The sequence below is a fragment of the Electrophorus electricus genome, chromosome 19 (assembly GCF_013358815.1).
Source record: "Electrophorus electricus isolate fEleEle1 chromosome 19, fEleEle1.pri, whole genome shotgun sequence".
Classification (NCBI taxonomy): Eukaryota; Metazoa; Chordata; class Actinopteri; order Gymnotiformes; family Gymnotidae; genus Electrophorus; species Electrophorus electricus.
The window spans coordinates 6,643,755-6,713,604 of record NC_049553.1 but is presented as its reverse complement, the minus strand read 5'-3'; the positions used below and the strand labels follow the sequence as shown (position 1 = coordinate 6,713,604).

Here is a 69,850-nt window from a genome sequence, read left to right as displayed (position 1 = left end):
ATCGGAGCCAGATAAACTTCCCCGTGGGAACGTTATACAGTGTGGAACTGTTGTGAGAGAGCTCATGGTGCTCCCACAGGTGCACAAACACACAATATGCGTGCCTGTGGCCACATGCAAGCCCATGTGTGTGTGCACACCATGTGCTTGCTTGCATGCATTAATAGGTACATACTGTACACCTTGGTACTAAGGTATGCATAAGAAGAATAAATGGAGGTTTTTGGCTGTTTATTTGTGCACATAGGTGTGTGTGGGTGTGTTTGGGAGTACACTGTGAAATGAAGATTAGCCACAGTTGCCCTCAGTGTGGGGTTATTCTAATTGCCTCTAGGTGAGTGATTAATTGAGTAAGCATAGTGGTTGTTTAAACAGGCTGGGGTCATGGAGGCAGTCTGCCAACTGAGTGTTTTTCTGAGTTACTGAACGAAGAGGGGAAAGTGGTTACGCAGGAGAAAACTTGTGTAGTGAGGCAGTGAATTAGAGTATTCCGTGGGGGGGGGGGGGGGCGGTCCTTTAGATGTGAATGCGAAATATGACCTATTTTCTTTGGTTCTTAAGTGCAACATGACTTTTATGGTCACAAAAAGTCACAGGATGGATTGCTAGTGCAGGTCTTCCCTGTAAAGTGCCCTGGTTGGATCCGGCCTCCTCCTTATCAGAAAAGATGGCTTCGTTTATTTTTGTTCAGTTCATTCTTCATGTTTATAAAAATAATCTGAATCAGTCTGAAATTTAGCTATAGACTTTCCCTTTCTTGTGTCTCTTAGCTAAGTAAATATTAGCTTTTGATTATTTAATATGCTTCATTTGTGTCACTCTCTAGTTATAGTCTTTTAATACAGTGTAAAAACTATGCTGTTATTATATTTAGCTAATATTATTATTATATATCTAATTATAAAGCTAATCAGTTAAACAGATCTTGCTGTCTCTTATTGTTAAGCCTCTTTTGCCTTGTGTTGATGAGACTATAAAAACGCATGAACTAGAAATTAGCTTTGAAAGACTGTCTACTATATTGAAATGACATCATATGTAGACAGTCTTAATGAAAAATCCTTGTTGAGCGCATCTTTGGGTCTGATTTGCTCAAGCATTTAACAGCATGATTATACAGAGTAAAAGAGTCAAATTTTTTATTTTCCACATAGTCCAATCTTTGATCATCTATCTGAAATTGTTAAAACATTAATATGCATGAAAGCCTTTAACAAATCTGCTTTTGTCAACATTAACAACAATAAGCATCTGTTCATTCAATAAGGATCTGTTCATTCAATAGGGATCTCTTCATTCAATAGGGATCTGTTCTTTCAGTTCTGGGCCATGTGTAGTTAGATGAATTTGTATATGAAGGGATTTTTTGTGGGTCATTCTTGCAAACCAAAGGTTTTAACTGCTATGACTCCCTTTTAACCAATGTTAATAGAATAGAATAGAATAGAATAGAATAGAAGAGTACCAAGACATGAAAAAGAAATTTGATCTTTTTCACACAAGTATCAGTCATAACCACTTAATGTTCACCGTAGGTTCTTGTCCAAGTATGAACTTTTCTATATTTCTTTTCTTTAACTATAATACCAGTTAGCATGTGCTGACAGGCTACAGCAGAACAGGATTCAGACATTGGAATTAGGTGCCACAATGACGTTAGACACGCTTTGTGTTTATCCTGAAGAAACCTTTTGTGCATGTGTGCGTGCGTGTGTGTGTGTGCATGTGTGTGTGCGTGTGCGTCCGTGTGTACGTGTGTGTGTAGGGGCGAACATATTCTGTATAAGCAATCCACTGATAGTACCATAGTACCTATATAAAACTCTAATTTTTATATTGTTTTGATGATCTGTGATATTCTGAATGACACTTCATATTAAAATATGATCAACAATATACTGTGTTATTCTTAACCTGATGAATGTACACATAGTTTGGGATGTGGAGAGATCAAATCCGCATTTAAGCAAAAGGACAGACGCAAGAGGAAAGGATTGGTCAAAAGAATAAAGGAATAAAGTGATGGCTAAAGGAAAGATGCGAGGAGGAATAGAGAAACTGAGGAAAAGGCGAAAAAAGAGTGAAGTAGGGGAAAAGGAAAGCTGAATGAGCGAGGACAGGAAGAGGCAGAGCACTGAGGGAAAAGGTGAATAAATATGGCTGAAAAGAAAACGTTTTTAATCTGAATTCAGATCTTGGAGGAAAGCGCATGGGTGGGATATACACAAGCACGTTGGAGTCGTACAACTTAAACCGTTCTTAATGGTAAATGTTACTCCGTCTGTGTGTGTGTCTGTGTGTATCTTTCAGTGCTGAACGGACCTCCCATGTCAGTTAAGAAAGAGAGGGAGGCGGAGCTCATGATGGGAAGGAGAGAACAACGAACCGGAGAAGTGATCTGCATCGACGACTGAGGCCAGCCGTGCTCCCCAGAACTACATGCATGCACGCACACACACACACACGCACGCACACACACACACGGTTCACCTACAGCAATGGGAATGTGCAGTGTTTAACACAGGGAGATAATTGGCAAAATATTATGATTAATTAGAATAAAAACTTCCCCTGAATGCACATCACTTCATATAATGACTCCATGTAGGCATATAATGACTCCATGACTGGCTGGTTACTATAACGACAGCTCTTTGACGACGCCCAGTGTCACAGTTTAAGTAAACAAAACAAGACACTTTTCCCTCACACGCATAACCACTCTCCAATACACTTCTTGTTCTAAACACACTTTCTCACTGTCTGCCAACATCAGGATCTGCCTCAGACCAACCACTACTCTGGAGTACTCTAAGCAATGCACGCACATGCTCTTCACACAACAGCCACACATGCATGAACACACACACACACACACACACACGACCACAGAGCCTCACTAGTGCCCTGTCAGCCACCTACTCAGAGATGCAGCTGCATGTGTGTGTTTGCCAGCCTCCACCCCCCCCCCACCCCCCATTTCAGCAGCATGCTCGTAACACCCAGTGCTTCAGTAGAAGGGAATCTCCATGCATCGAGCCATGCCCACCATTCCATAGTGCAGGTTCAGCAAAACATTCTCTGGGCTTTCATCACACTTTGGTTTTGCATTGAAAACACGAGAAAAAACAACAACAAAAAAAAAAACTAATTTAAATGGCAGAACCTTTCCGTTTGCAGTGCTAGTAACCATGGACCGTGCTTTGTTAACTAGCTTAATGGAGCATGCGGCCAGAGAATAGCACTGTTCAGTACAGTTATGGTTATGATGGAGAAGACTGCTGATTGATAAAAAGAAAAATGAATTGTATAAAACACAGTTTTAGGTTTTCGTAATATCCCACATAATAATTCGGTTTCGGTTCGGCAGCCTGATGAGATTAACAAAGGAGGCAATTTAAAACCAAGGTCAGTGAATTAAGTATCGATTGTGCTATCTTCGTTGGCTAGAAAGGTGTTTTTTAACATTTAGCTTCATCTTGGGAAAACAGACAGTAATAGCTATTTATATTATTGGCACATAAAATTGTGACATTCAGTTTATGGGTTCAGCGGTTCAACCCAAAAAAAGGTCACAATGGTTCAAACCTCAAAAGGTCGTTTAGTGAAAGATCTGAAACTTTATTTTTTATCTCTGCCAAGATGGTTACTATATCAAGTTCAGCAGTGCTTTACTTGCAGCAGTTTCTCCCCTCCCTCCGCAACCTTGCCTGCCTTATCTCCCATCACTGTACTCTCCTCTTTGAGACATAGATCAGCCACTTCCTTCTGAGTCAGCACTCCTTTTCTTTGTTTTTCATATTTCTACTTCTCCTTTTTACAAAGTCTCTGAATTGTTTGCGTATTTAAACTCAGTTCATTGTGTTTTCTGTGTTTTTAATCCTCGTTATAGCAACTATAATTATTGTTGACGTTGCTGTTGATGTCGTCCTTGATGTTGCGATTGCAAAGCTTCTACCAAATGAAAAATAAGGAAAAAAAAGAAAAGATAATTCTTTGTATGTTTGGTTTATGATGTTTCTCTATGTAAGGCATATTGTAACAATAGCCAACGAAGAGGTTGAACGAACTTCGGAACAATTAACATCCTTCTAGCTTGCGATCTACAGTACATTTGGGGCTTGCAAATAAATAACATATACACAGTGGATCAGTCATGTAACCCTGAAATGCATTGACAATATAAAAAATCCATCTATTATATCTAAAATCAGAAAGAAAAATTCCTTTGTCATCTCTGGCAAGTTTCAGAGGTGACACCTTTGGCTCCTGAAATGCACAGTATTATTACATAAGCGCCTTAATTAACGGTTAAACAACTGTAAAGAGTCGAACAGAGTATGTAAACTCTGTGCCTGCTTGCTCTTATACTGTTCTTAGCTAGGCCTCAACTCAAACAGATAATGAGTTGAAAAGTTAATTTATTTGCCTCACTCCCTGGCATACCTCCCGTGTGAAGACTGAGAAAAATGATACATTTCCGTGCTTGACAGTCATTGGGAGAGTTAGTGTTGAATCAAGCACTTTTTATTCAGTCTATATTTCTATTTTCCCTTTTTTTTTTTTAATGGTTTTGTTTTTTCATTTATTGTTAAGTGTCACTGTGTAAGTTGTGGTTCCAAACCAGTTCCAAATCAGTGGCTATGTTGTGATTTGACTCCAGGTGGATGAACGGAATATGTTAATAATACATCTTTCTTTTCATTTTGTTTGTAATAAAGATTCAAATGAAAACATTATGTGAAATTGTGTAACACTTAGTTGCTTTAGCAGTCCAGAGGTTTAGCATAATAATGCAACACTATTATGTAAGACAGAATGTGCTTCACTGTCTGTCTCGTTCTGTCATCACTATTCCCAGCCTTTTGAGATTAGAAGTGAGAACCGATGAATCATATTCAGTAATGACAGTGGTGCTGCATAGGTCAAACATGGTATGGCTGTTAGTTACCAATACGCAACATATCTTAAAATGTCATTAAGTAGAAATATTTTGGGGACATTTTAACTGGAACTGTTCTTCACAACCTTATTTGCTGGATATTTAGTGAGGAAAATATCAAGTTATTATCTAAAGTTGTGGCAGTTACGTATATAACCTTTATCTCTCAATCAGTTTTAATCAATCAGTTTTTAAGACTGGTTTTAAAACCGTTTACAATATAATGGTGAACCAAACATTATTAGGTCAAATAAATAAAAAAAAAAACACACTATTAGATATATTGCTTCACTGGCAAACTGAAGAGCCATGAAATTGAAACTGCTTTTGCAGTCACCCTGAATACACATTTACACTCACACACACAGCCATTCCACACTTCACCTCAACCTCAACGACGAGTTTATCTTGGATCCATTTCTAAAAAGCCGAAACTCCCGCAGCAAGCCAAATGTGGAAGAAGCAACCCTAAAAGGTAAAGGGGGAAAAAAAACGAAAAATGTTGAGAGAGTGAGAGAGTAGAAAAAGAGGGAAGGACTGGAAAGGGGGACAAATAAGCACGTTTTTCCTTAAAGGTTTTCGGCTATTTGGTGGAGATAATGATACAGGAAGTGAGAGCTGGAGGCATGGGGAAATGGAGATGGGTTACAGGGGAAACAAGGGGTGCTGAGGGGAGCAGGATATACAGAAGGGAAACAGGCATGATTAGGAAATCCAATTGGAACAAAGTGCATTTACAATGGTAAGTTTTCCATTTCAGATTTAATTAACAGCAATGGCAATATTTATGGAAGCCTTAAGGCCAGGAGATGTTGACATACTTTGGTCACAATGAAACACTAGCTGTTTCATGCATCACTTGTTAGTGAGATTACATGTAATAAAAATGGTATAAAAATCTGCAACTTTACCCTTAAAAACATTTATGAAAATTGTGCATTGTATAAAAAAACAAAGGTATATTGTGACATCCTTAGAAGATTCCCCACTGCTTCAACCCAAACTATACTGTGTTTTCACAATGTGAAATCAAAGACTTACAGTACAGTATATCCCACCTTTACAGCAAAATACCAGACTTAAGATGGTCAGTGTCTGTGAAATACTCAGTATAACATGCCAAGTACTGTTTCATACATGATTATTTGATCAGAATAGTCCTCACTACAAATCCAAACGTTCTTTTTGCCAAGCTGAACTAATCCAAGGTCAGACATGTCTTTTTCAGGGCAACTGTTTGGTCCATCCAAGCATTCAGTGGTCAAAAATCCCACAAACTGTTTTTATGGTCATGCTGTGATCCTTCTGGTCAGTCCCATGTTCTTGGAGCATTGTCCATTTCATTTTACAATTAAATGCTATATAAAACAGTGGGTTTTTTTTTTTTTTTGCATTTACCAAAATTTATGCATCCAAACCAAAAAAAGGTCCAAAAAAAGGTCCACTGTAAAAACAGTCTTTAACATCCAGATCGATTCTTTATTTTGGGTACCAATGTATGTACAATCCTCATTTAAACCACTGACAGGTGCTTTTAGAAATATCCCTTTCTCAGTCCAGGCCTTCCCCCATGACTGAGTGGAAAAATAGCCGAGGCATGAAGTTTAAAGTTACAGATGCAGGTTCAACAAAAACAAAAAAAAACAGTAATGGTCCTTGGAGCCAGTAATGTGACTGCTGTAGAAAAAAAACCTATAGTAGTCTGACAGGCCATCTGGATTGTCTAGTTTACCTTAAAGAGACCAAAGTAGTGTTTGCCCGAGACCTGCAAACTGAAGTTCTTCCCAGTCACAGCCTTTAGCTCGGCCCCCTTGTCTAGCAGCAGCAGGCCAGAAACTTGGCAGGGCTTCAGGAAGTGGAACTGGTGCGAGCCAGCGGCTGGCGTCGTGCCATAGCCCTCCGTACACTGCAGTAAGGGGCCTTTTGGCACAGACACTTCCAGCTTCACGTACTGAGTCTTGTTCTCATTGAAGTGTACCTGAAGGGGGTGGGTGATGGGATGTAATTAAATGTGAACAGAGGCATGATGTAATCAAAAGGACAAAAATCCTTGTAGACAGTGATGCTCTCAAAAAAAGTAATGTAAACCTGGGAAGCTGAAGTCACTTAAAGCTTGAGTAGGTTCTCTTATGCATACATAAAAGAAAGAAATATCTAGTTTCATTCGACTTACTTGACAGTAAAGGAAGTAGACCCCCCTCCGCATGACTTTGAAAGTGCCTGTCTCTGAGTTATAATGTACAGCTTGGGTCATATTCAGGTGCTGTTCCGTCCAACCTTTAATGATTCCCTCATCCCCCACTGTAACACACCCACACACACATTATTACTGAAGTGTCCACCCGACCCAGTGCTACTGTAAGTGATCTTTTTTATGTCATAACTCACCTTTTTGGAGGGAATCTTTGGTTACTGTTAGAAACAAGAGGCAGACTTAAGTAATAAAGTACAAAGAACAAACTAGTATGATCTAATCTTATGTATAAAAAACATTACTTTATTAAACTTACTTTCAAAGTGAGAGGCCACCTTCTTTGTATTTCCAGATTTTCCTTTTCCCCCTCCCACTTGCACAAGGAAGGAAAAAGCAGAATAAAAATAATGATTTGGGAATTCATTCCACCAGAGATAAGGTGTTCATGCAGGTCCTCTGCAACTTATAGCAACTTATAACAGCTGTGCGGATGGAAGAATCACAGATTAATCAAGAATCATTTATCGACCAGCTGAGACGCTGATTGTCTGTCCAGATGGTCAAATTCTTCCTTTCCTCTGTCCTGTACCTTTCAGCCATTGTTTTCATCAAGCACACAGCCACGCACAGTATTTTCTATTTTCACCCTGCCAGATGGTTTCAGTCAAAAAAGATTGTGGGGACATGAAAAAAATGGAGAGAGAAACTGCTAGAAGAGGGGGCCTTTGGCTCTTTTGTGACCCTGAAGGAGCTGTAAAGATTCTGCCTGTGAAACGAGAGAGAGCAAGGGCCATGGCTACTATTCAACTAACTGCAATAAATTAAACAATCCACCTTGAAAAATGAGCGAAGAGAGATTTGTCTCGGCAGTCTCCAGAGGTTGTTTTTCTTTAGTGCTGGGGCTTATGAGAACTGCCAGAACTCCCAAAACTTTGTCAAAATGTGTCTCGAAAGATCCGATACAACATGAACCACAAACCAAAGACATCAAAGAGAGCACCAAGAAATGGTTCGCTTGTATGTTATCACTGGCATGCTGATTAAACTCACAGCCTCCAGCTGTCCCAGTGGGCTGCTTTTCAAGCAGGAGAAAAGTGATGCTTCATAGAATGACTGCAGATAAGATGGCTGTCAGGAGTAAGCTGAAGCTATTCTGCTGTTTAATTAAGTCTCTGCTAGTCCATCTGTTAGAAACTGTTTATTCAGTCAGGCATTTGGTCAATAATCAGTATGTCATTGGTTTACCACTGTAACCATACCTTGTATGTTCTGGAGATGGGTATCCAAGCCAAATAAGTTATTGCATTGATTACAACAGCTATCACAGAGCATTCATATCTGCACAAAACAGCAAACTAAAACTACTTAGGCTTCTGCAAAGGCTGCACTTGATTTAGCATGTCTGTAAAATACCTGCCCAGGCATTTGATTTAGCATGTCTGTAAAATCACCAAGCCTGGGCACTTAATTTAGCACGTCTGTAAAATCACCAAGCCCGGGCACTTAATTTAGCACGTCTGTAAAATCACCAAGCCCGGGCACTTAATTTAGCACGTCTGTATAATCACCAAGCCCGGGCACTTAATTTAGCACGTCTGTATAATCACCAAGCCTGGGCATTTGGTTTTGCTGGATGCATGTCCATCCAGCTCAGGCCTTTAATTACTCCTGTCACTCAGCCTGCTACCAACTGCTTCCTTTTGCAGCTTTTAGAAACATGTGCCCATTGGTTTACAAATGCTGCCAAGGCCCCTTCATATCTATAAATATCTTGTGCAAAAGGCTAAAGATGATCACATTTCAGTTGCCGAAACAGTGATCAATGGCTTTTTCACCTTTTTTGAGGGTAGTCATTGTACTTATTTGTTTTATGTCATTTAAAGTCAGCTTGATACTATTATGCAGCATATGCAAACACATTTTAAGTAAAAAATGTACACGTTTACTGTCATGCACTCATTTGTTTAATGGCATTCATCTAATCTGACAGTACCATCTCTCCTCACTCGCTGTCCAGTAAGCAGTTCTCTCTTCTCCAGGAAAAGCTGGACAATAGCCTTACGCTGCATATTCACCTGCGAGAGAGAGAGAGAGAGAGAGAGAGAGAGAGAGAGAGAGAGAGAGAGAGAGAGAGAGAGAGAGAGAGAGAGAGAGAGAGAGATGCTATGTTGGTTAGGGAAGGACTGGAAGAGTGTGTTAATATTAATTGATGTCTCCTGTGGCTAGCCATGAAACAGGCAGGGCCTGTGAAATAATCAAACCCACAGACTTTTCTAAACTAGACACAAACAAAGCCTCCCAGAGTTTGGCATGCTTCTGTTTATAGGTCACCCACAAGACTAGATGCCATTTTTATTTTTTTTTCAGGATGCCACACATTCTTTAAATGTTTTAGATCCCTTGCCGAGAACAGAGAAGTGTAGAGAGGGAAAAAAAAGAAAAAATATGACCTGTAGGGGAGCTTCGTCAGCAATTTGAAAAGTCTTTTGGCAAAGAGACTACACGCGTGAAGACGTGTAGGAAAAATGCAACGGACCTCTGCAATATATGACAATCATGGATTATTTAACTTTTCAAAATACTGTATAAAACAAATTAAACATGTCAGTAAAGCTAAATACATTTGACAGTAGCACATGGTCTAAATCACTACACAGCACAAAATTCAGTCATGTGTCTCTTGTCTGCTCGCTGATTCAGCATGTGCATGCGCGCAAACGTGAGCGTTCAAGATGCGCATCTTCTACTTTATACTGTGTAGCATTTTACTGCACTTTATCCGCGCACCACAACAGAAACTCAGACACAGCGGCACAGCTGAGCTGGAAGGCAAAGTAGTAGGTTTTAAATGGTAGTCTACGGATCACAAATCACTCAACCATAATTACAGAAACGCTTATACGAGACGCGATGTTTAAAGGCAATGTCCATCGGTTACAATGTATGCGTGCGCCAAGTAGTCTAGGATTTCCAGTAAATTGCGCTGAACATGGACCACAATTGGCAACAGCCATCAGGCTTGGCAGAAACGCGGAGGCTAAATGAGCCATAATTCGCAGCGCCTCGTGCGCAAAGTCTGCTAGAGCAATAAAATTGTCCCACGGACCCCCGCGCCGCCACAAATGTTTGTTTGTATAATGAAGATTGTGGCATGTGCTTTCTCGAAATGTCCCTCACCGACCCATAAGAAGATTAAATGGATCGCAATGGTGGGAAACGCGAGCCATAAATACACAACAATGCCATTCGAAAATGTCGCCACGTGAGCTACAGAATTACAAAGTAGACAACTGGAAAGCTCGTAATAAATTAGAACTTCATTGAAAGCGTATGAAGCGTCGGACATGGTACAAGTTTTACCTGATCCAAGCGGTCACGCAGAGTTTTGATAGACTTCGACAGGTCTCTAGTTTGTCGCCATGTACACAACGTAAACACTGCACTGCACACGGCAAGCGACAACGCGACTACGGCCATGACCGACCAGACGACCCGGAGTGTGCGAACCCGTCTTCTGTGCAGAATTCGATGCATGGTCATGCAGTCTGCTCATTTACCATTCCAGAACTTCCGAATCAATCATTCTGTACGTTTTCCACGTGCTCATTTTTTTTTTGTTATTTGTTTCAGGTCCCCAAGTGCACCCGCTTCACCAACTTAAGCTCAATTGCAGATGTTGGAGTGCGTCTGCAACAACGCTGTCCACAGAACGGTTAGTGCAGCCGCTGCAACCTAAACTGCGAGATTGACATCAGTTATGAGCATGAGCGACGAATTGGCTGCCGAAAATGCAAATGGAAAATGCGGGTTTTTTTTGCAGAAACTACAGCTGGCAAAAAAAAAAAAAAAACATTTTCGTCGTATGACTTGACAGATGTGCACTGAGCTAGGATGTGAATTCTCGTCGTATCCGACGACGTGATTCGTTGGCACACTTCCTCGTGCTCTCTGACAGATCGAACGTAGTGTAGTCGGTGAAAGGTCATATTTCAAAGTGCATGTCGTTGTCCAACTCAGAAATGCAACACAGAGAAGTTAGTCCAGCCTTGGATACGCACCACTGCGCACAATGGAAAACGAACTCTTTCCATATCAGATGATGCCGAGTATCCTTTTTTTCCTTTGAGATATAAGTTTGGTTTATTGGGCTCACAGTCAACAAGTGCAATTTCACATTACTCATCGTTTATTTCACTACGTTTTTAAACATGTGTTCTACTGGGAAACTGGGATTTGCAATCTGTTAAAACGTGATAAACTAATGAACCATACAACCCATTTATCACTGTCGCTGTAAATTGGCGGATTACACTTTTGTTCTGATGCACTTTCATAAAAATGTGTTCACAGCACAAATTTCTCTACATAGGCTATTATATGCCTCCAAAACTACATGTGATCAGAACGGCCTTTTACCTTATACAAATATAGTTAGAAAGCACAACTAATAAATACTGTACCTTTGCTATACCTAGCTGGTTTCATTTGGCTTTATTTTTCACTGCTGAGTTATACTTCGGCATACTTTAAGAGCACATTCTCGAATTTACCACTAGGTGGCACTACTTCTTAAATTATGACTGCCGCCTTTACATGTCCTCCAATGCGCTGTTGCGTGTACAACACACCATCTTTGCAGCATCGGCTAGCATTAGAATAGCTTCTGAGTTCAATGATCCTTGCGTGCTGTGTTACGATTCATTCCCCCAAAAAGGAGAGCTTCGCCCACTGAGACTCTAAACTAAAGACGGTCATCTTGTAACAAAACGATGCTGCAGCACATAAATAGATCTTCAAAGCAGTGCTAGTTTATTAACAGACAATTGTAGATGTGGTCATCTACAGAAAAACATACACCATGCAGCAGATTCTAGCAATATGCTGAAAAACCTAGGCTCTTTTCCCACCAAACTACCTGGCAAAGCCCCCGAAGCTCACCAGTGCCGTCTTACTAAACAGGCTTCACAATCCCAGAAGAACATTTTCTGAACGGAAAAAAAAAAATAGTTCACTAGAACGAAGTGCAGTCTAGTTCCCATCTAGACGCACTGGGAAACAATACAATTAAATAAATACATCTATCAAATTTAGCAGATGCATTTTAAAGCTCCAGTGCATTTTCATACTAGTATATTTTCAAGGTTGTCTATAACTCGTCTCTGACACCAGCACCAAGCTTTATATAATGCCTGTTGACAGTATAACAGTCTGATGATGAATGGCTACATAATATAGCACACATTGTTTTTTGTAATCTTTTTAATTTTCATAAAAACAATTCCAGGTAAACACTTATTTACCTGATAATTTAACTGATGCAGAATGTGCAGGTGAAACAAGGTGAAAATGCAAGGTGCTTTTTACATACCTTTCTAAATGTATTTTTCCATAAATGTGTTTTGCTTGGGATTTTGACAGACTAAGCTGGTAAACATTACAATTCCAAAATTTTAAAAAGCTAAAGAAACAAAACAACAACAAAGTAACAAATTAACTACAGTTAGTAATTTATCTCTAGGCTGACCAACAGTTGGTTTGGACCACTGAACAAACCGTCAAGACTTACCAACAACGCAACCACAAATATGAACATTCTCTAAACATTTAAACAATGTGAACAGGGAAACTCTGGTAGCCTACTTTTCACATTGTCAACACTGACAATAACAATATACAATATAATAAAACGAACATATCTTTGGTTATCAACATCTGATAACAGATACTTCATAATTAACATGGTGAGTGTAATCTGGATCAAAGCTGCACACATGCGGTAGGAAAAGTGAGGTTTTTAATAGAAGATGGGTGTATTAGCCACAAATTGATGTTCAACAGAAATACTAACCTGAACCATAGCCTGAGCCTAGTCTACACCACCTCTAATCTACATCACCACTAGCCTACACCACCACTTCTAACCTACCCCACCTCTAATCTACATCACCACTAGCCTACACCACCACTTCTAACCTACCCCACCTCTAATCTACATCACCACTAGCCTACACCACCACTTCTAACCTACCCCACCTCTAATCTACATCACCACTAGCCTACACCACCACTTCTAACCTACCCCACCTCTAATCTACATCACCACTAGCCTACACCACCACTTCTAACCTACCCCACCTCTAATCTACATCACCACTAGCCTACACCACCACTAGCCTAATTTACACCACTTCTAACTTACCCCACCTCTAATCTACATCACCACTAGCCTACACCACCACTTCTAACCTACCCCACCTCTAATCTACATCACCACTAGCTATTGTAGTGTCCGTTGCCGGCCAGAGGAGGATGGACCCCCCTTTGAGTCTTGGTTCCTCTCAAGGTTTCTTCCTCATCTCTAGGGAGTATTTACTCACCACTGTTGTCCTTGGCTTGCTCACTGGGGCCTTGGACTCGGAGATGTGCTTTGTCACAACAGCTGTTGTAAAAAGCGCGATATAAATAAATTTGACTATCTTAAACTACAACGCTTAAGCCTACACCACCACTAACCTACACTGCCACTAACCTACATCACCAATAGCCTACACCAGCGTGAGCCTACACCACCCCTAGCCTGAACTGCTGATACCAAGCAAGTAGGCTACATGGATTCATGCTTTCTAGGTCAAGTTCTGACCTTACCATCTGGTAGACCTGACACTGAGCTAACAAGTAGACTTGATGGTCCGACATGGTCATTTGATAACAAGATATTTTAAATTATGTCATCTAGCCCAGAGTAACAGTTTGCTGAGCAAATTGTAATGTTTTTATTTTTTCTAAGTTAAAATAACTGTCATGCCATATATAATATGAGGGATCACCTAACGGTACAGATAATTATTACATTTACATTTATGGCATTTAGCAGACACACTCTCGATAAGAGCGTCTGCTAAATGCCGTAAATGTAAATGTAAATGTAATTATATATTATATAGCCTATCATATTAATAGGTTAGTTATAGGTATAACATAATATGCATAACGTTATAGCACTGTCCTTAATTTAATCCCAAATCAGTTACAAAAACATTTAACTACATAAAAACATAAAGTTAAATTCATGCTGTTTATATAAATGATGATAGTATAATGATAATGGTATGAAAGAATGGGAAGATAGGAAATGACTAAAGTGTAAACAAACAATAGGTAAGTCTACATAATTTTCTTTTCCATGTTTAAAAATTGAAGCAGTAAAAGAGGTTTGAAGAATTTAATGGACATCATGGTAAAACAAAGGAACAGAGAAGTAGTGCAAAACATAAAGCTTACACATATTCAGCAGTGTGGTTTATTACTTTATGTGAAGTAGCCTGGGTCACATTTCTATAGTATAAGCCTTGCTAAAACTTTGATCCAGGGAACATCTCTACCATTATTAATATAGTAAAATTGACTTCTGTATTTACTGTGTAAACAACAGAAATTTCATAATTTTCAAAGTTACATACATAGGGCAGTGACAAAGGCAGGTTTCAGATTGGTGACAGAAAGTTTTATTGTTGATTCTACATGTTCTTTTCCCATGTTGAACTGTAAACATTTATCTTATGTATTCAAAACATTTATCTTATGTATTCAAAATAAAGCTGTGAGGCAACAATTGTACCTTAAAATTCAGAGGTCTCTCTGTGATAGGTGTTGGAGGGCCTCACCCTCACAGGTCATGCAGTGGTAGCCCAGGTCATAGGTCACATCCCAGCAGCTTTGATTCAGGTAGAAGTCAAGAGATGGTCTGTTACAATCTAGTACAGCAAAATTCAGTTGTGTACAACCAGTAGCTAGGCCCATCTGCTTTCAATGATGACCAAAAATGAACAACACCAAATATATATATAAATGAGTGTATATACAACAATCAGTGATAGCATTAAAACCACCTGCCTAATATTGTGTATAGCCACATTGTGCCACAAAACATCTGTGACCAAACGCAAACTGAAGACACATCTATTTGCAGAATATTTAAAGGACAACTGACACTGCTCCCATATTGACTGACTAATTTAATACTTATTGTAGGGTATTGTTTATGTTGTTTAACAAACTCTAGCACTTATTGTTTATAGCACTTATCATTGTTTAAGATAGACCTTATGTATTTTGCACTTCTAGGTATCAGCATTCATCCCTGTATTCTACAGTATTCTAGTTCATTGGTATGTTTGATTCTAACCTACTGTACAATACTAGGATATATTCTATGAGTAAATGATAAAGCACTTTTATAAGTTGCTCTGGATAAGAGCGTCTGCTAAATGCCATAAATGTAAATGTAAATGTAAATGTGACCTGTTTATGCATGGACTCCACAGGACATCTCACAATGTCCTGTGGTATCTAGCAGTAAGACATTAGTAGCAGTATGCTACTAATTAGTATAGTATGCTATACCAATAAGATGTCCCAAACAGGACTCCTAACACTACATTCACCTACCTCTGTAAAATTATTGAATTTGTAAGTTACTCTGGATAAGAGTGTATGTAAAATGCAAAGGTAGAGCTTCCATGGATTGGATGTGTTTTTCCAGCACATCCCACAGATGCTTGATGGGATTCAGATGTGGGGGATTTGGAGGCCAAATCAACACCTTGAACTCTTTGTCATGTTCCTCAAACCGTTCCTGAACAATTTTTGCAGTGTAACAGGGTGCATTATCCTGCTGAAAGAAATCACTGCCATTAGGGAATATCGTTGACATGAAGGGGATTACTTGGTCTGCAACAATAGTCAGGTAGGTAATATGTGTAAAAATAACATCCACATGAATGCCAGGACCCCAGCATTCCCAGTTGTCCAGAGCATCACACTGCCTCTTAAGGCTTGCCCCATAGTGCATCCCTGTCCCATTGCTTCCCCATGTAAGCTACGCACAGGCACCCTGTAAAAGGCTTTGATGTAAAAGAAACTTGATTCATCAGACCAGGCCACCTTCTTCCATTGATCCATGATCCAATTCTGATGCTTACATACCCACTGTGGGCAAGTTCAGTGGTAGACAGGGTCAGCATGGGCAGTCTGACCAATCTGTGGCTACGCTGTCATATGTAACAAGCTGTGATGCTGTGTGCATTCTGACACCTATATTTCATAACCAGCATGGACCTTTTTTATCAATGTGTGCTTCAGTGGCTCTTCTGTGGGATCTGACCACATGAGATAGCCTTCCTGTGCTCTTCTGGAACCTCAGCGAATATTGATGGGTTTTTACAGAACCCATCCTGTTCTAGGTCTACAGCAAAGATGACAGACAATTTAATTTACATGTATGGCACTGTCACAAATGACCAATGGCACTTTCAATGACGTCTATATTAGCAATGTACTATGACATTGAACCGTTTAATGTGGCATAAGCTTTCTGTGCAATTTTGACCTGGTGTTCAACTTTTTAGTACTCTACCAGTTCCTACGGGAGCTATGACGGAATAAGGCAATTGCTTATTGCTTATACAGCTTTATGTGCCAACAGGCAAACCAATTCATCCCTTGCCTCTGATATTGAAGATTTTATTTCCTGTGGGTTTGTAGTCTGGGTACTGTTAGATCATGGATATAAGGTTTGCACTATAGCCACTGTTGTCAGTCAAATACCGTCTTGGAGGTGAACGAAACGGAAAATGTGTAGGAGTTCGGACATAACAGGTTTCATATAGAAACAACATCGCATTAATCCTCACGTCACATCATAACAATAGACAAAACAGTATTTTTTACACAGTAACTAGTTACAACGATCTAACACACTGACGCAAATGACAGGTCGACACTGAAACATTTTTGCATCCTGAAACTGGCACGTTTAAACCTTGTGCCACACGCGATCAGCTCATCAATGCCATGGGTGATGTATCCTTGCAGTTCTCAACCATAACGGCACGAATTTTAAGTAGTCTAAGTAGTTTTTTCCATTTTAAGTAGTCTAAGATAGGGAAATTTAAAGAGTCTGTCAACGTTCACTATGAATGCGAAACGAGCAGAGGTTAAAATAGGGTTTTACATCAGAAAGCAAAACGTTCATGTCTGGACAGCGCCATCTATTAGGACTCGGACACCTTACATAGGCTGCACTCTGAGACCATGTCATGGTTTGTTGCAGCTGCTGCTGTAAGTCATATGTATACATATATGTATTTTGATATTGATATAGCTACCAACATCTAACACGTATGATACCTTACAGCGAAACAGTGATATTACTCATTAATACATTAACTTATAAATAAAAGTTCGATGCTGAATCACATTTTTGCCTCCTGAAAATTAAGCACGAGAGTTCAAGATCTCACTATCATTCGTGATATATCCTTGCAATCCCCAGTTGTAGCGAATAAAATCTTGAGGATCATTTTAGGTAGTTTAATTACAAGAGCAAGAAATGTACAGTCCTTGAGCATGGTTAGTCCCTATGGGAAATTGTTAAAATGGGCTTTTAAAGCATAGGCGTTTAAGAGTCACGGCTTAAGAGCGCCATCTATATGTAGCAAATCTGACCACGCTTGTGGTTTCTGTATAGAGACAGAAATAAGAAATGCCTACAAATCCTGCCTTTCAAGACAAGAAAATAATAAAGAATTAAAACATCCATCAGTGAGACAAATAAGGAGAGCTTTATTCATTACATTTTAGTCACTAACCGCAGTAGCACACATTAAAACCTGCTTTAGAAGAATAATAATGATGATGATGATGATGATGATGATGATGATGATGATGAAGAAGATGATGAAGAGTAAACTGAAAAAGAGAAAAGTAACTTCACATTATTTAAACTGCTTCTGGCACCCATTTTTACTGAGTGTCTGGGTAAGAGTATTAACTATTCCTTTAGGCTGAGAATACAGTTCGGGTGTTAATATGCAGTGCTAAATATAGAACCCTGGCTGCTTTAACTGAGTTGAGGGCATACACATTAGTGCAGGGTGGGGAGGAAGTGGACAGAGGGCGGTTTTCTTTCAAAAACAGGTCCCTTGCCGCCAGCAATAGCTCCATGTTGAACTAACGAGGCGTTACACTGAGGCTGGGGTGACGCTTACTTTGTGGGGGCGCAGCTCGCCGTTTTCCATTTGCTACGCAAATTGCGATGACGTGCGTGCCGGGAGAAAGCTCTAACTGAGAACTACCGCGCGCTGGTAGCAACGTGCAAGGCTGCATCTGTGAGAGGGATAAAAGCCCACGAAATGTGTCCATCATTCATGACGTTAGAGCAGATTCTTGATTGCACAGACATTTTGCGTTTGACACTTTTAAAAATGTTCTCAGCAGTGAAAAATTTCAGAAGTGCGAAAATGAAACAGAGGGGAAGAAACTATCTGTTACAGTCTAACGTGATGAGGGGTGATACAACACCAAAATCTGTTAGTCTACATTTGCGGGACAGAACACTTCACACATAAAACCTTTGGAAAACGTACAAATGCACGTAAAGGGCTCCTTTTACGCACAGCATAATAACAGATGAATGCTTTAAAGTCTCACCATCGCTTATGGGTATATTCTGGTGCTTTTAATTCTGATATTCCTGCATTAATCAGAAAGATTGCTGACTTTACTTGTTTTTACTAACTAATTACTGCGTGCTTTTGTAATGATGTAACGTTTAACTATATTTTACCTCTTCCGTCATTTAAGGCGGAGAAAAGACTTTTTTTGCTGATCTGTGACCAGCCTTACTGCAGAAAATACTACAGTACGCTGAAATACCAAACAGACTCCAGACCAGTGAGCCTTACTTGGCCAAACTTTTGCAGCACAGGAAGCTGCCTCCTTTTCCTGTTTAGTCTATGACGTTGTGTGCTTTTCTTTTTCTGCGTGGCTCTGTGTGGTCACCAAGACTCGAGACGGTCCGGTTACACTCGACGCCTACCACAGCTGGCATATGACACAGCTCTCATGTGAAAGCCAGCCCTCATTCCTTTTTAAAGAAAGTACTCAATTTTAAGTGCCTGTACGTCAATTAATAATATTCATAATCTAGTTGTATTTAAAAACGTAATCGAGTTCCCCTTGCCCACATATATTCTGTTTTCTTATTATGTAAGCTGTTTGCCTGTAATATGTGTTATGTCCCCATATAGACTTGATACAGATGTATAATTTGTTGAACTGTTCTATAAATCCTTTTTAACTCCTCACCAGTCACATTTTTAATAATAAGAATATATCAACAAATTGTTGTAGTGGTTGTTGCTGTTAACATAAGACCATTGCTCTAACTTCTTAAAAGGAGTTTCTTAACCCTTTCTGCCCCACTCCTCCAGTCTTTTAGTTCTGTTCCAGCTAAACAAGTTTTGCAAATGCACAAGTGAAGTGTGTATAGTCACAGTGTTGTATAATCTTGGATGACCTGGTTCATATGAATAGCAAAAGTTGAATAAAAGTGAAGACTGGCTATGCAAGGTTGAACACTCAACTGTGCTACATTTTCCCTGATAAGTTCCACTCCTGACACATCTTGGTTATTCTCCTAATTTTCCATTACAAGGAACTTTATGGTTAATGTGGTACAATATTAAATATCTTTGCAGTAAAAAGAAACTGTTTCAACCAAGTAAAAAAAGCCATGTGACCCATGAGCTCAGTGTTTGGACTATGATCATGTGTTAATTTTCTGACTAAGAAACAGTCATGACAGTTACTAGATATTTTCCTTATAAGGTAGAGTCTTGTCTACAGCTATGAGCAAGGAAAAAAACTTTCTTTCACTATTTGAATGGTTGCATGATTATTTCACCACTATGCTACAACAATGGGGAGTAAAAACTTTAAACATATTTTCCTAGTATCATATTTTATGTAAATAAAATGATTGCATAGGAACATACAGAAAAATTTTAACTTGAAAACAGAACATCATTTTAGAACTCTTTGAGAAACTTCCACAAGTATACCATTTAGAAATAATAACAGGAATTACAAGTATTTTTGGAAAATAATTATTGGATTATGTTAAGATTCTTTGATAACAGATGACCAAAGGCCCCTGACCTTCACTTTGAAAAAAGGACAGGCAGGCTACAGAGTGTAAAACTGTCTTTCTTTTGCCAGACTGTGTATTCAAGCAAGTAAATTATTTAGTAAGCACAGACTTGTTGTTAAAACACCCATATGAATGTGTGGAAAGTCATGCATGCCTCATCGTACTGTAAACAGGAAGACATGCCTATATATTGTCTATAAGACCAGAATGTTTGGAAATGGTTTCCACATACAGTAAATTATATGTTAAGAACACAAATAAACCAAAGTTAAATTACTGTAGCTGAATATGAATTGCAGCTGAATGCTGGAGTTGCAGCTGAATGCTACTATGGAGTAATCACAGAAAAGGACAGGAAAACTGAGGAAACAGAAATGTAAGGCGGCTGGTATTTCTGTTCAAATTAATATGAATCAATTTGCAATTTAACCAGTGAACAGACTTTAATACACAGACACTGATAATATCAATAAATACCTTCTTAATTCCTTTCCCCCCATGTTCTAGGCTTGTAAGTGCAGCTGGCTTTCATGCTTTGCAGGAAGGTCATTTTTGTGAGTTCATGAGATCTAGAAAGTAGAACATAACCTGCTGTCTTATAGCATAGTAGGTAATTAAAGTTCATTGTTTAGTCTACAAGTTTAGTCTATGATTATGGGTGTAAAAATGTAAAATAATAGACAAATAAATGCAATAAGCTGATATATTTTTAATTAAATATAATTACCAATATTGAACTGTTCATGTAGGGCACACGTTTTATAGAAAATTTGGGTGACAGTAAAACAGATTGAAATAGAGCAGAGTATATGTATACATGTGTTTACAAGTTTGCCTTGCAGACACATGTTTTAATGAAAAGAAAGGGCTATAGTATATTCCGCAAGCACTCAAACTGAGCTTATGCCTTTTTTGGTGGAGACAAGTAGTGATGTTCACCAAATGATGAATCAGTTATCTTTTCTTGAGGAAGAATGCAGCTTCTCACTGAAACCTGGGAATATTCATTTATCGAAATGTCCCTTTTGAATGCTTTATGCATGTCAGTTACTGAATAGCTAAAATCTTGCCTCGGATAAATGAGAGTGAGAAAGGTCCTCTTATGATGCTACAGCTAACAACTGATGATGCTACAGCTAACAACTTAGGACCTCTCCTTTCAAATGTATACACTTGTAAACCCGTCTCAGACTTAGCCCTAAAATCTGATAAACAAATAAATCTCCTTTGAGATCTCACTTATTTGCCATCTGAAAATGAAAGATGTCTAGGCATGGTCCTGGACAACCGTCATCCGTTCCCTATGTTACCAACATGACCCAGACCTGAAGGGTTCTCATAACATCAGAAGGATTCATCCATTTCTGTTGAGAGATGGCACTAAGCAGCTTGCCCAGTCCCTTGTCATCTCCAGACTGCACTGCTGCAGCTCACTCTTGGAAGGCCTCCCTGCACACAGCCCTGGACCCTTTCTGCTGATTCAGAATGCAATTGCATGACAGTCTTCCCAGTTTTGCCACACAACTCAATCCACTGTTGCGTTCCCTCCTGTGGCTTCCTGTAGTCATCAAATTAAAAAACTTGTCACATGCCTACAAAGCCAAAAATGGGCCTGATCCCTCCTACCTGCAAGCACTCCCACACAGCTTGTGTTTCTAATACGGCAAAATTTGAACCAATGCATCTTAAGAGACAGGAAAGACATTCTTCAAGGCGCCCTTCTGTACTAGTACCTTGATGGTAGAATTAACTCTACCTCACCATACATCAGTCTCTTACTGTCTTCAAACATAGACTAAAGACCCACCTCTTCATGAAACACTTATGTGAACTATAGTCAAGATAATGCATCAACAATTCTTTATTTACTTCTCTACACACTTCTATATAAAATGCATGTGTTTGTGTGTTTTCCATCTGGTAGGGCACCAACTTAATGGCATCATTAGACTCAGGCCTAGCATAAAGATTCAATCCATGGAGACCTTAAGCTCTACTGTAAGCCTCTCTGGACATGAGTGTCTGCTAAATGCTGTAAATGTAAATCTAATTTAACTGTTGAAGATGTCTTCTATCAACTCAGAGGCACTGATAAACCCGTGAGTGGTGTTTTAGAGAAAAATATGTCCCCTGGCTGCCATCACTGGCTTCCTATTAAATTTATTGAATGTTGATTTCAATGTTTTATTTCTACATTTGTTTGTTTGTTTTTTCTTTCGGTAAACTTATTTTTTGCCCTACATTCCGTTTATTGTCTACGCTGTCTGTATAATCTATTATGCACTTTTGAGTTGCTGAATTGCATTTCACTGCTCTTTTGTATCTGCTATGAATGCACATATGACACCTGAACCTTTTGAATTAATTTCAATTGAATATTGTCCTGTTCACATTGAATATTATAAATAATTGTACTTATGATTTCATAATGTGCTGTTCCTCAATGTGTTCTGTGTTTACTTTGCTAGTGTTTTATTAAATGCTTTCTCTTTTATGTGCCTGAATTAATCAGACTTTGATGTAATGGAGTTTGGTCAACATCTGTTGTTTTAAACAAGCTCTATAAATAAAGTTACATTTATTTACAACTGCTATAATGCAAAAATGAAATCATCATCAGTCCTACTCACATCCTGTATGCACACAGAGCCAAAATCCCCTTCGAAGCACATGATCCCTGTGCAATCTGCACTCACTTTAAAAAGGGAAAGAAAAAGAAGAACAGTGTTTAGGAGTGGTTAGGGAGCAGAAGTTCATTTGTTGGAATGATCTGTGGTGAAGTTCATTTATTGGAATGATCTGTGGTGATCTCATGCTTTTGCTCAATAGGATGCGGCACACTGAGCAGGAGACCCATGCTGAACCTTGCATTGACTGTTTGATAGTACCATGATACTGACTCAAAAAAAAACAAAAAAACAATGGCCTGTTTATAGTCCATTAAGACTCATAATCTTAAAAATCAAATAGCAAACAAATGCTAAATTCCCAAAGGAATCACAAAGCGGCTTAAGATAAGCATCAGGATGTTGGCTTTTTAAAACTTGGGATGAATTAATAGTAAGCCGTTCTCAGTTCATCATTATTCCCTATTTGAAAACTAGTGCGCTTATATTTTAATTCTTTTTTTTTTTTTTTACCACCGACATGATAAAACCACATAGAGCACATTTTTAAGTGAACAGTCCCATGTTCCTGTCTAATGAGAAGGGAAATTGTGGAGAGGAAACAGGTAATTAGGCTGGAAGGGTTGGGAGGGCAGGGCACAATGGGACTATCCGCACATGCCACCGTGTATTGCAGAACTGCATTTACTTTTATATTAACTTCACCAGATTTTTTAAGCAAAACATTTTATTTTCCATCTTAATGAGGGTTAATGCAAATAAACATGCTTTCCTACAAACCCCTTAAAGACACTGAAGGATAGATATCCAGAATATAATGAAACAAAGAGCCACAGAGATCCACAGCTATTTTCAGTCCCATCCTCACCATTAGCTGACATTTTCTTATAAAGTTGTTACGTCAAGACGTGTTCCTTAACAGATGTTCAGTCATCCTCACACTGGGCCCTGGAAGTCAAACACCTGGAAAAAAACCAACATGGCTTTATGTGGTGTGGTGAGTATGTGTGCGTTAGCCAGGGAAGGGGCTGTGGGTGGCGTCACTGGTACCTCAATAATGGCACTTCTGTGCGGCTAAAAGTGGAGGGTGGGTGTGCTGGCCAGACCTGTGAGCTGATTACACAGAAACTCTGTGTTCTCTCCTCTGTCTACACACACGGTGCCATTTAGCCTGCTTCACTTACTGCCTTTTCAGAATGTACTGAGACACCGATTAGCTTGAATATTACACTCATAATACCTCATCAGAAATATCACTAATAATGCAGGACACATTCGCATTGGCCAGCGTGCGTTTTTCATGTCTGGTACAGGAAATGTTTTGTGAAAAGGGTAATTCAGTAGAACGTGCCTTACATCTTTTTTTTTTTTTTAATTTTTTTTAGAGGTACATATTTTCGCAGACACTAGACATGTCCTATCCAGTATCCATATACAGCAGTTTAATACACGTGGATAACTCATGCCACTCTCTCTTACCACAGTTTTTTCCTATAAATAAAAACAATACTTCTGGGGTCCGTCCTTCGGTCGAGACTCTATAGCCTCGAGTAGGTTGACGTTCCATTCTGCTTGGTGATTCGTACCTGCGAGGCGCGCCCACGCTTTAAAAACACGTGTGTCCTATCGCGCGCGTGAGTCACAGCTCGTCGGGCTGTGGTGAGGTAAGCGGCGGCGCGGATCGCGAGAAGAAGGGGCACACGCGTTTTTCTCGTACCTTGAAAGGTCCCTGGTTAAAACCTGATTTATTTGGAGATGCACGAAATACGTTAGGCGGTTTTTGTGTGTGTGTGCTGGTCAGGTGTGGCATTTTCTTGGAGGTAACTTTTTTTTTTTTTAATGTTAAAAACATTCAGTGAGGTGTTCAGACAGATTCGTTAGAGATTTGTTTGTAAGTGTGAAAAATCATCTCCGGTGTCCCGAGTGTCTAAACCTACCACTTTTTCTTTATGTGGAAATCTTCAAATGTTCAGTGCATGCGAGGTAAGTACGAATATCTTTAACGATAATTTTCCTAGTAGGGCTGAACGTCAACTTGAACGTGGTTAAACATAGGCGTGGAAACTCATTACTTTAGCGATGTTTTATCTTTTTATTTTTTATTGTATTTAAGCTGTTGATTTTTAGCATATTCGCATCGAGGTATCTAACCGGTCAATTTATACAGCTTCATGTTTAACATGCATTTAAGGGCGTTAGCGCTTAAGGTGGGCAGTTAAGTTGAATGGCTTTCCCCAATGTCCTTGTGTATCTGCTTTCCCACAGGATTTGTCTATACGGCATGCAAACGCATCGTACCGTTTTGTTTATTTTCCAAGTTTCCTTAAATGTATTTGAGTTCACGTGAACCCTGGTAACTTTGTCAGTGTTACCCAGATTGTATGAAACACCTTATTAGAACGTGAGGGGAAAGTTGTGTAACGTTAGCTAAAAGCGTCTCATTTCACAGACGTTAGAGACAGCTACTGTAATGAACATTTAATGTGGTCTCATCAGGTCATTAAATTGATTGTCATTGCATATTTGTTGCCTGACCTTGTGCTGGTTTACCCCCTCAACGTTCTGCCAAATTCTTGTAATGTTGTACTTAATTTATACTATTTTTAGTGTTGTATTTTCTGTATCAAATATGGTTCTTTCCTAAGTCATTCAGATGAGGTCTCCTGTTTGTAAATAGGCATGGAATATTTATTTATTTATTTGTTTGTTTGTTTATTTATTTATTTATTTATTTGCAGTCTTTAACTATTTTTGACAGCTGGGCAAATCACTGTCTAGATCATCTCTTGTTGGTGTTCCTTAATCCGGGCATGCCATTGTCTTTTGGACAAGAAATGCTTTGGTGGGGATGTGGACTAAAGCTGTTTCCTGTCTGAGGCTTTGGCTCAACAATTACCGTCATTGCTAAAACAGTCGGTGGTCCAATTCCCCACTAACATCACATGCAGCTAGGGATGTTAAAATAATGGGCGAGAAAGGAGGGACAAAAATATAACTGTGCCATACAATACTTTGGAATGCAGGGTGAACAGTGTGCTTTCAAAAAAAAGTGAGATGTTTTCAGGAAACGGAGACAAAGGGAAATCTTTGACAACACTTGAATGGCTGTAAGCATTCTTATGCATTCGTATAGCCAACTCTTACTGAACACCAGCTGGATGTGACCGATAAATAAACCCAGGCTTGGTTAACTGTGTCATGAGCAAGTTTCAAAAAGCCAGTCTACTGTTTTTGGCAAGGCAGAGTATACAGCTCCTTTAGCCTGACTAGAAGGGCCTGCAAGCGCTGTGGACCTTAAAGGTAAAAGTTCAAGTTTATGGTTTACTTATTTTACTTAATGGACACATTCATGAGATTGCAAGCTCACATTTCAATTGAGGCTTATTTAATTCTGCAGGCTAACCAGATTTATGCTGAAGTTGTCCAAACACTAACAGTTTGGTGTTATTGGACAAGCCTATGGTATTTTTGGGTTAAACAAGCCTCAAACAAAAGCAATATACACTCAAACACTCATGGGCTAGACCTCTACATACTGGCTTGTTTTCTTTGCATCGCTCCTCCTTGGAGGAAGCCACTCATGTGACACTGGACACAATGGTAGTTTTCACCCACAGTAGACATGGATATAGCCTGTTTAATTTTTGATGCACCTTGAATGCATGTTCTGAGTTAGTGCGTCACAGGTGCAACTGATCCTGGGCTGAGCACTGTTCTCTGCAAAGGGTTGCATATTATTGACTCTAATGTTGGAATACTGAGTGCATTTGGGAGCCTTGCAGTCGGTTGTCAGTATCGCACCAAGCTAAAAAAGGTGACGCAATGCATTTCTGTAAATGCACCTTGCAGATCTCCAGGTGACTGCATTTTTGTTTTTCCCTTCAGATCTTGTGGCCAAAATCTACCATTTGATGCTGGCAACACCACTGAAAAAAGGATTCGTCTTCAACGTGTTTCAGTTCCTGAGCTGCTCTGCCATGTCTCTGGCCTCCTTTCACCTTATGCAGACTTTGAAGAACTCACCCGCGGCCCTTCGCAAGCACTTCCGGCGTGACCGCACCGAGAGCCTGTCCCATGGCGATCCCATCTTCAAGGTGCACTACCTGGGTACCAAGAAGATCTTTTCCTTGGACCTGAAGCAGGCAGAGGATGCCATTGATCCACTCCTGGATGGTACGCCTGGCAAATTGTCCAAGGATCACGCCTTAGTGGTGCGGCAGCGCTACGTGGAGGTCAAGGAGCTGAGCACGGGGAGGCAGCTCACCAAGACGTACCTGCACGACATCGCTTTCTGCGCCTCACACACCACCCGCCCCAACGTGTTCCTCTACATCTGCAGGCAACCAGGTCAGCAGCTGCAGTGCAGGGTGTTCTGGTGCAGCCGTGTGGAAAGGGCAAAAGACATGACTGCCTGTCTGGCCCATTCATTTCAGAGGGCACTGAATGACTGGCAGGAAGGCTGTACCACATTGCCACAGCCCGAGTGCATCACTAAGGCGGATGAAGCGGCCACTGCCAACCCTAAGGGGTCTAAAGGGTCAACTCTGCCATCAAGCCTGGGAAAAGGTGAGCGGGGCAGAGGGGAGTTGGTAGCTTGTGTACAGATCAAGCAGCAGTTAGCCTCCTTAGTCGGAAGCTTCACCTTTATTTATTTATTTTTTAAATCAGAAGAGGCTTGTTTGTTCTCGGCTATAAACATTTAGACATTTGTGTGCATTAGGAATTGTCATGTGTGTTTTTGCTGAAGTGTAACACTGTACATGTCTGTGCATGAACACAGTTCGCTGGAAGAAGAAGGGTTCCATGTCCCGCAGTCCTCTGAGAGCCATGGCTAGACGGAGCTCCGCCTCCGACAGCTGGCACTGAGATGCCCAGAGTTAATCCTGCTACTCGACCTCTTGACCCCTATGGGATCTTACCAATATGAAGGCACTTTTTCTTCCTTTCCACCTTTCTAACCAAGTAAAAGAACAGCCACAGCAAGAACTCGAATCCAAACCTTTCCACACAAAAGTACAGTTTTCGCAGACTGGAGTCTGTTTGAACTGATGCCAAATTTTCTGGACAGAGTAATTGATGACTGACAAGGGGAAAGGGGAGGAGGGGGGGGGGTTAACTGTTCTTGGCCAGTTGTTTCATTTTTTTATTCATCTCGTTGGTAGTTCTGTTGTGTCCTGGTCTCAGTACCTTGGGACCATATGCAGCTTTTTGCAAATGAATGTCAACAGAAATGAATCTAACCAGAGTTTAACAGGAAGAGTTAATTTTAATAATGTTTATTTATTACTTTTTTTCTTATGCTCTGCTTTGAGTATGTGGGAGGTGAGCAGACATGATCAGTGAGCAGTAAAATCAGGAAATGCATCTGTTTTGTATTGGATGTGTCACATTAGAGATGCCAGGAATGGTGTCTGAAATTGCATGTGCAAAGGCAGACAATTATAGCTAATTCAAACAGATTAATTCAAGTACAAGGTGATTACCTCCCAAAATTACAGTTGTAACTAGCACAAACAGATGTTTAACACACCGGCAGAGGCGTAACAAATTAGTTCTGGTTCCCTATCTTGCATTCCATTACTATGAAAGCAAATAGAATATGCTACATTTAAAGGGCCAGACAAAATATACTGTAGAATAACAATGATAAAATGTAACCTATTTTGCCATTTAGTTTGCCTCTCAGCAAAAATTCAGATATGCAATAAGGTAGGATGCTGGCTCCCAAGAGAAAAGAAGTGCCTGTACATTTCTTGTGTGCAATGAGTAAGAGAACACCATGTGCCCTAAGCAGTAATGTGTGGAATTCTTGTTGTGCACCTGCATTCAAACGGTCATTCTAGACTCCCTTATGTACCCAGCTCTGTTCCTCTCCCTTTCTGTTTTCATGACTTGGCAAGTTTCTGAACCAGAATATCAAGTTTTGTGGGGGTGTTTTTTTTGGGGGGGGTAATTTATTATTATGAATTATTATTATTATTTTTTTTATTAGCAAAATCGTACTAAGCTAGTGACCTTTTCAGATGGTGACATCCAAAAGCTGATTTTTGCTAATTGCAGGAAGGGTTTACAGACAATGCTGCATCTGATGCAACTTGTGCAGGGGTTTAACAGTGTGAAGGGCTCTAGTGATCTCTTGCCTAAGCAGCATAGGCTAAATATTCTAAACAACCTTGAATGGTGTCAATTCAGTCTCAGCTGTTCAGTATATACCTTCTGCAGCCCCTATAATGTTGCTGTTACACATTCTGTCTAGAAATGTTTTTATTCTGACAGGTTTTATTCTAATGCATATTAAAGTATAACTCCTAATACAAAGACAGTGGGCCTGCATGCAAGATCTGTGTGCTCAGTGCATTTTTTTTATGTCTGGTAAATGTGCATGTTTGTTTTACAAGTTCTCTGTACATATTTAAATAAGTGTCTTTTCTGAAAAATTAAACTTTTATACACTAATTAATTATTTGCCTTCTATGAAGCCTTTTTTTTCTGCTACTGAAAAGCGGTGCAATGCAAACATCTCAAGAGAAAATTAATTGCCTTGACCATTTGCTTGGGCTTCTTTTAAGTGCTCCTAGCACTAACCTTTGTAGACTGTAGATTAATAGGGTAGTTTCTTTGATTTCACAGATTTGAAGTGATTCAATGCCTTAATAATGTTCTGTTTAATATCCATTGGCAAATCCCATGAGCCCAGACATCAGGGAACCAGACTCAAAATGAGCAAAATGCAGTGAAAATTCTGATTAAGGATATCTGCAATGCCAGACATGAATCACAGTTCTATAATTAGATAAATGACGATTACATGATTCAGCACTACATGTGCTCTGTGGAGAGTTCTTGCACAGTTAACAACACATTGTAAGTGCTGTAAAAGATTTTCCTAAAAGTCCATATTTGCTTGGGCCCTCTGGTCAGTTGGTGCTAAATGTCACCTGTCTGCCAGAGCTTGCTTCTGTTCCTTCGTGCTTAGACAGGTTATAGTCCTCTCGACAGGAGCTAGGAATAGCCATGGTGGTGTGAGACTCACCGCTCATCTAGGAGCGTGGGGCTTCCGCTCTGCATACCACGGAGCTTCTGGACTTCAGTGAAACTCTGGAAATGCATACGTCTCAATGGTTCAATCTCCTCCACCACTAGAATAAAAGAAGAGAATATTAAAATATTCTGGGTGACAGTGGCCCTACACTTACAAAATCTACTGCAAAAGGATTTCCAATGCATAATTCTAACTGAAAGTAACTTAGATCAAACATAACTAACATATCTGTAAAAAGAAATATAAAATGCTATTGTTGATAGCTTCCATCATATTGGTAAAACCAGGGTCGGCTGTAGGATTTAGCCTTCTTAGTAGTCTCAGAATTCCCAGGTCTGCACACACCCATATCATAGAATGGTTCCTCTCGAATTCCTTGAACCACAATCATCTCTAGGAAGTTAAGGAGGGCCCCAGTGACCAGAAAGCGCTTGGGCAGGGGTAGGGTTTGGAGGTAGCACATATCCAGAGAGAAAGGATTGTCTGGAGGGGGCATTGTGCACAGACCCACCAACTCATTCACTATGTCCCACACCCTTGTTCCTGTAAGTAAAATACACAAAAGAATACAATGGCCATCAGTAGCACTATAACAACTGGCAGGTTCTGGTGTGTTGTTATAAGAAGCAGCAAAAGAGCAGAAGTCCTCTATGACTCAATTCTAGGTGCTTTGCATTTTAATCCTGATTTATATTAAACATGAACAAGGCCTAAAACATACCTTATGTAAGTATATGATTTTAGCCTTTTGGCAAACAGGGTTTCATTCTAAAGCTCATCACCTGACAATTCATAATGCAACACAAGTGTTAGCTGTATTCTGAACATTACAGCTAGAGGGCACAGGATATAATAGAATGAAGCCATCAGCTTCACATGAATAAGAGTTAGTTTGCCAACACCTTAAGTTGTCCTGTATTGTCCCGGAGTTTACTACCTCCACGGGGACACAAGAACGCATACTAAGTATATACAACAGGGTTGGGCGTTTACACCACATAGGGTGTAGGATGGCTTTTGCATTTGTATACATACATAAATTATGTTTCTGGCCTAAAGCTTGCCAACCTTGAGAGGTTAAAACCCAGTCTGTAATGGACTTGAGCTTCATAGGGGTGTCTTTGACCAGCGAATCACTGCCTCCGATGTTAACCAAGCGCTCATGATTGGATCGTATCCAGGCATATGGCCGGCCATATTTAGCATAACCAGCCAATAGGAAAAGGGTGCAGTTCATTTCCTGTGTTTACACACACATAAATGGGTTTTTATCTAATTTTCTCTGATACTTTACATTTAAAGTACTGAAGTATTAAAAATAGCAAAATAAAAGAATTACTCACAGGCACAGCAATCTCCCTCTCACTGGGCGAAGCTGGGAGAAGGTGGGAATCAGTACTTCTATAGGGCAAAACAGAGATGGGATGACTCAGCTGAGCATATCTCTACAGTGTGAAGGAGTTTGTGAGCTTCTCTACCTGGTGGCCTGCTGTCGGGAAGCCGCAGGAGGCTGAGGCCTGGGCTGAGGCCCTTCCCCAGGTAAAGGGGAGCTGCCATAGTCGCTGGCCAGGCTACAGCTGCTACTACATGTAGAGCTGGTGAAGGAAGAGGCAACTGATACTGGAAAGCCAGGAGAACGCCATCCCTTGGGATAATAGTAGGCAACCATAATTATCCAAGGTGAAATCTATAATCCCACTTTCACTCTCTGTGGTACGCTTTCCAACAATTAATGTAGAATTCATGGTACTATGACCAGTAATTCACGACAAAAGAGAGAAACAGATAGAAACCAACCAGATCTTCATTGACAACAGTTAGCAATAGTTCTTCTTTTCCCCTCAGCCAGGGCTGAAAATAACAAAACCCCTGCAAAAAATGAGAAGTTGAGCAGGAAAAAGCACAGTGGGATTATCAGTACATGCATAACCCAAAGATGAAAACCAGTATTAGCTATGGTGTCAGCAATAATTTATCTGATCATTTCTAGAAAAATAAAACAACACTGCTAAAAAAATCTCCCTGCTCCAACCTGTAATGATCCCAGTATTGCCAGGTCAGACAAGAAATGCTGTAGTCTTCTCTTCTGTTCTCTTTCTCTTTTCTGTTATCCACAAAAGGACAGTTAAAGATATAAAGATATATTAAACACAGGCTCATTTGAATGTTGTTGGGTTTTTTTTGTTTGTTTGTTTATTTCTTTTTAAATTGTAACTCTAGGAAACACCTTAGACATTTATATACACACACACACACACACTTATATTTTAAGGAAAGCAAATCCTGTTTAATTGGCTTGTACAGGCACCACCATCATCCATGTCTTGTCTCCTAGCAACAACCCCCTCCCCGACTCTCATCCTCATCCTCATCGAGTGAGAAGGTAGAAAAATATGTCAACGATTTATCCAGAAACACGCCTATATCACTTAAATTTGACGATTATTTATTTTCAAATTTGTTCCTGTTCTGCAACATCCCGTATACAAATTATATAAACAGTCTGTAAAACGAAATACATACTAAACGCAAGCATTTTCATAATTATACTTACACTTTCACTCATGTCGACTTCATAAGCACAACGCTGAGGAAAACGGTCTTCTTAATACGGCTATCTTCAGCTGCAGTTACGAACTGGCACCTCTACATTCAAAAGAGCTCAACAATGCATCCTATTCCTAGTACGTTTTAGCACATTAACCCAATACACTTTTTATTTTTGCACAGCCTATTAATTATTTGAATTCAGCGGTATATTTATTTCGCATTCGCATTTTAAAAGGACATCTCCCATCTATTTCTCCACATAATGTGGATGCTTCGCTCTGGTCATCTTTTAGGTAAACTAGCCTACTGGGTAAGGGATCGTCTGAATGTTTACAAAAAGTGTAAAAAGAGCACAATGGTTTACTTTGCTCGAGTACAAAAATAGCATATCTATAATATAATATAATATAATATAATATAATATAATATAATATAATATAATATAATATAATATAATATTGACCTTCACTGGTATCGCCACACCCCACCAATTTATAAAACGTGTTTTCGGTTATACACAAGAGTATTAGGTACCTGACGTCATATGCTGCGTATTTTGTGTTTAGTTGGTTTTTGCTTATTAAGTAAATCACAGTTCACGCAGATGTGCTTAGCTTTTTCGATCTCAGAGGCAGGTACTGCTTGAGGTACAACACTGTTATTGAACAAAATTTTAACAAGCGCACTTTAGTAGAACGCCTCTTTCTCACATGTTAAAAGTGGCGCTGTCTTCAGAACTATTCACAGTTTTCAAGTTCAACAAACAGCCAAAAGAAAAAATAAAAATACATGAGTTAACGGTAAAGTAACACCAAGGAATATGTTTCCTTGGTAAAAAATTTAAATATATGTGTGTGTGTGGCAGACTTGAATAGGCTAATATATTTCACTGCTTACTCCTGAATTTGCTTAGGAACATTGACCACTGAGTCTGTCGATCTCTTTAGAATTCTGCATATAGGCCTCTACCTCAGTCACTGCACCTTTTGGTAAGTCATGGGTTCAAAGGTTTGAAACGTTTCTTTATATTGTACTAGGCCTATGTACCAGTACTATCGTTAGCAGGAATTCAGATACTCAAGTCTGGGTGTGGGTTACATTTTCCCCCATTGCTAGGTTTCTTTCCTTTATGAAATCTCCTCCTTTAACTAGTTGAACAGATTGAAGTTTATTGTAGCATTTTCATGTTTTTAAAGAACTGAAATGGGTCATAAAGCAGCCCAGAATCCCATAACAAAAAAGCAGGAAGTTGCGAATTAATCAAAGTCATGAGAGAAGATAGTCATTGCCCTACTGTTGTGCAATGTCATTCTAGTGTGACTCACCCAAAATATTTAGGAAAGTGATCTCACTCACCACAATAGGAAGTTGGTCTGCACCAGAGCACTTCTCCACAGCTGTCAAATCAGTGGCAGTAAATTGTAATTTTAGTTAAATCAAATTAATGTGTTTAAGAATGCTTTTATTCAAGAACTGTGTATTCAATATTCAGTAACATTTTAACAAATGCTTGCCATTGTGTTCAGGAAAAAATTGTAACTAACTTTTTATCTTATAATAATGTTTTTTCACTTCTAGGGGCCTTTATAACAAAGTGTCATGAAGGGCATTTCTGGTTGTCAGCCAAGGCTGGCTTTTTGGGGAGTGTTGTGCACTTTTATATTGAAGGTGATGGGAATTATTATATTTATAAATATATCTTTCCGCATGTCCTCTATGGTCAGTAATAGATATATGACCTAATTTCCTGTCTTACAGACAGTTGTGGTATCCACTTCCTGTCTAAGAAGCGGGCTGCAGAATGTGGCTACACCGTAGTCTTAAATCACTATGGACACCTGTTGTCCTGTACCTCTTTCTTTGCCTACTATGTAGATAATGGCGTAGGTTGTACACCATAATGGTCTCCTAATGCATAAAAACATCCTGGCTGACTGCTTGTTTTGTATCCTGTAAGTCGACTGTGTTTTGATTCCTGTTTTGTGTGGCTGCAGAGAGACACTGTGTTCTGCCTCCACATGTGGTTGGTCAACATGCAGACTTAAGGGAGTATACATGAGTATACATGCTTACCCAGTGCTCTCTAGTCCAGCCCTGGAGCATGAGAGAAATCGTCTGTGAGGAGAACTACATAGAGTTGGAGCAGTAAGTAGTTCCTAAGGCTTGGTGGGAATTGGGGATTAGACAGAAATGAAAACTATACATTTCTTTTAAGGTATCAGTTCAGTGGAAGATCCCAGTTGTTTCTTATGAAGGAGTGGAATAGTTTGATCTGCAGTCAAAGGTACTTGCAAACTACCGATTTCTAACGTGAAATAGAATAGATGGAGATTTGGTGACCCTTGTTTGACAGGCCGCCACCTAGTGGAGATTTTAAATGCTCTTTTAATAAAGGCTGTAATGGTTTGTCAAGTCAGGTTTTGGCTTTCTCCTTCTTGTCTCTAATGGTCATGTTCAATAAATGACTCCAGGCATTTACAGACAGAGCTGAGCAACTCTTGGCAGGGCGTGTGATCTTCTACAAACCAGGCGTCACCCCCAGAGCACTCCAGACAATAGAAGAGGCTGCAGTGTTAGGGTCCCATTCTCTGCCACAGTTACACGAATGTTAGTGCGCAGTGGCTACTCCTCCCCTCTCTCTTATACCATCAAGGTTCGAGTCAATGTGAATTCATCCATTTGTGCAGCCACCCACTCAATGTGTTGCTTAAAATCTCTCTGAATATCACTGTCCTTTTTTATTAATGTTGTGTAGTGCAAGTTTATCACTGCTTCATATTGTCTCTTTGTCTGTGAGGACCAAGGCATCCAAATGGAAGCAGTTAATGCTCTCATTATTTTCCAGCTCGAAGGGACATCAATCCCAGTTGAGATTTCTGTGGCCTGCACAAAGGTATTCACCTTTTTCCCTTATTCTACCATTTTAGTCTTTGCTCTTCTCTTCTTTTCTAGACTAGGTGAAGGTGTCAGCTACAGACTACCATTAAGTCTCATTTTGTCTCCTCTCTTCTCATCTCTTCTCTCTTTACATTTAGCATCTTTTCTTGTCTCCCTCTCCTCAGCTGAGGCTGTAGCTGATGGCCTTCACCTGCTCTCGTCATAAACCCCTGCTCTTTCTCCTCTGGTACGAGGCTGGTTCAGACACAGAGGAATGAGACTGGGGGCGGGTGGTAGAGTGCTAAGTGACCATGAGATGCGTGAGCATGGTTACAAAGCCAGCCTGAAATATCATGGAGTGGAGCTCAGGATCCTAGCAGAGGCTGGGGGAGCCCAGATAAAGGTAAATAAAGATAAACGGTGAACCATCCCACTTTCAGCTTGTACGGATTTTGTTGATGGTAGTGTTAACACTGCTTTAGTGTGATGAAATCAGCTTGTATGAAAATGAAATGCCCTTTATAGATACTTTTTAACCTGTTTGGTACTGACCTTCCTTCATTCGCATCCGCAGGGTCATGTCATTGAAAGCCAGTATGCTCAGTCTATGTCAGTGGACCTCTTTTATGTTTATCACTGGGAGGATGCTATTTGGCCTGACACTCAACATTGCCGCTTTCAACTCCTCCGCACGCCGTATGTACCAAGATGCTCTCGGTCACCCTGGGTGTGTTCGCTGCTGACGTGTACCTAGAGTGTGACAATTGGGGGTACCACTTTGGCATGGACAGAAGCACAACTCCAAGGGCTTAATTTGACCCAAGTGGTGTTCCACAATGGCAGTCATGCCTATGTACTCCAGCTTCCCTTCTCCCACGCTCTGGTCACCCAGGAGGTGGGACCTATCACTTATAAGGTATTGCACTTCGCTGTTATGGATTTGGAGTGACCTATTTGGGCATGGCCTTCAAATCACTGCTTTTGGAGTGGATGGATTCTTCTTTCAGTTAACTGGTGGACATTATAAGTGACACATCCTAGCCTTGGCCTTTAATTTCATTATCTCCCCTGAAGAGGAGCACTACAGCTATAGCACCGAGGTGGTATTTGATCTGAAAGAACCAGGTGACTCCTTGTTACATTTTGTTTCCAACACACAATCAATCATGTCTTGTGTATAGCTAAAAAGTTTTAAACCTACCAATAAACACAACCTGCTTTGGCTTAATGTCACAATTTATATGAATTTTGCATGCGAAATTACACCATTACACCAAATGCAGCAATATATTACTAGAGAATTTATTTACATACATAACAATTGTAGCACTTTGTAAGACATACAACAGTAGTTTTAATGGTAAAAAAGAAACTGTACCTTTGCTGCCATCTTGTGGCCTTTTGTAACTTAAGGCACAGCATGTGTTCCAGTGTTTAGTTCAGCTGGTTGAGGATGTGCTGGTGTGATGATGGATGATACCTGTGGAAAAGGCTAAACATGAATAACTGATGTTGATATGTGCAGGACCTGAGTTTCAAAGACCTGGTTGCTAAGGTGGAAGTCAGTGCAGTTGATGTTATGACACACAAGGTGAAGCATGCCCTTGTCCAGGGCTGCAAATTTCCTGTTAGAGAGTTGTTTAGTAATGCATAGGCATACACCCACACACACACACACACACACACACACACACACACACAAGACTGAGTGGTTAGTGTTTGTTTTTAGATCTCTCCAGTTTTCTTTTGGGAACTAATTTTCAGGTTTCAGATTTCTGGAGTACCACAAGTGCCACAGCTTCTGCTGTTTGTTTTACACAGCTAACTTTTCAGCTGCGACTACGGGCAAACACGCAATTATAGTCAGCTAGTTAATGACTTCATTCCAACATTAGGAATTCCAATCTTTATATTGTTATAAACAGAATACTCTCCAGACCTGGGGTACAGCTATTGACGTTCACCAGCCATCAGAAAGGCAGTAAGCTAATCTTCAGAATTTGTGGAAATTGAGTGTGGAATATATAATGTCATTCTGCCTTTAAATTATTAACAAAGTTATACTTTAAGATTTTAACGTTTGCCTCACGTTCACGGCGCGCCTACCTGAAGGTAGGATGGTGGTCTCAGACACCACTCGCTCCATCCCTCCCACTAAGCCTGACGGCACCAACCCACCAAACCCGTCTTGCAAACCGATGGCTACGGACAGCACCAGAGCCTTGTTAATCCCCAGCCTGGACACCTGTGGCACCATGGTGACCATGAGTGAGCTCCCTCACATCCTGTTTACAGAGATTACTCATGTGGCTATGATTAGAAAGATTATTTATCCAAAGCAGTGTGTGTGTGTGTGTGTGTGTGTGATTATACGAGATTAATTTATATATATATATATATATATATATATATATATAATTAGTTCGCACAAGTAGTTTACTCAAAACTTCACCCTCAGTAATGGCATGGAGACTGACAGTATGGGACCAAGAGGGAACAGAAACTGATCTTGAATTTACAGGACAGGAAATTTAATCATTTTGAAACTGTGTGATCTGTAGACCTGGGGATATATCCACACTCTAAGAAAGTATCAGCCATGCAGTTTCTAACAGTAATCAAAATGGTTTGGAAATGACAAAGTGAGGGGAAAAAATTAAAAAATGCAGATGTGGATTCTGTATCATTTTATGTAAGATTCTGAAATGTTTAAGCATAAAATTAGCCACTGTTTTAGTTGTAGGATGATGAGAATTCCTTTGGTGCTGACTTTTTATTTCAACAGAAGATTGTTTACGGGTTAGTGTGCCAATTCTCTGAACAGGTAAAACACTAGCAAAGGCATGTTTAACTTCCTCAGAAAATACAGTTATGAAAATATTCATACCTTTCTGTACTTTTCTGGAGAAAGTCTTGATAGCTGTGAGTAAAGGTGGAGTTTTTGCAGACCTTGGAATGTGAAGACTTGTATTGCAAATAGGAATGAGAGTCTGTAGGTTTATAATGCATGATTGGTATTTTAAACAAGAATTTTGAGACTTAATTGAAACATCCAAAAAGGTTATCCTTATGCCTGGATGTGCTATATTCCACATATTTTCCAGAGCTTGGTGGAAAGGGGACAAAGTAGTAAGCATTTAGAGCTCTTCGAGGGTGTATTTAGCAATACCAAAAATGTCATCAATGTATCTCAGATATACTAAGGCTACAGGTCCAGTGTGTTGTTTAAAAAATGTTTCTCAACAAAGAGGTTAGCAAAGTATGGTCCCATTGTAGTACCCATACTTATTTGTGAGTTTGACTTGGAGTCAAAGGGGAAGTAGTTTAGAGTTACACAAGTTAGCAGTAATATATATTGGAGTGCCTGAAGACTTAATTTAAGCTTAAATTAATGCTGTTCAGGTGGAGGGCAATTACCTCCTGTATGAGAATCAGATAAGGTCCAAACAGAAGTTCCTTCCCATAGAAGGCACCCTCATCCATATGGATGCACCACACAGGTAAGACCAGCTCTCTACAGATTGAGTAAAGTGTCCTTGCAGACTCAGTTTACATTAAATCAATGCTATTTTTTTTTTTTTTTTTTTTTGCTTTTATTTATGTAAACATTTTGGCTTTTCTAGATAAGGAATGCAGTTTTGGTTCCTGCTGTAAGTTTACTGCTTTTTAAACTTGTTTTTGTCCAATACTGACTTGCGTAACTCTGAACAAGACTGACACTGCAGTGCCGCTACCCAGTTAATGGTACTGCTACACTGCCACTTTATGCTCTTCACAATGCAACCATCAACCATTCATTACTGATGTGAAAGTGCACCCAAAGATCCAGCGGGATGAGTCATCACCATCAGCCTGTAATGAGCGGTATCGTTCTATCATGGATAAAGGAAGTCATTACACACTATAGTGATGTCATGTGGTACAATGGTATTGCTGTTTTTGGATTATCCAATTACTCAGTGTTTCTGTGAAGTGATGAATTTACGATGAGGTCATGTGTTTTATGATGTTGACATTTTGCTCAGGTGTGAATATACGAAGAGGCCTGAATGGGTAAGAAGACCTAGAGGTGCTGTGTCTCTCCCTCCTGCATTTTACCAACAGATTATTCCTGACTGTTTCATTACTTCTATGCATGGTGCACCCGCACCACCACCCCAAGCATTAACCTAAAACTTCCTTATGACCTTCTGTCATTTGGTTAATTAAAGAAATTAGAAATTAGTGACACCAGTCAAGTGTGTGTTCATGCACAATGTGTGACATTCAAACAGAGACCAATAAAATTAAAATCATTTGTCACTGTGTTTTGTCATTTGTAAAGAATCACAGGAAGCCAAATAAAGAACTGTTGGAATCAACATAAATCGGATGTTTTAGTCCTTGATGATTGGAAGCGTGTGTATTTGGCTGTGGTGTAGCGTTGTGTATTTTTAAATCATCAGTTCAAGAGTGTAATAAATACTGTCAATATTATGCATAGCTACAGCAATGGATAAAGTGGAGAAGACTTTGTACTTTTTCCTTTTCTTGCTCACCTGCTTCTCAAGGAAATAAAATTACTGATGGAGTAATTTAGTATGTGCTTGATCACGCTGTCCTCGGAGACTCCTACTTCTCCTGCCACGCAGACAGTCAGGTACAACATGGTGATGCGTCATTCCCGAATGTCTGAAAACCTGTGGTTACCTGATATAGGATTCTCAGGTTCAGACTGAGTGATTAGTTTATGTGGGATCTGTAGTGTAATCCCGACTACCAGAGCGTACTGCCTTTTTGCGTGTTCCCACTGAAGTGGCTTGAACTCCTCACTGACCATAAATTATTTAGTTAGTTATTTAGCAGGATGATGAGACATTCAGCCTTAAGTTCAAGTTGATTGTGGTGAATTGTCATGACAGAGAAACATCTGTTCTCATCTCCAAGTCTTGTTCACTGTCTTTGCCCTGGTTTCCTAGACAGGCCTTGTGTGAGGAGAACTATATGGCAGTACACCCATTTGTGCAGTTAATGCAACAGAGACTTCTAGCAGTGTCTCAGTGCCTCAGTGAAATTTTCTCTTCCTTCAGGTGTCTGTGAATAGGAAACGCTTATATCCATATACTGGTACTCTTGAAAACGACATGGGTGTAGTGCGTTTACTAGCCATCACCTACATAATATGTATTTTTGACATTGGATCCTACAGGCCATGGTAATGTAGTTTCCTCATGTCTGACACCTCGCAGGGATCAGCTGTCTCTGACTGGCCGGTTGTATTCGAGAGGGCGGTATGGCAGCCTTTGGTCATGTCTACTGAAAGAGCAGAAGCTCTAGGCTATCTCCTGATGGCCACTGCAGGTCGAATAATCTTCTGCACTGCCTTCAGACAGCCCCACACATCCGTTAAAATGGTGAGACTTTCTCCCAAACTTGTCTTGGGAGTTATGAAGAAGGCTGCTGGTTCAAGCACCACCACTGCCAAGTTGCCACTGTTGGCAAGGCGCTTAACCTTCAATTGCTCAAGTTGTACTCAGTAATAATTGTAAGTCACTTTGGATAAAAGTGTCAACTAAATACCATAAATGTAAATGCATGTTTACACAAATTGAGCTTGATTCATGAAACAAATGTGTATAACAATGTAAACAAAGGAAAGTTTATTTATATAGCACTTTTCACAACAGCAGTTTTCACAGAAAGCAGCTTTACATATGTCCTGGCCCAAACCCTAATAGAGCAAGCCAAAGGTGAGAGTGGCTCCCAGAGGCTGAGAGGAAGAATCCTCAAGAGGAACCAAGACTCATAAAGGGCAACCCATCCTCCTCTGACTGACACCTGACAGCATGATGACATATTTGATATGAAGAAAAGGTAGCAAATGTGAACTAGGAATAATGATCGCAGCAAGTGGGGGAGGGATTAAATTGATATTATAGTCTTAAATTCTAAAGTGTGACATGGCAGTAGTGTGTCAATATCCAGGGCCAGGTCTGGTGGAAGGCCAGCTTGGGAAGGTCAAAGGTTTCCTTTGTCAGGCACACAGTAACAAACGACCTCATGATAGTAGAGATTGGTCCTGGGACAGGACAGGGAAGCTCAGTCTCAGAATTTAACCTAAAGGAGCAGGGATAGCTCAGAGAAAAGCAGAGATGGACAGGAAGAGGAAGGAAATATACTGGCAGATATGCAAACAAATGCATGTGTACATATCAATGAACACATACGCCTAGTAATAAATCTCTGATGGTGCCTTAGTAGAATTGTATCATACTTTTTATTTTAGGTCAGTTGGGTTGCTGTACAAGATCCACCGAATAGTGATTTTCAGGCAGAAGCGTGCTGTCAGACAGATGGATCTGCATGCTGCCTGTTCTCAAAGTTCAAGTTCAAAGTTCAAAAGGCTTTTATCATCATTTCAGCTATATACAAGTATACAGCAAATACGAAACAATGTTCCTCCCGGACCATGGTGCAAGATAAAAAAAAACAAGTGCAACAGATAACACTCTACACGAGTGCAAAAAATACAATACAGTGCAATAATGTCATACAATAAATAAATACAGGACAAGACCAATACACAGTGAACAGACAGTGCATTTATTTTTACCAGTACGCAATACTGGGAATATGTAATGTGGGTTGTGCATAGGAGTCAGTGACTATACTAAACATAGAAGACACCGGTAGCAGCCAGAATGGTTCAGAGTACAGTGCTGATTTAGTACAGTACTCTAGCAGCAAGTAGGAAGAATGTGCTAGAGTCTAAAAGGAGTGCATATATGTGTGTGAAGTTTGACTTCAGCAACTAGTCTGATACAAAAACAGTGTGTGTGTGTGTGTGTGTGTGTGTGTGTGTGCGTGTGCATGACTGTATATAAGCATGCGTGTATGTGTGTGTGTATAGAAGTGTCCATTTGTTTGGAATTGGAATTAACCAGAGTTCAGGAGTCTGATGGCTTCTGAGAAGAAGGTGTTGCACAGTCTGGAGGTGAGGGACCGGATGCAGCGATACCTTTTTCCAGATGGCAAAAAGGTGAACAATTTGTGTGTGGGATCTCCCACAATGCTGGTGGCTTTGCAGATGCAACGTGTTGTGTAGATGTCCATGATGGAGGGAACAGAGACCCCAATGATGATCTCAGCTGTTCTCGAGTGAGAACAGTTGAGATCATCATTGGGGTCTCTCTTCTTACTCTGAGAACAGCTGAGACGATCATTGGGGTCTCTCTTCCCTCCATCACGGAAATCTACACAACACGTTGCATCCATAAAGCCACCGGCATTGTGGGAGATCCCACACACCCCTCACACAAACTGTTCTCTTAATAGTTGCCAAATTTTTAAAGATTGTTTTGCAGTATTCATTGGAGTTTTGTTTTACCATGCTTGCCCTTGTCTTTCGTCTCAAGTGAAGAGTCTTCCAGTGGTTCTGGGCCTCACTGGGAGACTTCAGTGATGACTCACCAGTTCTCTGTGAAAACTAACTTGGGGAAAAATTTGAGTAAAATGGAGGTAAATGATCAGCTTCAGAACAAGCAGACCACCATGGTCCAAGGCTATACCATCAGAAGCAGTGTAGGAACTGTAGGGTGAAGCATTCCATATGTTCCTGAAGGAGGATTTCTAAGGATGAGGGCCTTCACTATTAAAATGTCTCGGAACTGGTTCAAGAGTGATTTAAAGGCTTAGGGTAAATGGGTAAAGTCTTTTCAACCCCTATGGGTGGTGCATTGTTACTGGAGTCGTCTGTGTGGCCCTTGGCTGAAGGTGCACCTAGTAGGGGCTCAGTACTTTTGTACAGAAAGAGATCTGCTATATTGTTTGGACAATTAACCTGAAATTTGAGGTTTTTCCACTTTTTAAAATGTAATTCAGGCTGAATTTGTCTATGCGTTTCTTTACTTCTTAAAAAGGGTGACTTCTAAATTTCAGAGTTTTGTGAAAGGCCCTCAATATATATGCGAGAGAGAGAGAGAGAGAGAGAGACAGAGACAGAGAGAGAGAGAGAGAGAGAGAGAGAGAGAGAGAGAGAGAGATTGAGATTGTGTAAAGAGTGTAAATATTGTTTGTTTGGTACTTTGGTACTTTGGTGTTGGATGCTGGTGGTAGGGAGTGTATGTATCAGGGAGTTGGGGAAGTCTGCTGTATGTTTCTTGTGTTGTTGGGATTAGTTAGTGTGGTGTTTTATTTCATTAGTGTGGGTTTTGGTTATTATTTTGGCCTGGGTCACTGCTGAAGGAATTGCACCAGTAAGATTATGTGTAAATGATAACCTCTGTACAATACACTGAAAAACCTTCCACTTGTGATTCAGTTTATTTTGTTGCTGTTAATTTTTTTCTGAACATTCCAGAAAGGACAAAATTGTAAAATGTGGATGCAGTCATCCTAGAAAAATAAGATGTACAAAGAACTATAATGGTCTGAATGTCTCCATCTCTCCAGTGTGTTCCACTGATGGTGTAATAACTGTTGTGAGAGATGTCACCAAGGTATTCCCTAGTGCCGTGCCTGCCATGACCACCTTGTTTTCAACCCCTGCAAGCCCAGAGAGTTTGATTAAACCAGAGTTCTGTTTTCCTGTAAATGTAACACCTGTGGGTCCAGGGTCAAGGTTTGACTTACAAATCTGTTTCAGATTTTTGGCATGTTCCTCCATGCTTAAAGTTTAATTTTTGTCTAAAACACAGTCTTGGTCCTTAACTTTTCTTTACAATTTGAATTACATTTTTTGAAATATGAAAATGAGATCCTGTTCTATATGTCTCATTCCCCTGAGAACAAGCCAGTCATCACCAGAGATGTTGCATACAAGTAAGCTGGACAAGCGTCTATGTAGCATCAATGAGTTGCCTTGGGAACCCTGGTGAACCACCATGTTAATATGGAAATGTTGCAGAAGCATCTATGAACTGTTCCTGCTTACAGGATAACAGTAAGGTGCATATATTCAGCACATGGCACCAGCAGGCTGTTTGTCAACAGGGGGCTCAAAACTGGGCCTCCAGCAGTGACTGCTCCAGCTGGTCAAAAAGACCAGGCCCCAATGAAAGGTTGAACAGCATCTGTTATCATTATTTCTGCCTTATTTCTGATTTGCCCATTCTCTGTAGCTGACAATTTTCTGCGCTTTCTGGGATATGGCCTCTTCTGCTTAACCCATAATGTAAAAGAATCAGGTTGCTCTTCAGAGTCACTGTTTGGGTCTTACCCATCACCATTTTCTAACATTTGGTTCTTGGATGAAGTGTTAAAGGTCAAACCCAGCATGAGACGGCTTTACCCTACTAGGGCCACAGTTACTAAGAAGCCTGCTTCTGTTCATGGGGCTCCAGTCAAGTATGTGTATGTGTCCAGCTAGGGTTTAAAGAATGCAAAAGGTGTTTTCCAGGCTGCAAAAGATAAGTGACCAACTGTCTGATTTCAGTTGTCCCTGTAGAATTACCTTGTGCAGTTTTAACTAGTGACTCTTGAATTATTTTCTGCTCCTTGTTGTTTCAGGAGAAACGTGAATCTAAGTGTGTTGTGTTGAAAATAACTTAATAAATTCTTACTTTCCAACCTTGCTCTGAATGAGTTGCATGTCTTGAATGAGTTGCATGTCTGTGGCCCAAATTTGTTGTATGAGCACTGTTCATCATCTTTGCACACCACTGCACACTTTAGTGCCTTCCCAATTCCCAGTACAGCCGATGATACACCGCCAAATTCATGGACTTAATGTGTTGGAGCTGGGGTATGAAATTAGCAGGGTGGGAGGACTTTTCCACAATACCTTGTTTTATGAAGATGCTCAAATAGCCATCCCATGTAATATTACTGATGGCCAAGTTAAACACAGTTGTTTTATGGGCTCTTGAATACTTTATTATTCCCCAATATGACAAATCTCTTGTTGTCCTGACAAGCTATATAAGATGCTTTGAGTTTCATGTGATCCTGAGGACTATGATACAGTGAGTGGGGCAGTTATAGCAAGGCTTTAAATGCAGTTAAATAAATCTAGAATAATCAAGATCTTACAGGCAATTCTTAGGACAACCTGTTTCCTACTTTACAATTTTCTGACACTATCAGAAAATTGGGAACAGCAAGCTATTACTCATCTAAAATGTCAGGCTGGGTCTCGATATAATTAAGGTTATTAGAATTAAATATGCAGGTTTAGTTTCCTTGCCCAACAAATGAAAGCCCTGAAATATTTGGGGTAATCCTGTGGTGTTATGTTGATACAATATGATCTTGCCCCCAGGAACCATTATTCTTATCTTATAGTTTTTTTTTTGTTTTTTTTTGTTGTTGTTGTTGTTTTTTTTTTGGGGGGGGGGGGGGACCTAGAGACAGAAGACACATAATTTAAGGGAAATATTTTAAGAATATTCATTTATTTACAAAATTTAGCTCTACATGTCAGTCTCTGAAATGTTAGTTTCTGAAATTGCTAAAAAATGTATGCAGTGAGTCAGTTATCAGATTACAGGTATAGAAGTTCTAAATTTTAATAAACGTCTCTAGACTTTTAAACATGCAACTCCCCCTTTGCATTTGTGTCAGTCAAAATACAGGCCAGAGTCCAAGTTACCATGAAGGGAACCCCATGTCTGCTGCTGCCCTGAATACAGTGGCAGGACTGGGGTTTTAGGTGCTGCCTGTTGACTCTGAGTGGGGCCCATGCTGCCAATAGCTGTGGTGAAACAAGCACTGGGGGTCTTGTTGCTCTGGAGAAAGGCTAACTGGGCCTGAGACTGCACCAGGTTCTGGATCAGATTGTGGGTTTGATGGGTCTGTGCAACAAGATGATTTGGATGCATCATGGTTCGGGCCTGGTTTTGGAGGGCCTGGGTCAGGTTGTGGTGGGTGGTTGGATAGATTCTTTCCCTCCAGTCCTCTTGCTGTTGACGATGGATCTTCATGTGAGCATTTCTGCTTTTGATCTTGTAGAACATCCTGAAAAATGAACAGTAAGAGGGAAAATGGTGATTAGATTTGAAATAGGTTTCTTTTTTTTTCTTTTGTTTTTTCTTTTGTTTTTTTTATTGTAAAAGCCAACCTAAAGTTGAAAGCTGACTGGGCTATTTCCTAATTTAAAAAAACAAAACAAAACATGTTTTATACTTGCTGAAAAGAGCACTTGAGAGTAGAGTCAGATTGCAACCTAAGGAAAAACTGATGGTTGAAACCTGTTGCTCTTCCCAAATATACTGAATAATTGGGTACACAGTTCATTGACTCCTGAATTTCAAAAATGCTTTGAGTTTGATTGCCAAATGGTTTTAATATTGATAAACTTTGAGTATGCAAGCAGATTATGCAAGGCAGACAAAAAAATGAGAAATGAAACTTTCACTTGAGCTCTAGAGAATGAATAAATTAAGAATCTCACATCACTTATTAATTAGGTTTTTATACTAAATAAACAATGTGTGGGAGCATCTGAGGTGCATACTTACTTTCCACACTGTTTGCATGGGAAGCTTGTAGCCAATGAAGGTGCATGAATTATTCTTTCTACATTTATAGGGTTCATTATCTTGGAAGGCATCATAATCTGTAAATAAAAGTATCTCATATAAAATAGAAGTATCTTAAATTAAAATAATGTATTGCTTTTAAAAGTTGTGTTAGAGCCATAAACTACTATGTATAACTTTTTATCTTATATAGATTAGAAACCACCAAATATGAAACATTTTAGATTTTAGATTTTATCACTTAAAGGAATATTCCAACATTTTCAACCTATTCTGACTCTTGCATCTTTTGCATATGGTCTGTTAAGATTTCAACGATTTCAGTGTGTTTCTCTATACATAGAAAAGAACGTAAAAAATCAGATTCCATATATCTTAACAACAGAAGCCAATAGACAGGAGCCTATAGCCTTGTAAAAACCTAAAAACGTCTATATGTGTTTTGAATCAAATGGATTTTCTGACCTTTCATGAGTACAGCAAAATGCTTCAAAAGTATTGTCTATGATAAACGCTATAATCTGGTAGTTAGTTTTCGGCTGAAAATGCGGGCACATTCTTTTAAGTGCTTAGGTTTAGTAGTGTTGAGTAAAGGTGGCTGTACTTGGTTAGTGGCAGTAACAGATGTTTCTCTGTCCAACTGTAGCTGCTGTTCTTTATCTTTCAGCTTCTGCTTCCTCTGTTTCTCTTGGAGCCGCTTGAAGTGATAGTAGAATTCCACACATTGTGAAACTCGTTTTGTTTTTACCTTAAAAATAATACACAGACTGTAAATAGTTTGGTCTTTCCTGTAGATAAAATTTTATTTTCAGGGCTTCAAAAAGACACAAATACCATTTTTTGAATGAAGGAGAAGTCTTTGCCATACAGGGAGAATGCTTTATGGAACAACTTTTGTTCACTCAACCGCCAGACATCACTGCCTGTGAGAGGATCAGAGAGAATAAGTGTTTCAGTATTAAGGTTTCATGAGAGATCTTTAACAAAGAACAATGGAAATAAATTGCCCTTTTTATACCCACACATAAAGAAGATTAAAGATAATTTAGGCATCTTAATATGAAATAAAAATGCACTATAAAAAAGGAAAAAAAACAGAACATAATAAAGAGTGCAGTTTTTGTACTGTTGATGCTTTGTCATTTGAGATCTGCATCATCACTGAAAGAGCAAAAAATATGGTTTGATATGAAATTGGATTAAAATGACAATAAACAAGGTAGTTTGTGATGAAGGGGTCAACTGCAAGCATCTGTCATGGAGCTGGAAGAGAGAATGTGTCATGACAGATCAACAATGCAAACTTTTAAATTATTTAAATTACATCCCAATTCATGTTTATGTGACCAAGAGGCGCAGCATTCTTTCGAAAGCCCTGGCATTCAGACCTGTGGAAGACGAGCTAGACGAGGGCTGTCCAGTCTCATCCACAAAGGTCTAGTGTGAATGCAAGCTTTTATTGCAACCAAGCAGGAACACATTTGATTCTACTTGTTTCATCTTCAGGCAGGCTCCTGCTTGGTTGGGGTAAAAACCTGCAGCGACACCAACCCTTCGTGGATAAGATTAACCCACCCCCATAACCCACCTCCATACACCCCCTCCCCCAAGCGGGTCTCTTGCATGAGACCTGTCGAATCTCAATGCAGCAAACAACCAAGTCACCAGTGTTAACGGAATGTCATTCTCCTAATTTACAGAGAAATGCCTTCTATTTGCAGAAAATTAGGGTCAGAGTGCAGTCCGAGGAAGAATCAAGTGGTTGAAACATGAAGTAATAAATGGCATCATATTTTGATGTAAGGTGAGGGAAAAGAGTAGCATGAGTGACTGGGTAGATTGTTAGAAGTACCAGTATAATGGTAGTCTCTTGAGGGTGTTGAGTTAGAGAAGAAAATCATCTCCAGAGCAGCCTGTAATAGATACATGCTTTTAGAGAAAAATAGATTTATTGTTGTTGTTATTGATTATGACATTTGATGGCATTACATATAAGAACTAAAAGTTCCTTATCAGATAAGAATAATTATTAGTCACTCCTCACCAATATGTTGCCTTGGCAGGATGAGAGGCTATGAAGGGCAAGTTCCAGGTTAGCGCCACCTCCAGGTGAAGCAGCAGAGATGCTCAGATCTAGAAGACTCTCCACTGCAAAAGAACATTAATTTAGCTTTCCATTTATAAGCAATCTGGGCAAGACATGTTGTGTCCTCTAGAAGGACTGAGAGTATTTATTTTAAAGAACAATTCTTTTTTTTAAAAAAGGTGCAAGACAATGAATATGAGACAACGTACAAAATGTTTGTGTCTGGATATGTTTGTGCATATATATAGTTGTACTGTTTCTGGCATTCTGGTCTCACTATTTTTTTAAATAAAAGGAAAGGATTGGGAGGGTTACTTTAAAAATGTTACATTACAACTTACTGACTACCTCTATATCTGTGTGCATGAATCTCTAAATGTATCTGTAATTAATCCAAAGGGTTGTTATATTAATGAAATCTGATTACTTTCCATTAACTTTTGGATTACTTTTTATAGTTTTATCTTAAAATAAAAATAAAATTAAAAAATACATTTTTTTTAAAATATGCATATAGTAACATAAAATACCCTATCAAAAAAAATTGTGTTGATAAGAAAATCTTGTGTCCACGTGAAACAAATCCCATGTTCACGACAAATAAATCTTTTAGCACAAATGATGTCATATGCACCACTAAAAGGGATTAAACAGAGGTGTATTTGTGATATATTTAATTGTGCTATTCATTCCTTTAATCCAGGGGAGTCCAAGTCTGGTCCTGGAAATCTACCACACTGCAGAGTTTAGTTCAAACCTTAATCTAGCATACTTGACTCATATTAAGATTCTACTGAAGTACTTGATTAACTATATCAGGTGGGTTAGAACAGGGTTGAAAGCAAATTCGGTAGAGCGGTAGAATGTCAGAACCAGACTTGACCACCCCTGGATTAAAGGCATTAATAGCACAACAAAGTACTCACAAATGCACATCATTTTCCAGTCACAAGTTGCATGGGTTTAAAGGTTTAAAATGCATAAAAACACAATGCATGGTACATATTCTAAAGCTTCAAAGAAATGCAGGGTACATTTGATACTGATGCTGTTGTAGCATGACAGCCGTTATGGGAACCAATGACTTAATTAAAACAATTTAAAATGGGGAAAAAAGAAGAAAGAAAAAAACATAAATGTTCATTAAACTATAGTGTAATCCTACTAGTAATAACTATTTTATAATTAACTGTAATCTAATTACATGGTTGAAGTAATCATAGCTTGGGTGTGCATGGGATTCTCTGAAATTGGCTCACTCAGTATTATTGGTTATGTGGCTGGAAATGCCTATAGTTCAAGGACTTCAGAAGTGTGCCACCAAAAAAACAAACAAACAAAAAATGCCGCCAAACTTGCATGTGGAAAAGAACACCACAAATCGCTGAAGCTTTTAAGGTGTTCAGGACAAAATGGAATCAATCTGTATATATATAAAGCATACATGTCTTCTGCTAAAATGTTGGGCATCAGTTTCAAACCACTCAACTGAAACTGCATCTGAATGCAAGATTGTTAGAAGATGTCAGTGTGCCGTAGACTATTCAGTATAAAGGGATATGGTGCCAAAACATGCACCAGCAATTAAACCTGGTGTACTAAACATACATAATACAGTGCCACTATTCAAAACAATAAAATATACATGCCCATCCATATATGCAAGAATAAAATATGTCTTTATAGGTTTAATCCAAAATAAAACAAAAGAAATAAGATAATCATTTAAATAACTTTTGAGGACCCCATAAAACAACTTTTTTAAAGGTCAGACAAGATGACTTTTTTTATTGGTGTTCTTACCGTGCTCTTGTAGTACATCATTCTCCTCTAACTCCGCCCATGGTTTCCAAAGTAACTCTTCCCGGAGTGGTTCTTTTGGCCACACCTCAAGCTCTTCCCTTTCCAGCAAGTCAGGCAACTCAGCCTGAAACTCAGTTCCTATATTCACGTGGCTGGTTTGTGTGCGTGAGACAGAGAATCAGAGAGTCAGACATGTGATTGAGGCTGCAGTCCATCATGTTTTCTGTAGTTGTAATCCGTTTGATCAGTTTCACAGCAAAAGTAAAAAAACCCATAGCTGAATAAGCTCTAATACACAACAGTTGAAAGCTGCAGAGACACAACTCTCACCTCTCTCGACTGCGGTGCACTCTTTCCTCTGATACCAGTCCCCTGTTGTTCAGTGGAAGCAGCAGGTTGCAGTAGAGCCCTGTTCCGCTCCGAGTGGGGTTTAGCATGGGTGGAGGAGTGTAGTGAAATCTTGAGTTCTCCCAGTCATCCCTCACTACTCCTGAGTGGAGCATGCTGTGAAAAGGCACTCCAGTGTAGATGTCTGAGGAAGTGTTCTAGTAACGAGAAGACAGTCCCAGTGAGTCAGTATTCTGCCAGCTACTTAACAGCAGTATTTCCCTACACTGTTACAGAAATAAAACTGGACTCTGTAAGAATTAAATGGCAGGCAAACATCCAGCAGGGGCACTGGAGGCGCCTTAACTATCTTCTCCGGTAGTTATGTTCACACCTGGCAGCTGGAAAAACATAAGGAATATGTTCGCTGGAGGCCAGAAGTGGATTTCAGCTCTTCGTCCACTTTCAGTGCCTCTGTCAGAGCAGGAGACTGTTGGAGTGGGGGGCAAAAGGATTGAGATGACGGGATCATCTACAGAAAAAGAAAGTAGATATTAAATTCTAGATGAACCGTTTAAATGAAATGACAGAAGAGGCTTTGCCAAGTAGATTTTCAGCGACAGATGTTGAAACAAAGAGCTGTGCAATACTTTAACATCATAATTTGGCCAGTCATAGAACTCCAAAGTCATTGTTGGAGGTTGAATCATCTAGGTTGAATTATACTATGGTTTTATTGTAAGTTAATGCCATTTCATCCACCTGAGACCATGCCATTTGATCTTCAGAGGTCTCAGGGTCATGCTCTTGCTGAAGCTCTGGAATAGATTGTGGGAGTGGATTCTGCGCCATAGGTGAACATGGAGAGGTCTCCAGTGAGTATTCTGAGAGAAAAAAGCATTTGTATCATCTGAGTTAAAAACTTACTAAATTGGCCATGGCGAATGTCTTAAACGGTTAATTCTGTAACCGTAAATGTAAGTTACCTGCATCTCTCTCTGTAGCGCTTGTTGATCTTAGATGAAATCCCAGTCCATCTTGGTAGATCACAGATGGGCTTGTGTCTAGATGGAGATGCTGTGTTATGTCTCCACTCCCACTAGAATCCATAGAAGGTGCATGCCACTGGGCAGCAGGAAAACCCCCTGACAGAGTAGAACTGGTACAAGGGAGGGGTGGAAAGAAATGCAAGGAACCTTGGGAAGGGGACTGCGATTGTGCGTGGTTCAGTGTCTGTGTAGCGGAAAGATGGATAGCCCGTTTGGGAGGGGAGAGAGATGGAGGGGGTAGAGGTGTAGGTGGCGGACTGAGTACCAATGGGAAGGAGAGAGAGGGGAGAGGTGGAGGGGAGCCATTTGAAGCCATGTTGTATTCACGGTGATCACCACCGCTGGTAATACTGGAAATGTTTCGGCCATAAAATGCCTCAGAGAAGGAGTCAAGTTTCTGTTGATTTCCTCTTGTGGCACCATAATCCTCCATTGCATCCTGTTGCTGGGAATTAGAATTCCACTCCTCCTCATATACTCCAGTGTGGGCTTTGGTTCTATTCAGTGGTATAGGCTGAGATGACACTGAAGACTCCAAATCCCAATATGCAGAGCTGATCTGTTCATCAATTCTATTCATACTAGTTCCAGAAGTGGCACAGTTGTCAGTGGACTCACACAAGAGGTTACCACTGTCTCCATATTGGTTTAGCCTGTTCTGGAAAAGGCCATGGTTTGACCTTTGATGACCTAATGCCTGAAGGCGGTACATGGCTGGAAAGGGACTTGGAAGTGATTCGGAAGGATGAATTGAAGTATGGTCAGCCATGATCTGTGGAGTTGTGTGTCCGTGTGAGAGAGAGCGCGAACCAGAGGCAGCATAAAAGTTCTTTACTTGCCAGTCAGAGGACAGCCAGAGGACAGTCGTGGCATCTTAGAGGCTGGGAACGTTGAAATACATACACAGTTGCAATTTCATGTTAAACTCTACATCACATGACAACAGCAAAGGCCTGCCTGATTTTTAGTGACAATTAGAGACTGAGAATTCAAAGCTTGTACCTCAAATACTTTAGTTCTGTGTCTGTTCTCTTTGCTTTGTTGTCTTTCTCTCCTGTCCTTGAATTACTGCAGTCCACACTGTAAATCAAACTGTGAAAAAGTAGAAAAAGTGAGACAGTAACAAAGAAAGAGATGTTTCGCTGTATTGGTTTTAGATACATCTCCAGAGATTCTGAGGTCAAGCAGTTTGCCTACTTTCACCTGCATGGCGCAAACAATCTTGTACTTTCTGTCAAGTTCACCTAATTTAAAATGTCCAGTTTTGGTTTTGGCTCTACTCACCGGTATTTCTCTCATGCTTTTTTGGTATCTTTGGTTTTCTTCAAATTTGTCTTCTGTCTACATATGATAAGCCTCTAAGATGTTCCGTGGTGCGATCTCTTCTACTTACAAATGAAAGTACAAAACCTTCACACGTGCAATCTATCTCCCCCACCCTCCTCTCTCTCTCTCTCTCTCTCTCTCTCTCTCTCTCTCTCTCTCTACCCACCTCCCACACATGCTGTTACATACACACAAACATTTCACCCATACATGTTACAGCACTCCCACATGCAAGCAGACAGGAATACACATGTGAACGCATACATGCAAGCAGGTGCTGCCGATCAAAAAGTAACTCTTATAGCTGTCAAAGAGTCAACCCCACCCCTAAAACCCCAAAAAGCAAACCACATCCTGGGGAAAGAGTCACGGATCTCCCTTTCTCTCTGTTTCTTTCTGTCTCTTGTCCTATCCCTCATTCTTTCTCTCCTGCTCTATTTATAACCGTCTCCTAGCACTGTAGTAACTTGCACCCACAATACTCACAGAATCATAAAACATCCTGTTTTTTGCTTAATGTCTAAGAAGGCCTATGTTGATTTATAGATAGTAAGCAAAGAGAACACATCCAGAAAATATTTGTTTTTCCATAAGAAGTCTTGATCAGGGGTTGGAAGTGGTCTCTAGAGTCAGAGATGAAGGCAATTTGACCTGTTATTTAAGAAAAGGATAAAAAATTCTTTTATAATGTTGATGTGGAATCATTCACCACCTGATTGTTAACAGTATCTACAAGAAACCACACAACCGATCTCAGGTCAGTGTAAAAGTACAACCTCCATCAGAACCATTGTTCACATGCTTAAAAGTTTTATCTTAAGCATCGCGTGTGGTAAGTGACTCACAGCGTCTTAGGTCTGAAAGGCGTATGAGTCGACATGTAGCCCTCATCAAGGAGACTGTGGGTGTGTGTGTTAGTGTGTATACGATATGCGAGTGGCAAAGCTTCCTGTCAACACTGTATGTGTGTGTGTGTGTGTGTGTGTGTGTGTGTGTGTGTGTGTGTGCGAGTTTGCCAGTGTGTAGACTTCTGTGTGTCTGTCGGCCAGAGTGCAACCATGTTTGTACAAGTGTACATGTCAGTTTGTGTGTATTACTGTGGGTGAAAAAAAAGAGTTGCCTTTATGCAAGAGAAGGTTTCTTGTGTTTCGAAGTCATGTGACAGGAAGTTGACCATGAAACAGCAGCAGTGCAGGAAGTGGACAAGGGAAACCTCCGTACATCCCGCCCCCGTTCTTGTTTGCTCTCCTCATTTCTCTCTCTAAACATGCAAATTTCTCCTACCCACAACCCCACAACATAAGTATAGTTTCCATACACCGCTGGTTACTTCACACCTTTTCTCACCCATCTTTCCACCTACACATAGTGGTTCCCCTTATGTAACTCCTGTCTGCCTCCCTGTCTCCTTCTGCCTTCTGCTGAACATACTGACAGATTCTGCAATGAGCATGAACAAGATCTATGAAGAGTGACTCAAATCACTGAGTCACAAACACACACACACACACACCCACACACACAGTGAGGTATGCAGATCTATTTGGCCCACAAATGGTATGGGTTCTTCTGAGTGGAATAATGTGCTATGCTAATCGTGAGGTCAGTACAGTTCGCCTGGAACAGTCACCTTCACCAACCTCAACTTGATCATAAGCAGTGTGGGTGAATCTGAGAGACTGAATCTGAAAAACAATGCTTTACAGATTTATATATGTTCAGGCCAGTGAAGTAGATTTGATTTTAATATTCTCAAAAGTAAGAGAAATGTTGTGCTCCTTATCTGTGAGGTTGTGAGGAAATGGAGCTGCTAATGTGATTTCCTTACATAACTGTTTTCAGATGTATCCGTGAAAATCTAACTCGGGCCTAAGTTCAGACAAGCGAACATCTCTTTAGCTTGTACAGGAGACAAATATATTGAAAATAAATTACAAGAACATAGAGGATGTGAAAAAAGGGAAGTGTGTGGAGGCTTTGAGTTTAGTTTCTTGTCAGTTCAATGTGAGAGACTGAACAGAGGAGGGGGAAATTAACGGAGTGGTGTGGACTTTTTTCTTTGTCTCCATTGATCTCTAATTCTCCATCTGGTCTAGTCAATGTCAAAATGTCACGTGTGAGAGCTGAACAGAAATGGGAGCAGGAGGTGCGATTTGAGAATGAGGATGAGGAGGCCAAGTGATAGGGTCCTTATTCATAGTGCCTGGAGAAAAAAAAAAACAATTAAGCCCAATTTAGCACTTTGTGCTGTCTATTGTGTAATTGTAGAGATTACTTGAGAGGGGGGTTTAAAACACCACACTACAAATCAAGTCAATGGACGGATTTGGTGCGCAGTAAAGGAAAGGCACATTTCGGTTTACACGGCTGGAGAAGAAGACTAGATCTACTCATGCAGAAGCAGATCTTGTCTCCGCCCTAACCACTGGACTTGAAATTCTGTGTGACAATCAGGTACACCACGATGTGATACAATTTTTACAGACTCAAGTTTAGGCTCTTAAATATAAATAATCTTTCTTTTAAGTCTGTAATTGTGAGCAAACTACTGCCACTATGTATGTCTGCCCCATGACAAAAACTGTGGATTAAATCCTGAAGGAAAAGAAGGAAGTCTATATACCAGTTATGTCTAAATAAATCAGATTCAGATACCAATCTGGTAAAATGCTCTACAAAGCATATTCTGTTTTTTAATTGCTCAGCAACTGGACTTTCACAAGCTCCTGTCCACAGACAAGATGAAACACTAAAAGACCTGGAGGTGTTGAGGAAGAGAAGGTGAAAAGATTTTTAGATTATATGTTTAACTATGTTTATCTGCAGAAAAATGCATGACTCCTTAATTTCTTGACCTCCAAATACAAAATGAAACATTTCTGAAAATGTTTTTCCATTTAAGATTCCTACAATTAGCACAATTACACTACTTTTGGCTGCCAGATAGTCAATATATTTCTAATGAAGCAACACTTATTATAGGAAAAAAAATCCAATAATCACTCCAATAAAGGTAGCGCATTAGCACATTAATGCAATATTCATTGCGAGTTTTGGGTCTGCACTTTGACACGCGGTCAGGTCAACAAAAGGTTGTCAATGTAGTAAGGCATATTTACGAATGTCTCTTACTGACTAAAATGGTTTTAAAATTAAAATCTTAATCTTCTTGTCCACAAGTTTGGTTAAAGGAGTAACTACAGTGAAACTACAGTGAACTGAATAAACAATTTGCTCTGTCTACAAAGCGACTGTTTTTTGTAGCTGTACTTTTATGGTAGGTCGTCTGAGGAACCACATCTAAGCTATTAGTATAAATAAGCAGACATGAGTTGTGGAAATAATATAAATTACATTCGTGTTTGGAAGTTTTGTTGATTTTTTTTTTAACTTGACTCATCATAGGCCACTGAGAGACTTCTGTGGGGGAACCAGGATATTGGCACAACCGGTATGATACAGTACTTGGAAGAAATGGCCTATCTAGGGTTTATCTAATATGCTGTCCTTTAGAAAGCTACCAAGATGCCAAACAGCTCAAATCGTTTTCAAATCGTTTTCGTAAACACAATGAGAAGTAGCACTTACCAAACAAATGTATATTAGTACTTTTTAATTACATAAGAATAAATGTTAAAATAAGTATTTAATCACTCACATTATGATTACTGCACCTAACGCAAACCCAGCATAGAAACTTTAATGCTATATAGCGCTTGTACTAAATAAAATGTTTACTCACTGCAAACATTATTACATACCTCAGTGTATACCAGCCGAAGTTTCAACATTGCATGTGTTTTGATTATCATGATGAGTAGTGCAAAAAGACAAGCTCATAAAAAAGCAAAAACAAAATCATGGATTTTGTCTCTGAATATGAACATGTGCCATACAAATTATTAAATGTGTAGACTTAGTGAAAAAAACACAATACTTACTCAAACGTGGTGAACAAATATGGAAAGGAATTTCTCGTGCGACCTGGAAGCAAATCTAACCAAAACATAAGGAAAAATCAGTTAGCCATTTCTAAATTATTTCTCACCTTTTTTTATTACCCCATAAACTAGTTCTGACCTATACACAGATAGCTAGCTGTGCAGTATTGCACATGTCAAAGCATCAGTAAATCAGAATTGGCATGAAGAAAACCTCATCATTCTACTTACCGTAGCTGATGGGTGGTTTTTTATATACATGCTCAAATTCAAGGTAAATACACTTTATACAATTCTTAATAAATGCTGAAATCTGAGATAAATCCACTAAACACTAAAGTCCTAGAAATGTTAAACATTGTAAACATTATCAAAAGCAATTACACGCTGTTTCCCTCACAGAACATCTAACTGAAAACACCCCATCATCGTCACTATGACAGAATAGTCATCTGTTATTATCTATATATCATTGTTTATTTCAACACCACTCAAAATGTTAACTAAATGAAGGTTTTCCAAAGTTTTCACTCAAGATAGTGTCCTCACCATGCAAAGGAAAAAATGACACTTGTAAATGACATTAGCATTGGAGCTAATGCAAATATCTTTATCTGCTTTTGATATGAACGCACATAATTACAAATGAATTTGCAAATGAACACCAGAACATGATCTGAAGTACAACAGGTATGACAACAGTCATGGGTAATCAAAAGTGATAGTGTACGAACAAATTGCAATCATACATCAAATGCATTAACACTTACAAGGCCGTTTTGCAATACATTTTACCTATCACACAGAAATGTAGATCTTTCTGTATCGCAACATTCAGATCTGAACCAAAAGCAAGTCTCAGTAAAAAAGTTCTCTTTCATAAGGCAAGAGCTGGAGCTGTTGGTGGTAAGTTTCATGAAACACCTCACTGTATTTCAAACTTTAAAGTAAGAAACATTTAGCAGTGCTGTTTTCTTGTTTGGTTTGACGTTGTATGTATAATGGGCATTATCATTAACATAAAATGTTGAGAAATGCTACGTTATTAAACTTAAATACAAAGTACAGAAGATTGATCACTAGATTTAGAATGAATGGCTTACCTCCCTGAAATGTTTCATCCAGGTTTTGAAGCAATCTGCGAGTTGTCACATAGGATATGTGATGCATGTGTGTGTGCATATGTGTGACTGTATCACACATACGAGTAGAGAGAGAGAGAGATTGTGGAGGTGTTAGTAATGGTTAAAGCTTTGGTACGATGTCTCTTGGTTCCTCTGATCTCTCGAAGACTTCGTCACTGGGATCCTGGAAACAGAAAGAGAAAAAAACACACACACATCACAATCTACCCTGAGTAAAAAACATGTATCGCTCCGAGCCAACCTAGGCCTCAGAGACTGCTCTCAGTTTGACAAAGCACTTGTCCATACTCTTCGCTCTTTTTCCTTCTCCTACATTTGTCATTTGGGTTTTTTTCCCCCCCCCATCATATTTTAATCTAACTTTACAATGTCATCATCCCCAAGATCCAAGGTTTTTCCTAGTTCTGGTGAGTATAGGTAATACTCTGCGCAGACATGTAGGAGGACAATAGAAAGGATTTGGCACTTTAAAACCTCTTTGTCACAGAGATTCCAGCTAGAGGCCTAAGGTATCATTAAGGTTTGACACAGTGATGTGATCACATTTGCTGTTAGTGTTCGTGATGTGAGGTGGTAATTGCATTTTAATCACAGTGACAATAGCATGAGTAAAAGTTATAATTAATTTAGCATAAAATAACATAACTAAGTGTAGTTCTTAATTTTTGTATAATTACTATTTCTAATATAAATACAGCGGTCATTAGACTGATGGCGGTACATGAGATTGAGATAATATGTTCTTTCTGGTCAGATGATTACTATTTTTCTCTCTAATGTTATTTTCTCTGTATGTATGGAATCCTCCAGTTTTTCTCATTAAATAAAGAATAAAAAAGAGATAATATCTTAGAAAAATAGTACAATACAAAAGGAAGCATTGTAAACCTGGATGATATCAAGCAATTCTGCATACACTGTGAAGTGTAGTCAATAATGATGAAGATAAAGCTGAAGATTACAAAGGTGAGCTTGAGTGTAGCGAATGTCAGTGGGCTGACCCAGTAAAACTGAGAGTCGGGCATGACTGTGCACCGCACCAAGAACAGTTTCACATTGTCAGGGCAAGAGGGGGCGTTCTCTCTAAGTAGCATCCTGTAAGACAGAGAGTAGAACTTCATGTTTATCCCAAAACTAAAACCAAGAATGCAATTAAGTGAGACTAATTCTAAAAATATTTTAAAGATAACTGTAATGTGCTAAATGACTAAATGTGCAATGAAAGTAGTTTTGGAGTGCAAAATATGTTTTCCAAAAATTATATATATTTTTCATATGTTGTATAAACCTTTAATCTGAAAGAAGGTTGTACTTATATACTAGTCTTGGTACTTATAAACTAGTTCTTTTCAAATTTGCAAAAAAAAAAAAAAAACAGCAAAAAAACGATTCACTGCCGTCAAAACCTGACCCCAGTCAGACCGAAACACCCATCTCCACTCAGGCTCATACACATACATGAAAAACACACAAATACCTTGCCATGTTACTCACATAGCGGCTCAACCACACATTGTCATAACAAGAAAGCAACGTCGCTTTTTACCAGAAACCTCTCTCTGGTGTGTCTTCAAATATCATAAAGCCCTACTGACAGTCGGAACTGAACACACACACACAGATACAGATGGCAGAAGTTTACTGTGGCTGTACAGTAACATTATACATTCAGATTATTCCTAACAGTCTAGTTCATGTCAGATTTGTCATAACAGCATAATGATCTAATTATTGAGGCTTCTATAAACAACAGCAATAATTAAAATGAAAACAACATGGAGATCACATGGAGTCCCACAAGTATAAATGTTAGGACTTTTATTGCTCTTTAATATAAGACCGGTCAATAGCATATAAATAACACAAATAGCATATATTTGTACATATATTGAAAATAATATTTTATATATTTATCTTTTTAACTCAGTAAAGATGAATGTAGATTATTTTAAAAAATGAAATTGACACTATAAAGAATTTAAGATGCTTGAATTACTTTAAACATACATTTATACATGGCTATATGAAGATGTGTTGTCTGAAGAATCATATATGATCATTTAAATAAAACATTTGTAGGAAATCATTTTTAAAAATCTGCTGTTTACAAACCTAATGTAAGCAATCTATGCTTATATAATGCATGATAAAATCTAGTATCTTTGACAAGATAGACATAAATAGAATAGTATAGAAAAGTAAATAGTAAATACCATAGTAAAAAAATAAGTAAGAAGAATAGTAAACATCAAGTGTAGACCTCTGAGTTTCAACCAGGTAAATAAAACTTAAATCTTATGTATCTTATATTTTAAAAAAGCTGAGTTACTCTGCTGTACACTTCAAAGTATATTGTCTTCATCAGAATATCTGTAAAGTTTCACAGCTTTTCAAAAATGAAAAAAAAAACAAAAAACCTTAGTGATATGTGCTTTGCAAATGAATCTTTCACAGAACAGGCTCGCAGTATGCGACACTATTATAGAATGCTAATGTAATTACATGGTATCCAGTTAATTAAAACATCAACACAAGGGAATTATTGAAAAAATACAGATGAATATACAGAAATGGCTTTGCACATCCTTTGATAGTTTAAACCATAAATATTAAGGAATAATAATAACCATAACCTATTTATTAAAAATAAACCATGATATTTAACCTTATTAGAAGTTTATCAACATATAGACTGAATCCACGCTTGGCCTCACTGAATGAATTTTCCAGTTTCATATGTGAGATTCGTTGACACTTGACAAATGTAAGGCCTAGTTCATTTTTGCAGCCTTTACTTTTTATGTATTTCTTTGGGGATTTTTGTGTTTATTGTGATACACAATCCCTGTTTGTTTTAGGGCCAACCAGAGTTAATTAATTCGATTCCATCAACAAGAATGAACACCATCACAAGCATTTGGGTGAATTGGCTGTTTATTAATTTGCTTTCGACTTGTTTTACAAAGTGAAATGTTTTTGTTTCCTTATTTTATATTAATTATTTATATATTCAGCTGTAGTACTCAAGTGTAAAATAAAAAAATAGAAAAAAAAGTTAGTAGCCTACTGGAATAGGCGCACCTTACCACTTATTGGAATATTTGTGAATGTGTTTTGGGGGGGAAAACAAACTTTTGAACCACAATCACAATCAGTAAGAGGAAGTATACACACACACACACACACACACACACACACACACACAGACACACACACACACTTCATAACTGAGCTAAAACCAGGTGAAATAAGAGTCCAAAATAAAAATGAAAAAACAAGACAAAATGACTAGATAAGATATAATATCTTATGTTCAGTAACATATATAGTAACACTGCCACACTTAAAATGATTCATGGTTATGAGCTTGATCTGCATTTAGAAATCTGAGTCAGTGTCATGATAAACTAGCACAGCAGCTTTCCTAATGTACCATAAATTACTGGACACCTGGGATATTTTGTCTTTACAAGGATGTTATATACATCTGTTGACACTACTACAAATAAGGGTCTGAGTTAAGAATTGAAAAACTACTAAACTGAACATTAGTTATAATTGCTGTACCCAACATATACTTCGCCTTTTTTATCTTGAGGTTTGTTTTAGAGGAAGTAATTGAGTTTTATAGAGTAGAAAACCATAGTGTGTATGACATACTTAGGCACACCTGTAGATTATAGTCTTCCTTTTCCTGCCGAGAAATAACGGTATGTGGCACAACGGCAAAGCACGCACATAAACAATGTCTTTTACACAATCACGGTGACAGATATAAAAATGCATGCCTTTCACACAGCAACCACACTGTCACACAGAGAGCAACTGAGAGAGAGTAGTAACATGACACGAGACATCTGAATTTCCACTGTTTTAGATTTAATTTTTCATCGTGGTCCATTCACAAACATGGCTATAATGTTCAAGGACCCTCGAACTGTCAAAGTACTGTTTCAGAGTTCCCATTAGGGCTCTTAAAAAATCTAAATATTAAATAGGAAAACAAGAACTAAAATAAAATTAAAAGTAGAATTAAAAGTATTTACTGGGAAACAATCTATTGTAAGAAACAGACTCCATATTTCCATATTCATCAACTAAAATACAGCACAGTGATGAGAACAGAACTCTCAAAAGTTTTTAACATCAGCCTTTTTGGGGAAGTCCCAATAACAATAATACAATGCATGAAGTGCCGCTGTGTGTTTATAGTTTTGCTAATGTCTCTACCCAGCATAAGGGTAGGACAGTAAAATAGCCTGTTTGGGCTCTAGCTCCAATTTGTCTAATAGCACCATGTTGTCCACAGCTATTTTTTCAGCATCTGTACTGAGGCGGACTCTGGCCTCAGCTGGCAGATCGTTATTGGAAAACATCATGGTGACAGGTACATCACCCCAGTTTAGGGCAGTGATAAAGCGTTCACTCTGATCCCAGAGGCGGAGGAATGCAAATGAGAAGGTGGCGCTGTGCAGAGGGATGTAGTCTCCATGGAGCAGAGCTCTCTCTTTGCCTCTCAAATCACTCAGGGTCTTAAAGAAACCTCGTACCTCCCCGCGTTCTGCTCTTACAATCTGATAAAGAAAGAGATGAATAAACATTACAGATTGGCGTCAAAAGAATGATTAAACGATGAAAAAGGTTATAAAGCACATATATGCTTCTATTCATAAAAAATCCCAGAATTACTTGCAGAAGTCAGGCTAACGGAGGGTTTCGGTTTTTGTGGCTTTTCACAAAACCTCTTCACAAATCTTTAACCCATGGAAGCAGATGTGTAGGCTATACGCATAAGTATTCAAATTGTCATATCGCATAAGTTTAACAAAAGAAATCAGAATGAACTATGACCATCAGTGGCAAATATACTGTGTTCACAAATCTGCAAGTATTGCTCACTCAGTAATAATTGACAAATTATGTACAATTTTATAACTGCTGATAGCCTTTCAATCTGGATTGCAATGTTGCAACTGTTACAAGTAGCGATTTATTGCCCCATCCCAAAGACACCAAGCCATGTGACACCAAGTTAATGTTTGTCCTGTAAGTAAAATTACTTCCTATTATAATAGGAAATGTAGGTATAATACTTCCAAACTTGCTCCACAGTAAGGAATCATAAAATAATTATGTATTTTATACTAAACTCTTCTTTAAGTGCTGTGTTTATGTGTCTCATGTATTCTGACTGTAAAGACTGTACCAAATGTATGTCTAGTGTCCACATTTTTACTCTGTTTGTGCTCCTAACAAACCTTGGCCAGGTAGTCTGTAGCCACTGATTACCTGGTTCATGTGAATGAAAAGCTATCTGTCCCTGAGGACACAACCGAGAATCTCAGCAATGATGCATTTCTTTCAGAAGTACAGCGCTACAACACTAGTTTACTTATACTCACCTTTGCTGTTTTGTTATTTTCATCAGCTAGATTTTCCAAGTCCCAGATCACATGAAGAGATTCCTGGAAAGGGGTATTTGAGCAGAGTTAGTTTGTTCAAGTAACTGGGCACAGACATTTACAGAAAAAGTAAAGTGCATTTTTAAAAACTATGCATCTACATAGAAAAAGTTTATTTTCTCATCTATTTATCTGTCCATACATCCAACCAGCCATCTCCACTCACCCCCTTTTTCAGGCCAACTTCCACTCCAGTGGTGAACACCGGCGTGCCAGGCAGCGTGAAGAGTAGCATATGGTGGAGGCGTATGGGCATAGCTTCAAATGTGGAGATGAGTGGGGTCAGGCTCCAGCCCAGACTGGTTTGTGGGTGACTGGAATACAGCTGGTTGACAGCCAGAGCATGGTCCACCCCAGAATGGACGAGGCTTGGTAGTCCGATTAGCAACAGGTCAACTTCAGATTTGTTAAGAAGCTGAGAGACAGCATCTACAGGTAGACTGGTGACTGAACCAATCAAAGCACTGTGGAAGAGAGGCATATAGCAAGGTAGTTTCTCTGCTCAAATAATACATCAAGTATTCAACCTCAATTTTTCTTACGTGTCATTCCACATGATTAAATTGCAAATGGCTATGGAGCCAAGCTACCAACAGGGGGTGCTATCAACACTGCTTAAAAGTTGTCAATTCAATCACACTGTGTCTCACAACACATCAACATACTCTTACGTTTTCTTGGTCCCTTCCGTGGTGTTGGCCTGAACAACATCCCGAATAGATTGCCAGGTGTGAACTGAGGCAATCTGGTGGAGATCAGACAAAAGGAATCCATCCACTCCTTTATGTCGCCAGTAGGCACAGGCATCCTGACAGAATGGGAGAGAGAAGGGTTCTTTTTAGATTAATGTTATCCACTTTCAGAGCTATGGCCTATTTATGAACACATTTTCACATATACTCTCTCTTATTAGGGCTTACTCTTAGTTTCTCAGCAACAGCAGCTGCATTGCTGAACCAAGCTAGTGTTCTGTTATAGTTGGGTGTCAGATCTAGCACTATGGAGATACCTGAGAGAGGGACACAGAGATAGAGAGAGGGATGGGGAGGGAGAGGGGGAGAAGGAGAGAAAAGGTATGCTTTAATGTAACACCTCCGTGAGATTTTTACCTGGAGTTCAAACTTATGAAACAAACCGGTGAATGCTGCTGCCCAGTACGGAAGAGTGTTAGTTAGGTTAGACTAAACACAGGCACCCAACATGTGTCAGAAAGAGACATTAAAATTACTGACATCCACCTAAATATCAGGTCAGAGGATATGTACACAAAGGCATTCATGCTGCAATGAGATCATTCCTAGGAGAGGTCATTAGGGGTCATGGCTGGTTAAGGACACTCACCCTTCTTGTGGGCTCTTTCTAGCAGGCTGTCCAGGTCTTTCTCCTCACCCACCTCAGGGTTAATGGTCTTCAAATCCAGGGTAGCCAGCTGGTCTACCTGAACACTGTGAATTGGGCCTAGAATCAGCCCTTTCACCTTCAGTTGATTCAGACTGTCCAGCTTCTCCTCCACTCCTGCAGAGAGATCAAGAACAAAATCAGTACCAAGCTACAGCCTGGGCCCTCTGCCAAATCTTTAATCATTAACCGCAGTTATGACTATATGATATTCTGCTCATGAATACCAAAGGTTAAGAACATTTTCTGGTTGATAAGTTTACTGTGGTGACATTGCACAGGTCAATTTTTTTATTTGTTAATTTTTTTGAGTGACTGTGTGTGCACATAACCCCTCTTTCATTACAACTGCCTAACAAAGGCCTACCCAAATTCATGAAAATCCCAGAGAAAGCATAATTTAGTGATGACAGAAGCAGATTGTAAAGGACTAGTTCAGCATGTGATCTCTGATGCCAGAGTCACAAGACAGTCAGCAACCACTGGCAATCATTCATTCTGACAGCTATGACTCTGGCCATGGGACAGCTTGGCATTGCCTGAACACAACACAGAGTAAAGCCTAACCACTATGACTAATTCTCACAGTATTAAATCCACACTGGCAAATATTTAAAGTTCTTTAGTATATTACCCACAGTCCATATCTGCGGTAGTCTTCCCTAAAGCTTTGTAATAAAATGATCATTATCATGCAATATAGTCACTTCAAACATTCTTACTTTATCATGTGATTTCTAAACATGAAGATAGTTATAATATAATATAATATAATATAATATAACTGATTCAACTCAAGAAAGGTTTGAAAATCTGAACAGCAAAATTAGAACATTTGAAAACAGGTAACAGGTAAATGTTCATATTCATGGGGTCATCTGTTCTAGATTAATAAATGTCCTTTTCCACAGTTTTAACACTTTCTGAATCTTGTCCTCTGGCATTATAATTGTATAAAGTCCTGCAGGCCTGCAGGTTTAAGGCCCCTAGACACCCCACCAAGATGTTTCAAGGAAACATTGGCTGCAACCATTCTCAAGATGTATTCCTGGTGAAGCATGCCATTTAAAATGATGCATTACCTTTCTAGATTAAAATTCCTTCAAGGTATTATTTCGTGATCCAAATGATAATACTAATTCAAGTTAAAAGAACAGTTGTATCTACAACATTATTAAAATACCTTTAATGCCTTTGTCTCCAGAGAAGGCATTTAAATCGGATATCTTATAGAGGGGACCCTCATTCCACCATTGCATGTCAGGGATGGGTTTACAGCGAGGAGCCTGAACAATAATCACCACTGCGCCAGCCAGCATGCCCACCCAGCCCAGCCAGAAGAGAACCAGCAAAATCCAGCGAATCCGCACCCACCTGAGGGAATAACAGGTTAATGTGTGTATAGATGAGTGCCGGGACACCTTTAAGGTCACTTGCTAACAGTGAAACTAAGTAAAGATTTTCAAAGTTTCCCCCTTTAAAAAAAAACCCAAAGAAAATAATTCCAATTTGCCTCATCAATGTGTTAAAACACCAGTGCTTTCCTTTTTTTAATGTTACACTCAGTAATTCAAGATAACAATGTGTTTGTGCAGTAACTTGCAGTTACTCAAAATTATTCTTCCTTTAAAAGTGCTTGGGACACCACTATTAATTGGAGAAGGGAATTTAAGCTTTTGGTCCGTTGTCCCTGTGCTAGTCCAAAACACAACTCACAATGATCACTGAAGCTGATCCTGTAAGTTAACAATTAATAGCCCACTGTTGTTTTTCAATGTTTTTTATATTATTTATATAACATGGTTACAATTACCAAGTCTCTAATTCTGAAATTTAAGTGTCAAAAAGATTGCTTTCCATTAATAATTAGCTTAATACTAAACTCTAACCGTCTCTAGTATCGAGAGAGTAAAACATAAAGACAGTAATCTGTCACACATAAGCACATAATCAGAGATGGTGTTTCAAGGTTTCACCGATTATCCACCTGTAATGTGACTGTGTTGCTCAGTACCCATACTAACGTACTATTAAACACGTCCAACCCACTGCCCTGAAGGGTGACATGCAGTAGACGTACCCCGTGGTCCCAGCAACTCTCATCAGCTCTTCTTTGGACAGGCCGGTGAACTTCACCTCGGCATCCTCCGCAACCTTCACTTTAACGCAGCCGTTTTTCTCGGAGTCTGTCGGGGTCTCCGCGGTCATCGGCTGCTTCTCCTGATCCAGCTCGTTGAGCTCGACCTCCTTCGGTTCTGTCCCTTTACTCATAGTCTGACTGGACAGTACAATTCTTGACGAGAAAACAAGACACGCAGTTAGCTATAGAAGCGGTAAATTAAACTATGGAATTGTCACAGGTTATAGTTAACAGGCTAAACGGTTGGCTAGTTAAAGTCTTTAAAATATAACTTCAAAAAAAAAAACCCTCTCATTATTTTTGCATACGCTCTCGGGACCGTTCACACTGAACTACCCTAACCTAGCTGGCTAGCTACCGTGTGTGTATCTAAACAGTACTCAGCAACAGCATAAACTAGCTAAACTAGTTAGTTAGCGATCTAATTTAATATGTAGACCAATCTTATTATCCACATTTAAATAGCTACAGTTAAAGGTCTAACAGTGGTTCAAATATAAACTAACGTTGGCCCTAATAGTCGGATAGAGAAACACGTAAACAGACAGAAAATCCCAAATTCTGCCCAGCTAATTAGTGGTCTCTACAGATTTAAATTATTTAACAAGTTGTTAATTTTAGATTACCTGTGGAAATATCAGTATGGTGTCAGCGTCCTAACGCAATAAATGTCTTGATAATTTAACCGTAAACACTACGCTGATGTATACTAAACACTGCAAATCAGGATTACCGTCGCTTCAATATATATCCGCCCTCCTGGCAGCTATTGGTTAGCTGAACCGTGTCGGCTATCATCGATATCCTGGGATACGTTTACCAACGTAGGCAGTTTTGCCGAGTAACATACACCTTTATTTTTCACCTTAATACAACGTAAAAATATCAAAACGTCTTTTGCGAAGACGTTATTTTCCAGTTTCATGATCACTTTATTCGTATCTTTTCTACATTACTGAACTTAGGTTCGCATGAATGGATTGTAATGTTTGGAATAAACATTTAGGATAAAAACTACCATTTTAATTCACTGTAATATTTAAGTGACCGGATTACGTTTATCCAGGGATTAGCCTCAGTGAATAAATTGGCCAGCAATTAGCAAATTCTGGGATCTGAAACCTTCTACATCGACTTTACCTGTCAAAAATATTACAGGAATGATTATGATCGAAGTTCAGACTACAGTGTTAGCTGTGTCGGCTTGAAGTCTTTATCACAATCACAGGCTATTCACTGGGGGGGGGGGGGGGGGGGGGGGGGCTGTGTGTGACTATTCTGTGCTGGATCTTAAAGAAATAAAACGAGCCTAGAGTTAAGGTTTCAGTAGCTTGGTTTCCCACTAGGCCTGCTGCAGAATCCTGCTTCCAAAACCATGAGCCAAACTCACTTCTTGTGTCTGATAAATAGTATATTCACATTGTTGTAGCAATTCATACTGAAGATGAACATGTATAAGATACATGATTTCTGTCAGATTTTTACCAAGTTCTTTCTTTTATATATATATATATATATATATATATATATATATATATATATATATATATATATATATATATATATATATATATATATGACACACACACACACACAGTCCATTGTTTTTGCTTGAGAATTGACAATTATTGCCAAAGATTTTTTTACAGGGTCATTTCTTATTTAAACACACACACACACACACACACACACACACACACACACACACACACACACACACACACACATAAACTAATTTTTGACCTAACATTTCCCTTTATCCCGTGATGGTATGAGAGTGTCACAACTCTGAAGTATTCCCTTCTAACAGTTCCCTGTGCATGTAGACCCATGTTCATGTCTCCTTACCAACGGAAAAGGAAAAGCCTGTGGATAGTGGTTTATTTTCCCATGGTGTAGTGTGTATGCTGGCCTTTACAGAGATATTCAGCAGGGGTTAGGGTGGATCTGCTCTGAACTCGCCCCCAAGCCCTGCTTCAAAAGCACAAAATATAAATAATGAAAAACTGGTGGAGACTGGTTTAGTCCTGGGCGGTCAACAGGAATATTTTTTTTCCCCTTTCTGTCTGTTATCATTGTCAGGTTACAATGTAGCTTTGTGTTTCCTTTCAGGATGTACTGTATTAACTTCATTTGTATGTGAGACATTGGGTTTCTACAACCTGGAATTAACTACAGTTTTTAGTACCGTGAGTTTACAGGGAATGACAATGACAAAGTATTTTTGCTGTGAACTCAAGTAACTGGAGTTAACAGTTAAAAGATAAATAAGAGTAAAGTATGTAGCCTGCAGAACACGCTCAATTTTTTGTCCATTGTACTGTTGTGCAATAATGGCTTTTTGTGTTAGTCATATTTTATTTTGCTTTATGCTTGGGCCTAAAACAAAAAACATATGATTTGCAGTTCAGATGGCTCACATGGTCTATGCATTGCTAGAAAATAGACATGCAAGCTATTATACACTCATATTTAACTTTATTAGAAACACGTA

The 69,850-nt window shown here is 39.3% G+C and overlaps 6 protein-coding genes and 1 long non-coding RNA gene across 12 annotated transcripts in view; 3 read left to right on the top strand and 4 right to left on the bottom strand.

Moving 5' to 3' along the window:
• Positions 1-4,739, top strand: part of chd3 (chromodomain helicase DNA binding protein 3) — a 34,505-nt gene extending 29,766 nt beyond the window's left edge. The window contains exon 40 of the mRNA XM_035520086.1: positions 2,311-4,739. Within this exon, the coding sequence (XP_035375979.1) occupies positions 2,311-2,414 (104 nt within the window). The 3' untranslated portion in view covers positions 2,415-4,739. The remainder of the gene's footprint in view (positions 1-2,310) is intronic.
• A 1,150-nt stretch (positions 4,740-5,889) lies between these two features.
• On the bottom strand, positions 5,890-11,529 carry tnfsf12 (TNF superfamily member 12). Of its 2 annotated transcripts, none has more exons than XM_027013962.2 (6): positions 10,497-11,529; positions 9,130-9,211; positions 7,453-7,506; positions 7,331-7,354; positions 7,116-7,243; positions 5,890-6,920 (listed from the first exon to the last, which is right to left on the bottom strand). In XM_027013962.2, exons 1-6 carry the CDS (start codon positions 10,674-10,676, stop codon positions 6,666-6,668), a joined length of 723 nt encoding a protein of 240 aa, XP_026869763.1. In that variant the 5' UTR covers positions 10,677-11,529; the 3' UTR covers positions 5,890-6,665. The 2 variants fall into 2 exon arrangements, with proteins under 2 accessions (XP_026869763.1, XP_026869762.1); XM_027013961.2 differs by having other exon boundaries at positions 7,453-7,509; positions 10,497-11,528.
• A 6,210-nt stretch (positions 11,530-17,739) lies between these two features.
• Positions 17,740-32,661, bottom strand: si:dkey-19b23.7. The gene is made up of 14 exons (XM_035519940.1): positions 32,351-32,661; positions 31,829-31,900; positions 31,594-31,665; positions 31,275-31,441; positions 31,140-31,197; positions 30,865-31,036; positions 30,142-30,339; positions 29,788-29,893; positions 23,623-23,717; positions 22,758-22,822; positions 21,453-21,685; positions 20,605-20,696; positions 18,185-18,302; positions 17,740-17,885 (listed from the first exon to the last, which is right to left on the bottom strand). The coding sequence occupies exons 1-9, from the start codon at positions 32,360-32,362 to the stop codon at positions 23,681-23,683; spliced, it is 894 nt and encodes a 297-aa protein (XP_035375833.1). The 5' UTR covers positions 32,363-32,661; the 3' UTR covers positions 17,740-17,885; positions 18,185-18,302; positions 20,605-20,696; positions 21,453-21,685; positions 22,758-22,822; positions 23,623-23,680.
• On the top strand, positions 24,389-29,781 carry si:dkey-19b23.8. Its single transcript, XM_027014017.2, has 3 exons — positions 24,389-24,737; positions 26,640-27,320; positions 27,535-29,781. The coding sequence occupies exons 1-3, from the start codon at positions 24,704-24,706 to the stop codon at positions 27,618-27,620; spliced, it is 801 nt and encodes a 266-aa protein (XP_026869818.1). The 5' UTR covers positions 24,389-24,703; the 3' UTR covers positions 27,621-29,781.
• A 1,752-nt stretch (positions 32,662-34,413) lies between the features above and the next one.
• On the top strand, positions 34,414-36,125 carry LOC113579825. 2 transcript variants are annotated; one of them, XR_003410910.2, is made up of 6 exons: positions 34,430-34,491; positions 34,562-34,630; positions 34,818-34,999; positions 35,192-35,239; positions 35,409-35,626; positions 35,798-36,125. It is a non-coding gene; the product is annotated as an uncharacterized LOC113579825 (long non-coding RNA). The 2 variants fall into 2 exon arrangements; XR_003410909.2 differs by lacking the exons at positions 34,562-34,630; positions 34,818-34,999 and having other exon boundaries at positions 34,414-34,491.
• Positions 36,126-45,574: 9,449 nt separating this feature from the next.
• On the bottom strand, positions 45,575-58,466 carry si:dkey-19b23.10 (transcriptional-regulating factor 1). Of its 4 annotated transcripts, none has more exons than XM_035536639.1 (15): positions 58,315-58,466; positions 57,212-57,266; positions 53,229-53,329; positions 52,947-53,036; positions 51,882-52,825; positions 51,658-51,779; positions 51,290-51,427; positions 50,899-51,113; positions 50,569-50,720; positions 48,724-48,827; positions 48,532-48,592; positions 47,514-47,602; positions 47,284-47,427; positions 46,659-46,756; positions 45,575-46,155 (listed from the first exon to the last, which is right to left on the bottom strand). In XM_035536639.1, exons 5-15 carry the CDS (start codon positions 52,711-52,713, stop codon positions 45,759-45,761), a joined length of 2,352 nt encoding a protein of 783 aa, XP_035392532.1. In that variant the 5' UTR covers positions 52,714-52,825; positions 52,947-53,036; positions 53,229-53,329; positions 57,212-57,266; positions 58,315-58,466; the 3' UTR covers positions 45,575-45,758. The 4 variants fall into 4 exon arrangements, with proteins under 4 accessions (XP_035392532.1, XP_035392531.1, XP_035392533.1 ...); XM_035536638.1 differs by having other exon boundaries at positions 53,229-53,326; XM_035536640.1 differs by lacking the exon at positions 53,229-53,329.
• A 3,748-nt stretch (positions 58,467-62,214) lies between these two features.
• LOC113579831 (4F2 cell-surface antigen heavy chain-like) lies at positions 62,215-68,090 on the bottom strand. Its single transcript, XM_027014019.2, has 9 exons — positions 67,983-68,090; positions 67,297-67,509; positions 66,400-66,590; positions 65,160-65,333; positions 64,739-64,827; positions 64,490-64,626; positions 63,985-64,282; positions 63,759-63,821; positions 62,215-62,930 (listed from the first exon to the last, which is right to left on the bottom strand). Exons 2-9 carry the CDS (start codon positions 67,485-67,487, stop codon positions 62,583-62,585), a joined length of 1,491 nt encoding a protein of 496 aa, XP_026869820.2. The 5' UTR covers positions 67,488-67,509; positions 67,983-68,090; the 3' UTR covers positions 62,215-62,582.
• Between the last annotated feature and the right edge of the window lie 1,760 nt (positions 68,091-69,850).

What these genes read in the sequence shown, in the direction of transcription:
- tnfsf12 (XM_027013961.2), bottom strand. Translation starts at nt 10,676, where the DNA reads ATGACCATGCATCGAATTCTGCACAGAAGACGGGTTCGCACACTCCGG. An exon ending in CAAAGATTCCCTCCAAAAAG is followed by an intron (nt 7,244 to 7,330) that starts GTGAGTTATGAC and finishes GGTGTGTTACAG; the next exon opens with TGGGGGATGAGGGAATCATT. An exon ending in TCTACTTCCTTTACTGTCAA is followed by an intron (nt 6,921 to 7,115) that starts GTAAGTCGAATG and finishes CACCCCCTTCAG; the next exon opens with GTACACTTCAATGAGAACAA.
- si:dkey-19b23.8 (XM_027014017.2), top strand. Translation starts at nt 24,704, where the DNA reads ATGTGGAAATCTTCAAATGTTCAGTGCATGCGAG. An exon ending in AAATGTTCAGTGCATGCGAG is followed by an intron (nt 24,738 to 26,639) that starts GTAAGTACGAAT and finishes TTTTCCCTTCAG; the next exon opens with ATCTTGTGGCCAAAATCTAC. An exon ending in GCCATCAAGCCTGGGAAAAG is followed by an intron (nt 27,321 to 27,534) that starts GTGAGCGGGGCA and finishes GCATGAACACAG; the next exon opens with TTCGCTGGAAGAAGAAGGGT.
- si:dkey-19b23.7 (XM_035519940.1), bottom strand. An exon ending in TCCCGACAGCAGGCCACCAG is followed by an intron (nt 31,198 to 31,274) that starts GTAGAGAAGCTC and finishes TTTGCCCTATAG; the next exon opens with AAGTACTGATTCCCACCTTC. An exon ending in CCCACGCTCCTAGATGAGCG is followed by an intron (nt 23,718 to 29,787) that starts GTGAGTCTCACA and finishes GTTTTTTTCCAG; the next exon opens with GTGTTTGACTTCCAGGGCCC.
- si:dkey-19b23.10 (XM_035536639.1), bottom strand. Translation starts at nt 52,713, where the DNA reads ATGGCTGACCATACTTCAATTCATCCTTCCGAATCACTTCCAAGTCCC. An exon ending in GTGCACCGCAGTCGAGAGAG is followed by an intron (nt 50,721 to 50,898) that starts GTGAGAGTTGTG and finishes CACACAAACCAG; the next exon opens with CCACGTGAATATAGGAACTG. An exon ending in CCTGCCAAGGCAACATATTG is followed by an intron (nt 48,593 to 48,723) that starts GTGAGGAGTGAC and finishes TATCTATTACAG; the next exon opens with GCTGCTCTGGAGATGATTTT.
- LOC113579831 (XM_027014019.2), bottom strand. Translation starts at nt 67,487, where the DNA reads ATGAGTAAAGGGACAGAACCGAAGGAGGTCGAGCTCAACGAGCTGGAT. An exon ending in AGAGTTGCTGGGACCACGGG is followed by an intron (nt 66,591 to 67,296) that starts GTACGTCTACTG and finishes TTATTCCCTCAG; the next exon opens with GTGGGTGCGGATTCGCTGGA. An exon ending in CTGTTGCTGAGAAACTAAGA is followed by an intron (nt 64,627 to 64,738) that starts GTAAGCCCTAAT and finishes CCATTCTGTCAG; the next exon opens with GATGCCTGTGCCTACTGGCG.